The sequence below is a fragment of the Talpa occidentalis genome, unplaced genomic scaffold (genome assembly GCF_014898055.3).
Source record: "Talpa occidentalis isolate TD23 unplaced genomic scaffold, MPIMG_talOcc4v2.1 talOcc4.2, whole genome shotgun sequence".
NCBI lineage: Eukaryota > Metazoa > Chordata > Mammalia > Eulipotyphla > Talpidae > Talpa > Talpa occidentalis.
The window spans coordinates 46,773,630-46,845,718 of NW_023602073.1; the positions used below are offsets into that span (position 1 = coordinate 46,773,630).

At 43.9% G+C, this 72,089-nt stretch overlaps 2 pseudogenes; one reads left to right on the forward strand and one right to left on the reverse strand.

Annotated features, from left to right (window-relative positions):
- LOC119251329 (patr class I histocompatibility antigen, A-108 alpha chain-like) overlaps positions 1–17,819 on the reverse strand; it is a 113,656-nt pseudogene extending 95,837 nt beyond the window's left edge.
- A 14,110-nt stretch (positions 17,820–31,929) lies between these two features.
- LOC119251330 (class I histocompatibility antigen, Gogo-OKO alpha chain-like) lies at positions 31,930–55,884 on the forward strand (annotated as a pseudogene).
- Positions 55,885–72,089: the final 16,205 nt, after the last annotated feature.

Genomic DNA, 72,089 nt, shown 5'->3' on the forward strand with positions numbered 1-72,089 from the left:
AGAGCCCAGATAGAGTGAAGACTTTCTGGGGGCTGGGAGGCCTGCTAGCCTCCCAGCCCCCCAGCCAGCACCCCTGCCTGCCATATGCCTGGTGAACCCCAATAAAAGACTTGCAAAAAACCACTGAGGACTCATACTCCTCCTTTACCCAGTCTGCATGGGATCAGAAAACCTGCACTGTGTTCGTTCCTGACCCTTTACATTGGCGTAGTCGGCAGGATGATCCATGCAGACAGGTATTGGAGCCCTCTGAAGACCTGGAGGGACTAAGGAGTAACAGACTGTGTTTGTGACGATGCTGGAGGCGCCATGGCGGCACAGAAAATGGACACCGTCCTGGAGCTGTGGGACGAGACCTCAGCTGAAGGAGAAGATGCCCAAGAGGACCAGCCAATGACCCCTGAGGCAGCAAGAATCATCGGCAAAGAAAGGACCAAGATTTGGAGCTCACCAGTGCTGATTCAGGGAGAGGCCAAGAGACTTGGACTGATGGACTGACAACTGAACTTGGACTGACAATCCCACCAGAAGGCAGAGGACCTTGCAGGTTGATATGTTTTGGGACCCTGGGGGTGGAACAGTTTTGTTTGTAAACCCCAGGAGATGGGAATCTGGGGGTGGCCAGTGGGCCTTGGTGGCCAGGGGCAGCCTGTGCATGCCCAGCAGCCAGGTGGAGGGGAAAAGCCAACTGAGAAGGCAAAAGCTGGTACTGATGCTAAGTTGAGAAGCCCTGAGTGACTGTTAAGCAGCCTGAGTATGCTGAAGACCTGTGAGTCTCGTAAAATCACCTGTGGGTGATGCCCTGCTCATTCTTGAGTGAGGGTGAGGAGCTGAGGAACCCGTCCTTGGGGGACGGGTGGGGAACATGGCTTGGGGTGGAGCCCAAGCCGAATGTAGAGTTTGGATCCCCGACCCATGTGCTTGTGCAGTGGGTTGGCCTGAGTGCAGGGGTCTGCAAGTCGCATTGGTGGCTATGAAAGCCGAGTGTTGGAGCGACTGCAGACAGAAACCCTGAGGGTTGGTGATTACCCCCAACAGAATAGAATCACCAATTCCAGAGCTAGTGCATCCTGGGGGTGGATGCTGTGTATGGCTTATAGCCGAGACTACAGCCAGAGGCGGCCAGGAAGCCTGACAGCCCCCGGTGTGTTACAGTAGATGCCGTGAGTGGTTCCCCTCCCTCACATGAGCAGTGCCTTTGGCAGCAGATTTGGTGGCTCATTTGCTGGTACCAATAATCGTCTTTGGCACTAGGTTGGGGCCCTGCCTGGACTTATTTGTGTTCCATTGTATTTTGTTATATTGTGATGTATTTCATTTACTTTTGTGGGCCATGGCTGCAGTGTTCATATTGCCAAGAGATATGTGTTTATGATTTGTATATAGAGACTGATAAAGACTATATGGCAGAAAACCCTGACGGGGTGGACTGTAGGGTAAAGAAAATGTCAGGCTTTTCTGCCCTCCCGCCATCAGGATAGATGATGGATCCTTGAGGTCCTGAATGCATGCCTGATGGCGGGCACCTAGAATAGGGTGTGGGCATAGGTAGATGTGATTCACCTGGGCTAAGACTGGACTTTTAAGTGCGGCATCACGGGGACGCCAGGAGCAGCAGCAGAAGCCGAGAAGCAGCAGAACGAACGCCAGAGAGCCCAGATAGAGTGACGATTGCTGGGGGGCTGGGAGGCCTACTAGCCTACTAGTAGGCCTCCCAGCCCCCCAGCCAGCATCCCTGCCTGCCGTATGCCTGGTGAACCCCAATAAAAGACCTGCAAAAAAACACTGAGGACTCTGACTCCTCCTTTACCCAGTCTGCATGGGATCAGAAAACCTGCACTGTGTCCGTTCCTGACCCTTTACACCTGGCTAAGACACATCGTGGCTACTATCTCCAGTCAGAGGTACTCTGGGAAACTTAGGGTTGGCTTGCTGTAGGGTAAGGTAAAATACCAGGCTTTTCTGCCCTCCCGCCATTAGGATTGATGATGAATCCCTGTGGTCCTGAATGCATGCCTGATGGCGGGCACCTGGAGTAGGGTGTGGGCATAAGTAGATGGGATTCACCTGGGCTAAGAATGGGCTTACAAGGGCAGTGTCACAGGGACGCCAGCAGAACCATGAAAGCAGAGAGCAGCACCATGAGAGAAGCAGAGAGAATGCCAGAGAACCCGGAGAACCCAGAAAGAGTGAAAACTTGCTGGGGGCTGGGAGGCTTCCCAACCCCCCGCCACCCCTGCCTGCTGTGTACCTGGTAAATCCCAATAAAAGCCTGAAAAGCTACTGAGGATTCCAGGACTTCTCCTTTACACCGTCTGCTTGGGTCATAAAGACCCTGCATTGTGCCCTCCTGCCCCTTACACTTGCCTACATGAATGTGTGTGCGTGACTAATACAGAATTAAAATTCTCTTTGAGAGCCAACTTCAGACTGAAGCCAATTAATCACGCCTGCAACAAGTCCACAGTCGGAGGAGGCCAGGAAGCCTGACGGCTCCTGACGTGTGAGGGCAGATGCTGTGAGTGGAGAGTGGTTCCCCCTAGCTTAAGCAGTGCCTTCAGCAGCAGAATTGGTGGATCATCTACTGCGACAATAACCTTGTCTTTTAACCCCTACGTTGGTGCCCTCCTGGGCTTACTTGCATTCTGTTGTATTTTGGTGGATTGTTATATTCAGTTGTATTGTTTACTTTTGTGGGTCATGGCTTCAGGGTTCATATTCGCCAAGGGAAACCATTGTGTAGACTGTACGGCTAAAACCCTGAGGGGGTGGATTGTAGGGTGAATGGAAGTGATCAGGTTTTTTCTGCCCTCCTGCCATTAACATCCATGATCAACACTTGGAGGCTTACACGTGTGCCTGAGCCAAGACTGGGCATATAAGGGCGAAGTTACAGAGGACCATGCAGCAGAGACCAGCAGAGAGTCCACGAGAGCCCACCAGAGAGCCCAGAAAGAGTAAAAATTAACGAGAGTCTGGGTTAACCAGAGGCTGGGACGCCTGCCAGCCTCCTGACCCCCAGGATCCCTTGCATGCCCTGCACCTGGTCACCTCACTACAGATGGTGTAGAAAGATCAGTAAAAGCCTGAGAAAACCACCAAGGGCTTCAGACTCCTCTACCCGTCTGCTCTGATCATAGAGATATTGCTCAGTGCCTTCCTGGCGCTACAGTATTCATTAGGATCCTGACCCATGTGATTAGGCAGTCATATCTGAAAATGCCCTTACTTCTCAGAGGTGGAGGGATCCCTATTCAAGAAGCCCAGAACCCATGAGTAAGGGGGGTTCTCACTGTCAGAGCCCACAAGCATCTGTCAGATTGAGGAGACACCTTTGATTTCATGGCTTGGGGAGGATGAGACACATCTGTAACAGATGTGAGCTAACCACTTCCAGGGCTCCTTTCAAATTTGACTGTTTTTCTGGTGACTTAGACAATACAGGAGCATCCTCAATCTGTAGGTGCTGCCTCCAAACTACAGTGAGGCCAGGGGACCGTCCTCTGTTGTCATGCTGGCTGTGCATGGTCAGTGGTTCCTGAGGGGTTCTGTGCGTCCCAGTCCCCGGTCTAGTCTCATGTCAGTTTGAGAACCTGAGTATGGATCCTGGTGCCTGGATCCACATTAGTCTCACATAATCAAATAATGGGCTGTAACCTTCTCCCCCAAATCCTCTGTCAGGTGAGACTGCCGATGGCAGGGTGGAGAGGTTCAGCAAGTGGGGGAATGTAAACTGGTGTAACCACTAGGGAAAGCTGTGTGGAGTTTACTTCAAACACTAAAAATGGATCTACCATATGATCCAGCAATACCACTCTTAAGAATTTACCCTAATACCTAGGACACACTAATTTGAAAGGAAACCTGCACTTCTGTATTTATTTCATCACTAATTAAAATAACCAAGCTGTGGAAATAATTCAAATGCCCCAAGCAGACGAATGGATCAAAACGGTGTGGTATATATACACATGGAATACTACTCAGCCATCAAAAATGACAAACTCATGTATTTGAGGCAAAATGGATGACACTGGAAGGGATTATGCTAGGGAAAATAATGAAAAGGACAAAGATAAAAATACAGGATGGCTTCACTTATATGTGGCATGTAGAGAAACTGAATAAAACATTAAGAAAAAAGACAAAAGTTGCAAGCTGACTATAAATCAGAGTCATACAGCAGGGGAGGGGAGAGAGGGGGTTCAAAACAGGGGAAGGGAGAACACACATGACTATGGTGAGTGTTCCCAGGTGCTGTGGTTGTGGGAGAGCTATGGGGAATACACCTGAGGGGAGAAGCTGCACAAAAAATGAACAACAATCTATGAAAATAAATTTATATTTGTTTTAAAATATGCTTAACTATTTATTTACTTATTTTAAAGATTTATTTATTTATTTATACTGGGTACAGTCAGAAGCGTGGGAGGGTGAGAGAATTCACCAGAGCCAGAGTGGGGAGCAGAGCAGGCAGAAGGACCGAAGTACACTGCTGAGGGGAGCAGCGGGCGGCAGGAGAGGTCTGTGCGCCATGTGGGACCCCCCTCCGGTGGCCGGGGAGCAGCCGGGGATGGAACCGGAGCTGCAGAGGTTGCGGGCAGCTTCGCAACCCAGCGCTCAACCGCTGCGCCACCGGAGAGGCCCTATGAAAATAAATTTAAAAAATTGATATGTTAAAGCACAAAACAATAGTTTGAGCAAGTCTTTGGCAGAAGATAATTACTATTGAATAAAAATATAAAAATAAATAAAGTAACTAGAAAAATAAACCAAGGTAGCAGAAATATGGGAAGAAATTTCATCTTGAAGAGCTACTGAAATGAGTGGAAACTGCAATGTTCAGGCTTCTCACCTGAGGGTGCTCTCCTCCCCCGCAGACCCTGCAGCCCAGTGTCTCAGGGGCAGAGCAGAGCAGCCGGACATTCCAGGGGAAATATACACCTGAGAGAGCAGCAGGGTTGCAACCAAATCTGAATACAAACTGTGCCCAGGTGTGGGACACTCAAGAAAACTGCTAGAAAAGCCAAAAGGACCTAGAGGCACTTTTCCTTTGAAAGACACAGACTGATGCTGGTGAAATCAGTGAGTCTCCAATTTTCACTGAGGACTTGTCCATTCCACGCAAAGCTCAGGCTGTCCAACGCAAAAATCTTACTGGATTGAGATATTGAGGGTGGGACTTTGTGGCTAGACAGACATTTGGAAATTTGGGGTAAAAGCCAGGAGCAAGGCAACCACCGAGAGGGTGACAGACAAAATTGATAGAAACTGCCCAAACCTTCGTTGACCTTTCAATCTCAGGTTAAATCCTTCAAACCCAGGATAAAGGCGCAGCATGTGGATGCTGGAGGAGAGAGCACAGCAGCTGCGCACACTGCAGGCTTCCCTGGGGTCCAGGCAATGGTCTGTGGGGAGTGGGAGGGAGGGAAAGCTACCCCAGGAAAGTAACATAGCTTCTAGATGTGCTAAATCTTATATCTTTCATGTATTTGGAATTAAACCTGATTTCTCCGTGGGGCTCATTGGAGTCAAGTCGAGGCTTATCCTTAGAGACAGTACGTGGAGGAGCCTGGCTCACCTCTGGGCTCCTTTAGAGAAGGTCTTTTCTTCTTGCACTGGGGTCTTCAAAGCCAGATGCACTTATGGTCCGCTTGTCCTCCAATGGCCTGTAGTTTGGGCTGTTCCCACCCCCCTCCCCCAGAGAGTGGGACAGTCCCTCTTCAAACGCCCTGTGTGATGGCACAGAGGGCATGGCCCTGGGCGGTCTCTTTGGACACTTGTGGCTGAAATGTCCCTGTTGCTTCAGGCCCTTTAAGCGGGTGAGGTCCTGAAGCCCTGGGCACACCTGGGGTCTCGGGTATCTAAGGTTGGGGCACTGCCAATGGCTGCCGACATATATGCGTCTTTCTTCCTCTCTTCTTTTAGTCTGTCTGGTCTCTCTGTCACTGTTGACCTTGAAGGTCATACCCAAAAGTGTGAGAAAAGGGGTTTGAGTTTCTTAATCCAGGACAAAACTGGTTAATGAAGGGGCTGCTAGAATGGCTTCATTTTTCATAGTCCCTGGGTCCAGATTAGTATATTTTTTATGGCCCCAGCAAGTCTAGCCTGAAATAATGCAGGATTTTTATCGGGCGCCTGAGTGACCTTCCTCAATGTGTTCCAGTTGAAGGGCTTAACAGTTGTTTTTTGCGAGCCCTGAAGGAGGCAGGTGATCACATGGGCGCTGCTGTAAGGCCAGTTCCAGGGTCCACCTACCAGAATATATGACATTTTAAGAACCCACAAATTTGAGAACACTCCTATTAGTTTATTTTTACGCTGAAAAGGTGTAACCATTTTTTTAATGGCAAAAAATGTTTCTTGACTGGTTTTAATACACTCAAATTGACTCGATTTGTTTTTCACAAGAAAAACAACTTTATCAGATGTCTTAGGAGTCTTTTCAAGACTTTCAAAGCAAAATCTTTACTATTTTAGAATTTGATATCATGGAAGTTTGCATAAGATTAAGAAATGTATAGATTTTTATAAAATATTCATTACCTAGAGTGACAAAAGATTTTTCAGAGCAGATCAGTTTTTCTCACAAGGCTTAGCAATGCTGACAGGATCATTAAAAATTAGTAACGACAGTCCAAGAATACTTCAGTTCTTCTTGCAAATCAAAAATTTCAGTTAGGTATCATATAAGCACACTAGAAATATTGAAGTTTAGTTTAAATGTTATTATAGTGAGTTAGAAGCCTACATAAAATTTTTAAGATGCCTTTAACTTTAAATATTTTCTTTTGCTTTTCTGTTTTATAGTATTTTATTTCAAAGATAATCAGTTTGATTTGAGATTAAACCCTTTTAAAAACATACATTTTACTTTACCTCTCTTCAGATTTATAATACCCTATTTTTTTTTCTAGAATGTAAAATATTGAAGCAATTGCTGTACTATCATCTCTTTGGGCTGAATGTTACATTTAAACACATGTTTTAATTTTTTCCTTTCAGTTACATGACATCAAAATTTCAGCTTCCTTAAAATAAGGAGCAAAAAGTAAACCTGAAAGTTCAGTAATTTTGGATAAAATGATTTTATATATTTAACAAATTTTTATAATTAAACTCAATAAAACATTAAGTAATGATAAGTGGATTTGTCTTTTGGAATATCATGTCATTCAGAGAAGTTTTGGTATTAACACCAAGAAGCAAATTTGTCTTTGTTGAATAGAGCAGGTTAATTACTCTTTTTTTTTTAATAATCACATTTAAACACAGAAACAAATACTAATTCCTAACATCATAACTTTAAGGCAAATATGTTTTAAATTAACTACTAAATTTTGAATTGGTTTTTATTTGTGAAGACATGGAGAACTTTTATTAATTTAACTATAAGCAGTTTTTACTGACTTGAGGACTTTACTTAGGTCTAGGACTACAGGACGGCCTCCAAGATGATGAGTGAGGTCAGGAGTAGCAGAGCCTTGGGCCTGTGGTTAAGATGAACAGAGTGGAAATAGAAAGTGGTGCATGAGAGGACAACTTTTCCGCCTCAGAAGAGATCGGGGAGTATCTATACCACACAGCCTACCCTGAGACTTTTCTGCCTGCAGTCACCAAAGTGTTTTTTTTTTTTTTTTAATTTTTTTCATACATACAAGAACTGGGGTGTAGGCCAGAGGTGGGGCGGGAGGAGGTGAGAGGATTCACCCATGGTAGAGTAGGGAGCAGAACAGGTGGATCTACTGAAATGCACTGCTGATGGAAGCAGCAGGCAAGACAGGAGAGGTCTGCTGTGCCATGTGGGTCAGCACCCTGGCCGAGGATTGAACTCATGCTGCAGTGGCTGGTGATAGCTTGATAGTGCTGAGACTTTAACCCTTTGCTACCAGGGAGGCCCCCACCCTAGTGTTTATTATTATTATTATTATATATATATATATATTTTTTACATCGTTATTCATTTTTGTACAATGTTTGTTTTCTTTTCTCAGGTGTGGTTCCCATAGATCTCCCACCACCAATTCACCTGTGCACCATCACCATTGTCCCTCGTGCTCTTCCCGCCCTTGTTTTGAATCTTGCCCTCCCTCCCCTGCAGCATGTTTCTGATTTATAATTGCCTGTTTTTTGATTTGTTTTGTTTTTTATTGTTATTATTTTCCCCCTGATCCCTTATTGGGTTACCCTGTATTTTTCCTATAAGTAAAACCATGTGATATTTTTCTTTTTCCTTCTGACTTATTTCACTGAGCATAATCCCTTCTAGCTCTATCCATGTTGCTGCAAATGGCATACGTTTATCTTTTTTGATTGCTGAATAGTATTCCATTGTGTATATAAACCACATCTTCTTAATCCAGTCATCTATTTTTGGGCATTTGTGTTGTTTCCAAATCATACCTGTTATAAACAGTGCAGCAATAAACACAGGGGTGCAGGTACACTCACCAAATGAAGGAGCACCAGCATATATAAGACAATTACTATCAGCTCTGAAAAACAGATATTAGAGAAAATGCATATATAGTAGGAGACTTCAACACCCCACTCTCACCAATGGACAGATCAACAAGACAAAAAATGAGCAAGAACACTAGAGCCCTAAATAAAGACCTAGACCTCATGGGTTTAACAGACATTTACAGGACATTTTACCCAAAAACAAAATCCGAGTACACATTTTTCTCAAGTGCGCACAGATCATTCTCCAGAATCAATCACATATTGGACCACAAGACAAACATCAATAGATACATTAAGATCAAAATCAAGTTGGAACCCACAGGGGGATACAGCCACCGCTGGGGCACACAGTGGGCACAGGGAAGTGCCCTCCTGACTCGCCATTTTAGAATAGGGATCTTTGTGTCTGGAACCCACCAAGACTGTGTGGAATTGAGAGAGGGCTGTCCACACAGTCAGTGGTGAGCTGAAAGCCTGCACAAGTGAGGCTCCGAGACTAGCTGCAATTTGGAGCTCAGAGGGGGATCCAGCAATCTGGAGCCCAGAGGGCAATGCAGCCACCACCAGGGTAGTCTGTGGGACCTCAAGACCCACGTCTGGAATTAAACAAATACAGAGAGAGGGCATTTTCAGGGACAGCAATCATTAACATATCCACAGTACCATTGCCCTACTGGAATTCTGGCATAACATTATTGAACTCGATTGGGCCCCAGTTTCTGACATCCCAGAAAGATCACACCCAAAAGATGCCCGCAAGTACCAGCAAAACAGTGTAACAATGCACAGGACAAATTAGAAAACAAGCAGCAGGGAGAAGAAAAATTACAAGCAACCAAGCAAATCCCCTGGGTAAAGACACAACAGAAAAAGAAAATCAACCACCAGACTGCAACAACAGTGACCTAGAAGATCTTATGAGTCTTTCCAATAGAGAATTTTAAATTGCCATATTAAAAAACTAAAAGAAGTCGAAAATGATATGGGAAAAATAATCACGATCAGAGGAATGACATTGAGTCCCTCAAGAGGTAAAAGAAAGCATTTCAGGAGATCAAAGCATTAATGGAGGAGCTAAAGAACTCTGAGAAAAGCAATGAAAGCAGAAAAGATGAAATGGAAGAACGAATAAGCACTCTTGAAGACACAGAAATAAAAAGAACCAAAGCAGAAAAGAGAAGGATGAAGGAAAAAGAATGAAGAAAGGCTTCAGGAACTATCTGACTCCATGAGGAAAGGAAATATAAGAATTATAGGAATCCCAGATGGAGAGGAGAGAGGCATAGGATCAGAGAAAATATTCAAGGAGATAATTGGAGAGAACTTCCCAAATGTGAAGAAGGAGCTGAAAATAGACATACAAGAAGCAAGAAGAGCACCAAACTTCCATGATGAAAGGAAAAACACAGCAAGACACATAATAGTAAAGCACCCAAGAATCCAAGACAAGGAAAAAAATAGTGAAACTGACTAGAGGGAAGAAACAGATAAGATACAAAGGAAAACCAGTCAGGCTGACATAGGCTTCTCCAAAGAAACACTACGGGCAAGGAGAGAGTGGAAGGACATAGTCAAAAAAACTCCAAGACAACAAATACTTTATCCCTCAAATTTTTCCTGCATATATGAAGAAAGAATAAGGACTTTCCCAGACAAACAGAAACCCCGGAATTTCGTTATGACTAAAACCCCACTCCAAAAAATATTACAAGGAGTCCTAAAGCCAGAACAAACAGAGGGATGAATTGGAACAAAACAAGACAAAAAATAAAACCACAGAAAAGACAAACAAAATGGCAAATACAAATGCTAACATATCAATATTAACCCTAAATGTAAACTGAAAGGTTCGGCGCAGTAAAGAAAAGGAGAGCCAGGCTACATTTCTCAAAGGACGGGAAAGTTTATTGCGCCCCGGGCGGACCTCACACACCCAAGGTGGGGGTCAGTGGAGCCACGCAAGTTGTGAGGGGGAAGCAGGGTTTTATAGGGTGAGGAGAAGTCAGGTGGGTAGTTGGGCTCGTATGGCGGGAAAAGTTTGTAGGGCGCGAAAAGGTTGGTGGGGCAGGTAGAGGTTCTTTGTCTGAGAAGAGACTCATGGGGGGAGGGGGGAGGCTCACTGCCTGAATCCTCCAGGCAGGTCTCCTCATTCCTGCCCCCCAGGTGGGCTTCCGGGTAGGCTTTTGCATTCCGGCCTGCTGCATGGACCTTTCATAAACTGACTAAACTCTTCAATAAAAAGATGCAGAGTCGCAGGCTGGATTAAGAAACAAAACCCAGCCTTTGCTGTCTCCAGGAAAAGCATCTAACTACAAAAGATAAAAATAGACTCAAAGTAAAAGGATGGAAAACAATCCTACAAGCAAATGGACCAAAAAATAATGCAGGAACATCTTTACCTATATGAGATAAAACAGATTTCAAACTCAAAAGGGTAAAAAGAGACCCGGATGGTCACTACATTGTTGTGAGCCAGCTGCAGCAGTCTGGGTGTCAGGGGTTCCTGAAGGATGGGAAGGCGTTGGCGCAATTGTAGAGAAAATGGTAAGGGACGGGGAAGGGGAATGAGGAGACGCAGACACTTGATCAGGGTGCTGACATCATCCTGTTGAGGGTCTCAGCAGCCCTTTATTTATACATTTCAAGCAAACTGTGAGTGCATAAGCATATGCATTAAGGCAGGAAGATAACAATCATCACATCTTTCTCAAGAACAGTCAAGGGTCTATTTGCCCACCTGCAGAGATCATGACATTTATTATTTTTTGACTTAAAGAAGGCACAGTTGCTCAACAAAAGTGTTCTTAGAGTAGTCTTTTACCTTAAACAACCAAACAGTCATTTTATTACTAGCAAAAAGCTTACTCTACTACTGCAACTAACATTTCTATGTTTGCCATAGTGAAGAATTAACTAAGGGCTAGAGGAAACAAAGGGCAGGAAGTTACCTGGGGGAAGGGAGACAAAGGAAATTTTTCTAACTAACCTACAAAGTTTAGACTAACATATAGCCAAATGATTAAAGCAAAAACAGAAGGCTTTTATTTAGAATTATCATCTATATTGTTTTAGCTCGACCAGTCATAAAATTGCTATTGACTTATTCTTGAATGCATACTCTAACAGCTACCATACAAATTGTCACCTCCAGGGGAATCAACCCTAAACAAACAGGAAGAATTTAGCAGGAGTCAGCTATGGCGCCTCCTGGCTTATTAGGAATTTTCTTACACTTGGAGCATGGATCACGTCTGCCACCCAACTGCTATCTTTAAAGTAATAGAATTTCCTTCTCCAATTAGCCGTTGCCTCAAAAGACGACATCTCCATATTAAAGACTTGGCCAAGGGATGTTTATAGCCTTTTGTTCCCAGAAGTTTTTTTACTTGTTAATATAAGGCCAAATGTTGACTGCCTTTTGGCAGAGAAGGACTAATTTTATAAAAAATGTAATATTTGTATCATGCAGTGCCATTTGCCATCAAATTGGTTATTCAATAATTGATCAGTATTTGCAGTTTTACTTTTAAATGCGTATTTTTAGCAATGGTAGAAACTAGCCATAAACAAATGAGGAGAATCTTGGAGTCAGCTAACGAGATAGCTGATTTTTCAGAAATCTGCCCCATGCCCGGACTTTTGTCAGACAACATGAGTAGCATGGCTCCCCATACATTATGGTCAAGGGGACAATACTTCAAGAAGATATAACACTCTTTAATATCTACTCACCAAGTGAAGGAGCACCAAAATATATCAGACAACTATTATAATCTCTGAAAACAAACATCCGAGAAAACACATATGTAGTAGGACACTTCAACACACCACTGTCAACAATGGATAGATCAATGAGACCAAAAATAAGTAAGGACACTAAAGCTCTAAATAAGGATCTAGACCTTATGGGCTTAACAGACATCTATAGAACACTAAAGCCCCCTAAATCTGAGTACACATTTTTCTCAAGCGCACATGGATCATTCTCCAGGGTAGACCAATTTGGGGACACAAACAAACATCAACAGATAAACCAAGACAGAAATCATACCAACCATCTTCTCTGACCATGAAGGCACCAAACTAGTAATAAACCATGAAAAGAAGGCAAGGACCCCTCCTACTTCATGAAGATTGAAACCCACACTACTGGAAGACTACTGGACTAGCAAAGAGATCAAAGAAATTAAAAAATACTTTGAGTTGAACAACAAGGAGGACACCAATTTTCTAAATGTATGGGACACAACAATACAAGCTCACATCAAGAAACAAGAAAGCACTCAAAGAAACAATCTAATCTCACATCTCAAAGAACTAGAAAAAGAACAACAAAAAAATCCCTAAAAACAGTAGAAGAAAGGAAACAATAAAAATCAAAGTAGAAATAAATGAAATAGATACTAAAAATAAAAATCCAAAAGATTAATGAAACAAAAAGTTGGTTCTTCGAAAAAATAAATAAAATAGACAAACCCCTAACCAGCCTCACAAAGGAAAAAGAGGAGAAAGCACAAGTAAATAGGATCACAAATGAAAGAGGAGAAATCACAACAGACACAGCAGAAATCAAAAGAATAATAAGAAACTACTATGAACAGTTATGTGCAAACAAATTCAACAGTCTAGATGAGATTGACAAATTCCTACAACTTTACAATCACCCAAAGCTAGATAAAGCAGAAATAGAACACCTAAACAGACCAATTACAAGCAGTGAAATTGAAATGATAATCAAAACCCTTCACAAAAAAACAAAATCCCCATACCAGATGGATTTACAAATGAATTCTACCAAACATTCAGAAATGAACTAGTGCCTATCCGTCACAAACTCTTCCAAAAAATTGAGAAGGAAGGGGTAATATGAAACATTATCCCTTTTGAAGCCAACATTACACTAATACAAAAACCGAACAAGGACAATACAAAAAAAGAAAACTATAGGCCAATCTCTCTAATGAACACTGAAGCAAAAATCCTCAATAGAATTTTCCTAACAGAATCCAATAATGTATCCATAGGATAATCCACCATGAACAAGTAGGATTTATTCCAGGGACACAAGGATGGTTCAACATCCGAAAATCAATCAATATAACCCAACACATTAACAAAAAGAAATATAAAAACTATATGATAATATCAATAGATGCCGAGAAAGCTTTCAACAAAGTACAACACCCATTTATGATAAAGGCCCTTGAAATTCTCGGGATACAAAGAATATACCTCAATATCATAAAGGCCATATATATGAATTTATTACTTTTAATTTATTAATGTTTGTACAAAATCACTTCCTACTTTGTACCTAAACAAAGATCTGGCATCTGGCATCAGCCCGTGGGACGGGCTGAACTAGAACCAGGGAACCACAAATGTTCTGGCAGTTTCCCAGAGAAATCAGATGGCACTCGGAGAGGTGGAGAGAGAGATATTTAATTGTCACACAGGTGGGCTCAGTGGGATCGCTCCCCAAAGGGCTGAGCTCCCAGGAACAAGAATGGCAGGGTTTAATATAGTTTGTATGAGAAACTTGCTATCCCATCTATCATGGCATAAGCGTTCTTTATTGTTCGGGAAGGGGGTTCAAGGGTGTCATGGCTACCACCTCAGACAAGCAGCGCAGTACACCCAGCAACTTCTCCACTCCAGCAAGCAGCAGAACCAAAGCGGTAGACTCCCCCAAGCAGCAGATTTGGGAAGGCAACAGAAACTAAGCATCAGACTCCCCTGAGCAGCAGGCTTGGAAATGTCCTGCTTCAGGTTATCATTGTGTTTTAAATCAGGGGGTCATGAATGGATCATATATACAGTGGAATACAGTGAATGGATCATACATATAGTGGAATACTACTCAGTGATTAAAAACAGAAACTCAAGCCATTTGGGAAATATGGATGGGTAGGAAGGAAAAAATAAATATCAGATATCAGATGGTTTCCCTTATATGTGAGATATACATAAATCAAACAAAGAGTCAGACTAAAGACAAATCTTGCAGCCTGATCCTAGATCTCAGGCATACAGCAGGGGAAAGTGTGAGAGATGGTTCCAAACAGGGGAGGGAAGAGCACAAGGGACTGTAGTGATGGATCATGGGTGCTATGGTGGTCATAGAACTATAAGGACTACATCTGAGAAAAAAATCAAATATTATACAAAAATTAAAAATGATGTAAGAGAACAAATAAATAGATTTAATAAAAAGTTTTATATCACTCACTGACATCTAGAAAACAAAATTAAATAAAGCAGAGGATCCTGAAGTTACAAAATGGGAGGGGGGGAGAGAAATCCTATAATATAAGTCCCACAAAAGTCAGAGCTCTCATTCTATGATGGAAAATAATATTGAAGAAATTCAGGTGAGTTACATTAAATGATAACATTGTCAATAGTCCACTGCATCCTAAGACTGTCCCACTCACAGCTCCCCACAACCTGGCCCCATCCTCTGGGGTGTCCTAGAGGGTGAGAGACATCCCAGAGTCCTTGGGACTGTTGCTGCCTGAGGAAGCACAGAAGAGACCTGGTCAGAGCCCAGAGATGAGACCCTCAGAGGAGTTGATGAGGGTGACTCCCCCTAGAGTTCTCTCTACACTGGCCTCATGGGCTCAGGGATCCAACCCCTGATCCACACTTACCTGCAGCCTGACTGTACCTGACTGCATCTTCCCCTGTAGGAAGAAACCTCATGTGAGCAAGGGAGGAGTCAGCCCATGGAGCCCTAAAGGAATCCGAATTCTGGGTCACTGGAAAGTTTCCAGAACTGTGACTGAAGACCCAGGTCAGGACTGGGATATATGAAGAATGGATATGAAAGGGAATTGGAGTCTTTCCTCAGCAGGGTCCTTCCCTTATGACATTTCCTGGGAAACAGATGCCCATCACCACACTTAAAAGGTGAACAATTGGTGATTCAATTTCATAAGCGCTTTACAAAGTGTGTTAGCAATCAGCTCCAGACTGGGCAACACATGTGTATGGATCATACTCCCTACTAACCAGGCAGGGCAAGTTCTCCCTGGGACATGAAAGCCCCCAGTGGACAAGACCCCCCACTCCCTTCCCTACCTGAGCGCTTCTTCCTCCACCACACAGCTACAGCCACAGCAGCTCCAGTGAGCACAGATCCAAGGACAACCAGGCCAGTAATGATGCCCGCGGTGGGGATAGAGGACTGAGAAGGGGGCACTGGAAGGGAAGGGAAGGGGAGACCCTGAGCCGCAGGAACATCCTGACCCTCTGACAGTCTCCAGAAGGGCTCCTGATGCCCCTGAGAAGCCCTGTGCCCATGTTTCCTCCTCACCCAAGTCAGGACTGTAGGCTCCAACAGCCCCTCATGCTGCACATGGCATGTGTATCTCTGCTCCTCTCCGGAAGGCACCTTCACTGCGGCCCACTTCTGGAAGGTTCCATCCCCCCCAGGCCTGGTATCCACCAGCTCCGTGTCCTGGGCCAGGTTCTCCCCATCTCGCTGCCAGGTCAGAGTGATGTTCGCAGGGTAGAAGCCCAGGGCCCAGCACCTCAGGGTGACCTCATGCTCAGAGGTGGGGTGGTGGGTCATGTGTGTCTTTGGGGGATCTGAGGAGAAGGGACAAAAATTCACACTTTGGGTTTTTCCCTCCTGGACACTGAAGCAGCCTCCCTGACCATCCTCAGAATGGACATGACAATTGGTTTGGAGGGAGGAAGCACAAAGCCCAGAAACCAGCCTAGTCTGGGGAATCTGGGATAATCAGGTGAGAGCCCAGGGTAGGAGGATGCAGGTCTCTAAGGAGAACACAGACTTTTGCTCCTGACCTGGGTGGAGGGTGAATGACACAGAAAGGCAGGAGTCAGATCCAGAAATGTTCTCAGACCAAAAACAAGACCTTGAAAGAGAAACTCATGGTTTCCAGGATGGCTGCTGGGTCACAAGGATCCAGGGAGAGTTATTTCAGGATGGCCTCCCTCCCTCAGGAGAGACTGGATTCCTTAACTGTCCAGAAAAGGGGTGTCTTCTGGGCGAGTCTCTCTCTAGCACAGAACATGAAGCCCAGGGGACTCTCCCTCTCTGCCCAGAAAGCAGGTGCTGTTCTGCCCATTATTCCATTTTCCCTGTGGGGCGCCAGGAGAGGGGAGGTCCGAGGCCTTGTGGCCCCTCTTACCTGTGCGCTGCAGCACCTCCTTCCCCACCTCCAGGAGTCTGCGGAGCCACAGGAAGCACCTGCCCTGTATATTGTTCCTGACGCGCTTGGCCTCCCCTGCACCTCCCACTCGCGCTGGGTGATCTGAGCCCCTGAGTCCGCGGGGGTCCAGGAGCGCAGGTCCTTGCTCAGGGAGATGAAATCCGCGCCATCGTAGGCGACCTTTTCATACCCGCCGCGGAGACTCAGGTCTGGCCCCACTTCACAGCCACACATGCTCTGGAGGGTGTGAGACCCTGCGCCCCGCCCCCCGCCCGCAGCGGTCAGCCCGTAGGTCGCCTCCCAAGTCACCCCCAACCCTCACCCTGAATAAACCTAAACTGAAATGAAAGGGCCAGCAGGACAGTCCCTTCCCGGGGGAGGGTCCTGGCAGATCCACCAGCCTCGAGGGGTCAGTGGACCCTGAGACCCGGGACACCCCGGCCTTAGGGTGGGAATGGGGGTGACCTGACCCTGGCCCCGCTCCGCGAAGCTCACCGTCCTCGCTCTGGTTGTAGCGGCCGCGCAGGTCCCTCAGGAGCGCTTCGAACCACTGCGCGTTGTTCCTTTGGATCAGAGTCTCCTGGTCCAGGTCCTCCTGCCCCACCTGCCCCGCCCAGGGCGCCCGCGGCTCCACACTCCAATCTGAAGAGTCGCTGTTCAACCGCCCGAACTGCGTGTCGTCCACGTACCCCACGGCGATGAAGCGGGGCTCCCCGGGGCCGGGTCTGGACATCACGGTGTAGAAACACCTCAGGGAGTGGGAACCTGGGGGCGGGAGGGGAGACCCGGGCTGACCCTCCTCTCAGCGCGGGCCCAGGGCCCAGGGATATGGGCCTGGAGGGGAGAAAGGGGCGGGGCCGTGAGAGTGAAAAGGGGGGTGGGCCAAGAAGGGCCCAGACTCAGGGGACCAGAGCACTCAGGGGAGGCGGGAGGGACAGAAGGGGCCAGAACACAATGGAATGAAGGGAACAAGAGGTTGGGAGGAGATGAACAGTTCCTGGGCTCCTGCACCTTCAGGGGTGTCCTTGCTCCTCCCTCCTGGGGCAACAGTGTCCAGCTGGACACGCACTCACCCGCCTGGGTCTCCATCAGGGCCAGGGGCCCCCAGAGCAGCAGCAGGAGGGTGAGGGGCATCACACTCCCGTCCAGGGGCCTGGGGAGAAGGAGTCCAGGAGAGTCCTTGGAGACTTTGTAACTGGAGCAGGATGATGCTGATTGTCTTCCCTGGAAACCCCCAGGAAATGGGGAGAGAGAAGGGGGGTGAGTGTGGGGTCATCAAGGCTGCACCACCCCACAGAGCCTGTGAGAGGGAGACATGATGCTGTGACAGGGTGACATCCACAGAAAGGGGAGGCTCCAAATTCCCTTCCCGACCTTAGGGAGGAGTGGATTTGGGCTGGGAGAAGCAGCAGCCTGGAGGAATGAAGAAACTAGTAGTGTTTTCAGATAATTGTGAGTATTGATACTAAATTAAAACTGTACAGGTGGTAGTTTCTCAAAGGTTATTTGCTAAGTGAAACCTGAAATAATATCATGGAATATTTCCTATTCTGTTACATTTCTATAGGCCTCTCTTAGATATTGGTTGGAACTTGATCTAATGTATGATTTTTTTTTAGTTTTCCATTTATTTTTTAAAGTCTACATATTTTTATTTTTTAATTAATTTATTTATACAAGAACCAGTGTACAGGCCAGATGCGCTGGAAAGTGAGAGGATTCACCAGAGACAGAGCAGGGAACAGAACAGGCAGACTGGCGAAATACACTGCTGAGGGGAGCAGCTGGTGAGACAGGAGAGGTCTGCTCGCCATGTGGGACCCTCACAGGCTGGCTGGGAGGGGACCTAATCTGCAGAGGCTGCAGAGAGGTTCACAGCGCTGTGATCAACCCCCTGGGCCATCAGGGGAGACCCTAATGAATGATTTTTTTAAGGTGAAACATTGTTTCACTAAGTTACATAGATCTTTAGTGTTAATTACACTGAATCGAATGATCAAAAAAAAAGTTTTATTTTTTAATCCCAAATCCCAAAAGAAAAATTTGCACTGTAAGTTGTCAAGTAGTGATGCACTCAATTTTTCATAATTCTGGTTTTATCTGAGAGCTTATATTTTATGAGGCAAAATTACTGTCATTTGAAAATTGTTGATTTTATACAAGAAACAAACATTCAGCCTCCCTGGTGGCGCAGCAGATTGAGCACAGTGCTGTGAAGCTGTCCGCAGCCTCAGCAGTGCCAGTTCTACTCCTGGTGGGCCAGGGAGATTCCCACCGGCCTGACAGACCTCTCCTGTCATGCCTGCTGCTCCCGTCAGCAGTGCTTTCAGTCTGTCTCCCTGTTCTGTTCCCCACTCTGTCTCTGGTGACTCCTCTCACACTCCTGCATCTCTGGCCTGTACCCCAGCTATTGTATAAATTATTTAAAAAAAAATCTTAAAAAGAAAAGAAACAGACATTCATTTTGAGGAACGTGTCTGCTAATTAACCAAATTTAAATAACCTTAGTTTGTGTCATTCATCCTTTAAGGTAAGATTGGTGTTGCCCACAAATAAAAAGATTCTAATTCATCTCATACAAATATTTTCCTTGGGACTCAGTGCTTGGGGATGCCACAGAAGTGCTCTGCGTGTGCTTCCAGGTCAGCACACCAGATATTTTAAAATGTGGAGTTGAGGATGACGCAATAATGAAGATAACTTTTAATGCTTTTTTCAGGACATTTTCAAGCGAAACTGGTTTTAATGTTTGTTCATGCAGGTAAGTGCTGGTGAAGAATTACTGCTTCTGCAGTGGTGCTATAAGCTCCACTCTTACTGAATTTTACCAACAAATGCCAAAATAGTGAAAAGACAAATGGTGTCTAAGTGATGTTTTGAAAATAGTTTTACTTTAGGGATCCCATGAAAGGTTTTGGTGACTTCAAGAGCTCCACAGACCACACTTTGAGAAATGTTTTTCTCAGGAAACCAGGGAGCATCTCCCAAGTGTTCTCTGCCTTTGCCTCCTCCTCACTTCCCAGCATCCCTCTCCCTGGATGGCTCCTGCCTCCCCAAGCTGCCTCCCTTGCAGATATAATAGGGAGCAGAGAGAGGACCCTGGAGAGGTCGAGCTTGCACTATCATGAGAGGTGGATACTGAGTACTGAGTAAAGGTGACAAAGACGTGTAAATCTCACCTGAGTCCCGTGCTGGGAGGATGGAGAGTGTTTATTGTGAAAGCAACAAAGAAGGAGCTCTAACACTATTATCAATAGTATCAAGAGATGAAGAAAATATTAAAAACAAAAAAGCATAAGGAAAAGAGATTTTACTTCTTCCCACATCTGTCACTCCCACCCCTGACACAAGTGCTCTGGCCCCATAGACCAGTCTGTCCCCTCTTCCCTCAGTGCCCCCTCCACATCCTGCCCAGGACCCAACCACTTTGAGGAGGCCTGTAGCCTAATCTGCCTCCTGGTCCTGGCCCGATCCTCACCCTCATCTGCTCTTCCCCTCATTTATGATGCTCTGAAGGACAGGCCTCCCCAAGATGTTGAGTAATGTGTCCCCCATACAGGCTACTTTGCATGTGAATGATCTCCATCTGAGGTTCATCAAGGGTTCATCCTAAGAAATGTTTACCACTTCTATAACTACCTAGTATGAAAGTTGGTGGTCTTACCCAAAATTAGGGTTATTACCAGAAATGAACTTTGTATCTGAGAAACCTACCTATATGTTAGGGCAAACATTATTACAGAACATCTGGTCTTCATCATATGAGCCACACTTTCCTTGCCATGTGAACACCTCCTCTCTCCTGGAGGTCCCAGGCCCCATCTCATTCCTTAGCTCAGGAGACACACCCTCTTTTCACACAGGGATTTCAGGTACTTCTTGAGATGTAGATTCCCTATGCATATAGAGGGAATTTTGGTTATTTTCTAGTACTAGAAAAAAGAAAAAAAAAATTCATAAATTTCATGTGCTCAGAATAAGAGTTATTAAAAATTAGAGATATCATGGAAATGAATAAATCAGTAGATGGACTGGAATATGAATGTCTCAATTCCACTAAATAATGTGAATGGAAGAGACATGACAAGCAGAGAGAAGACCTACAAGAAACTGAGACAAAAGTGCCCTCCCAACTCCCCATCTTAGATCAGGGACCTTTGGCGTGTTGGCAACACACCTAGACTGCGTGGAGCTGGTAAAGGGCTGCGCCCACAGCCTAAGGTGAGCTGAAAAGCCCCCACAAGCCCAGCCCCATCTGGCCACCAGTCTGAGCCCAGCGGGGAATCCAGCGATTTGGAGGAGAGTCCCTGTGACAGGGACAACTAACATATTCGTAGTACTACTGGCCTATCAGAATTCAGACATAACAGTTTTTGACTTGATTGGACCACTAGTTTCCAACACCCCAGAAAGAGCACACCAAAAAGATGCCGGCCCATACCAGTGACACAGAGTCCCAATGCATAGCACAAATTAAAAAACAAGCAGCAGGGAGAAGAAAAACTACATGCAACCAAGCAAGTCCTCAGGAAAAAGACATACCACAAAAAGAAAACCACCCACCAGATTGCAACAACAGTGACTTGGAAGAACTTCTGAGCCTTCCAGAAAGAGAATTTAAAATTGCCATGATTAAAAAACTGACAGAAGTCATTGAGGAAAACAACAATCACAAGAATGAAATTGAGTCCCTAAAGAGGGAAGTGAAGGAAATGCAGGAGATCAAAGGATTAACGGAAGAGCTAAAGAACTCTGGGAAAAGCAGTTATAACAGAATAGATGAAATGGAAGAATGAATAATCACTCTCAAACACACAGAAATAAAAAGAACCAAAACAGAAAAGGAAGAGAAGTACAAATGAAAAAGACTGAAGAAAGACTTCGGGAACTATCTGACTCCATGAGGAAAGGAAATATATGAGTTTTAGGAATCCCAGAAGGAGAGGAGAGAGGCCTAGGAACAGAGAAAATATTCAAGGAAATAATTGAAGAGAACTTCCCAAATGTGAAGAAGGAGCTGAAAATAGAAATACAAGAATCAAGAAGAACACTAAACTTCCATGATGAAAGGAAAAAATACAGCAAGACACATAACAGTAAAGCTCCCAAGAATCCAAGACAAGGAAAAAATAATGAAGCTGACTAGAGGGAAGAAACAGATAACATACAAAGGGAAACCAATAAGGCTGACATCAGACTTCTCCAAAGAAACACTACAGGCAAGGAAAGAGTAGAGGGACATAGTCAACAGACTCCAAGACAACAAATGACAACCAAGAATACTCTATCCAGCAAAGTTTCCCTTCCTCTACGAAGAAAGAATAAGGACCTTCCCAGACAAACAAACTCTGGAATTTCATTACAACTAAACCCCCCACTGAACCCCCCCCAAAATACTACAAGGAGTCCTAAAGCCAGAACCAACAGAGGGATGAATAACAACGAAACAAGGCCAAAAAAGAAAGCAATTAAAAGAATAAATAAATAAAATCAGAGGAAAGACAAACAAAATGGCAAATACAAACGCTAACATATCAATATTAACTCTAAATGTAAATGAGCTAAACTCTTCAATAAAAAGACACAGAGTCACAGACTGGATTAAGAAACAAAACCCAACCTTTTGCTGTCTCCAGGAAACAGATTTAACTACAAAATATAAAAACAGACTCAAAGTTAAAGGATGGAAAACAATCCTACAATAAAAATTGACCAAAAAAAAAAAAAAAAACAAACAGGAACAGCTATACTTATATCAGATAAAACAGATTTCAAACTCCAAAAGGTAAAAAGAGACCCCAATGGTCACTACATTATGATAAAAGGGACAATGCTTCAAGAAGAAATAACACTCATTAACATAAACTCACCAAATGAAGGAGCACCAAAATATATCAGACAACTATTATCATCTCTGAAAACAGATATCAGAGAAAACACATATGCAGTAGAAGACTTCAACATACCACTATCAACAATGGATAGATCAACAACACAAAAATAAAGCTCTAAATAAGGATCTAGAGCTCATGGGTTTAACAGACATCTAAAGAACACTAACCCCAAAAAATCTCAGTACACATTTTTCTCAAGCTCACATGGATCATTCTCCAGGATTGATCACATACTGGGACACAAGACAAACAACAGATACACCAAGATTGAAATCATACCAACCATCTTCTCTGATCATGAAGGCATCAAACTAGAAATAAACCATAAAAAGAAAGCAAGGAACTCTCCAACTTCATGGAGATTGAAACCCACACTAATGAAGATACTGGACTAATGAGGAGATCAAAGAAGAAATTAAAAAATACTTTGAGTTGAATGACAAGGAGGACACCAATTTCCTAAATGTATGGGATGCAGCAAAAGCAGAAATAAGAGGAAAATACATGAAATAGAGGCTCACATCAAAAAACAAGAAAGAACTCAAAGAAACAACCTAATCCCAAAGGTCAAAGAACTAGAAAAAGAATAAAAAAACCCAAAAACAGTAGAAGAAAAGAAATAATAAAAATCAAAGCAGAAATAAATGAAATCAAAACTAAAAAAACAATCCAAAAGATCAATGAAACCAAAAGTTGGTTTTTCAAATAAATAAATAAAATAGATAAACCCCTAGCCAGACTCACAAAAGAAAAATGGGAGAAAGCACAAATAAATAGGATCACAAATGAAAGAGGAGAAATCACAACAGACACAGCAGAAATCAAAAGAATAATCAGAAACTACTATGAACAGTTATATGCAAACAAGTTCAACAATCTAGAAGAGATGGACAAATTCCTACAACTAGGCAATCACCCAGAGCTAGATAAAGAAGAAATAGAAAACCTAAACAGACCAATTATAAGCAGTGAAATTGAAATGGTAATCTAAACCCTTCCCAAAAACAAAAGCCCAGGACCTGATGGATTTACAAATGAATTCTACCAAACATTCAGAAACGAATTAGTGCCTATCCTTCATAAACACTTTCAAAAAATTGAGAAGGACAGGATAGTACCAAACACTTTCTATGAAGCCAACATTACACTAATACCAAAACCAAACAAGGACAACACACATATATACACAAAAAAATACAGACCAATCTCTCTAATGAACACTAATGGAAAAATCCTTAGTAGAATTTTACCTAACAGAATCCAACAATGTACCCATAAGATAATTCACCACGACCAAGTAGGATTTATTCCAGGGACACAAGGATGGTTCAACATCCAAAAATCTATCAATGTTATACAACATATCAACAAAAAGAAATATAAAAACCATATGATAATATCAATAGATGCCAAGAAAGCTTTTGACAAAGTACAGCACCCATTTATGATAAAGGCCCTTGAAATTCTCAGGATACAAGGGACATACCTGAACATCATAAAGACCATATAGGACAAGCCCATAGCCAGTATCATTCTCAATGGTGAAAAGCTGAAAGCATTCTCATTAAGATCTGGAACAAGACAAGGATGTCCACTCTCTCCACTGCTTTTCAATATAATACTGGAAGTCATAGCCAGAGCAATAAGACAAGAGAAAGACATACAAGGAATCCAAATAGGCAAGGAAGAAGTTACAATATCACTATACACAGATGATATGATAATATACATAGAGAACCCCCAAAACTCCACAGAAAAACTAATTAATCAATCAGTTTAGTAAAGTGGCAGAACACAAAATCAACACGCAAAAATCTGTAGCCTTCCTATATACAAACAATAAATCTGAAGAAGAAGAAATAAAAAAAAAACATCCCTTTTATTAATGAAACAAAAGAAAATCAAATTCTTGGGAATAAACCTAACAAAAGAGGTAGAGGACCTATACAAAGAAAACTATAAAACACTGTTAAAAGAAATAGAAGATGACACAAAGAAATGGAAAGACATCCCCTGCTCATGGATTGGAAGAATTAACATTATCAGCATGGCCATCCTACCAAAAGCAATGTACAGATTCAATGCTATTCCAATAAAAATTTCAATGACATTCTTCAAAGAAACAGAACAATTATTGATGAAATTCATATGGAATCACCAAAAACCCTGAATAGCCAAAGCTCTCCTGAACAAAAAAAGAAGAGAATGGAGGCAACACACTCCCAGACTTCAAACTGTACTACAAAGCCATAATCATCAACACTGCCTGGTATTGGAAAAAGCACAGACACACCAATGAATGGAACTGAATAGAAAATCCAGAAATAAACCCACAGATTTATGGTCAACTAATCTTTGACAAAGGAGCAACAAATATGCACTGGAGCAAAGAAAGTTTGTTCAATAAATGGTGCTGGGAAAACTGGGTCGCTACATGCAAAAGAATGAAGCTTGACTACTACCTCACACCATGCACAAAAACCAACTCAAAATGGATTAAATAACTAGACATAAGACCTGAAACCATAAAATATATAAAAGGAAATAAAGGCGAAACACTATATGACATGCACCTCAAAGACATCTTTACAGACACATTACCCAAAGTAGTGATAGTGAAGGCAAAGATAAACAGCTGGGATTACATCAAATTAAAGAGCTTCTGCACAGCAAAAGAGACAAAAACCAAAACAAAGAGAAACCCCACCGACTGGGAGAACATTTTTGCACACAACACTAATGATAAAGGACTGATCCCAAAAATCTGCAAAGAGCTGATGAGACTCAACAAAAACAGAGAAAATAATCCAGTCAAAAAATGGGCAGAAGAGCTAAAAAGAAACTTGACCAAAGAGAAAATGCAAATGGCCAACAGACATATGAAAAAATGTTCAACATCACTTATAATCAGGGAAATGCAAATCAAAATTACAATGAGATACCATCTTACACCAGTGAAAATGGTACATATTAAAATGTGACTGTACTGCTGGTGGGAGAGCAAACTGGTCTAATCACTATGGAAAGCTGTGTGGAGATTCCTCAACCTACTAAAGACAGAGCTTCTATATGATCCAGAAATTCCAAGCCTAGGTATTTACCCAAATGACACAGAAACAGTAATTCCAAAGGGCACGTGAACCCCTATGTTTATAGCAGCACTATTTACAATAGCTAAGCTATGGATACAACCCAAATGCCCAAAAATAGATGACTGGATCAAGAAGATGTGGTACATATACACAATGGAGTATTACTCAGCAATCAAAAAAGATAAACACAGGTAGTTGCAGCAACATGGATGGAGCTGGAAGGGCTCATGCTCTGCGAAATAAGCCAGAAAGAAAAAGAGAAATACCGGATGGTCTCACTCATAGCAGGAATCTAGAAAACCTAAATAACAGACTAGGAAAAAGACTTATTAATATAAAGTAAAAATCAAAATCAACAAACAACTATAAACCAGTGACACACTAAAGCTTGGGGGCGGCGGAGAGTAAGGATTAGGGTCAAAATAAGGGGGGTGCAACTGTATGGGCAATATAACCAAAATGAAAATGCATATATTGTGCAAAAATGAAATATGATGTAAGAATTATATAAAATAAAATATTTTTTTAAAAAAGAAAATGAGTCTATCGACCAGGAGATTCCAACTAGTTAATAATACAATGAAAGGACAGTGGAAATGATGAAGAAAAATCAAGAAAATCCCTGAGCACTCACAGATAAAATGTGCACGCTGAGTGTCCTACCCAGTTCCTCCTACAGAGGATGAGCAGCCCCACAACATGACCCACCGTCAGAATTAGAAAGAGGCTGGAGAAGGACAGACCTTGGGGCCCTCAAGAGACAACTCAGGCCTGGAAGCCAGAAGGTCCTGGAGCCAGGCCTGCCCAGTCCTCAGGGGAATCCAGCCCAGACCCCATATCAGGCCCAGGTGAGGGAGGTGCTGGAGGCACAGATATTCACTTCAGCTGTGTGTGTTCTCAGGGGTTCCGGTCCACGTCCCTCCTCTAGGTGGGCAAAGGACACTAGTGGGGAAAGGGAAGACAGAGATGATGGACACAGAGAACAGGACATGGGAAATCAACCAGAGGGGAGCGGGGACAGGAGAGAGGCCAAGGGTGAGGTGAGGGATCCGGGCCTTCAGCCCTGCCCAGGTGAGCAGGACTAGGCCCCAGAGGCAGGACTGAGTGAGACTGGGTGACAGGGGACTGCCCAGGATGAAGCGGGCAGAATAGCTGGGGTATGTGATATGTCCATGGAGATTCTGACCCTGGGAAGGGTTTGGGTGTGATTAAGATTAAGCAAAATATGAACTAAGCTAGTGAGGGAACAAGATAATTATAACTGCAGAGAAGAAAAGTATCCTGGTCTACTCACTGCTCAGTTGTGACTGGTTCTCACGATTCTGCTTTGTATCTCAGCAACCTGCCAGAGGGGCCTCAGGGGGAAAATGTCTGTGCTGTGGATCTGAGGGGCTACCTCCGAGGCCTCCTTGCACTCAGAGCCAGCTCTCAAGGCCTGGACAAGAGGCTTGGGATGTGTGGGCAGGGACTTCTCTAAGGTCCTGGCTGAAAGATTCCATATGAAGGAAAAAAGAGCAGGGCAATAGTCAGGGGCCCTAGAAAGGCTGCTGGGAGACAGTGACAAGCCTCCCTGGGGAGGAGGCTGCAGCTGCTCACCCAAGAGCTGAAGCACCAGGAAGAAGCAAGTCCCTAGGCCCTTCAGAACATGCCCCTGTGCTTGTGGTGCCCAAGCCCTCACAGGAGACAACTTTTCTGAAAGAACGCATGATTCTCGTCAAGGAGGACATTAAAAAATTCTAACAGGAAGCATCTCAATCGATGCAGGTGTCAATGGGGATGGACCAAGCCAAGTCCAAAGAGCAGCTGCTGCAGAACCTCCTAGAAGCAGATGCGTAAGCATGTTGGGAGCTGACACTGAGGAGACATAAAAAACTCCAGACAGAGCCATGATTTCTGCCAGGCTGACAAGCACATGAACAGCTTCATAGTGCTCATCCATCCTCCAGTCAATTCAGAAAAATGGGTGCAATTCAAAGCTTTGAAGGACAGGCTGGGGGCCTTGACCTGCCCCCAGAGTATGGCCCCATTCACCACTCAGTCTGTGGTATTTTATGAACATTTTCAAGCACACAGGAAAATTGAAATAATAGGGTAGAACACACTACCTAGATTCCAGCATTAGCATTTGCCACATTTGCTTTATCAATTATCTTTATCCATGGATCCGTCTCTAGTCATCCATCTTATTTTTCTGATGTATTTCAAAGTTAGTTGCAGATGTCAGAAACTTTTTTAATTTTTTTTTTAGATTTATTTTATTTATGCATACAAGAGCTGGGGTGCAGGCCAGAGGTGTGGGGGTGAGAGGATTTACCAGAGACACAGTGGGGAGCAGAGCAGGTAAATCTACACTGCTGAGGGGAGCAGTGGGCGAGACAGGCCAGATCTGCTGCATCATATATGGCTTAACTCCACAGCTGGGGTTCAAACTCTTGCTGCAGTGGTTGCCAATAGCGTCATAGTGCTGAGACTTAATCCCTTGTGTCACTAGGGAGGTCCCACATTTCAAATGTGTCTACATTTGAGCATTCCAATTAACTATTAGAGTTCTAATTGGGTAAAGAATTTTTTTTTTTTTGAGATAAAACTCTATCTGGAGAAATGCACAAATCTTAAGTATACTATTAGAGGAGTTTAGACCCTTGTCAAAAACATTATGACATTTTCTTCTCTTGGAAACAATGAACATTTAAATAATTTAATGATGCGTCACACTTAACAATATAATTTATCAGCCCTCCCTCCTTTTGGTAACTACCACAGTCCAATCTGAAGCCTCCCTGGCCCCTCCATTTTCAGCACGTTCCTGTGACCACACTCTCCTTGGAACAGAGCCCAGACCTGATTCATCTTTATAGTTATTTGTTTTATTACATTTACTCTGATAACTTTGAATTTTCAACCCATATTTTTGGGGGAGGTTATAGGTCCACTTAGAGTAAATGGTTTTCAGGCTTTGCTGCCCTCCCACCATTAGGATTGCCCTGCCTGATAGGGCACCTGCAGTTGTCACCTTGTTGCAAGCTGTCTTGTTTACTTCTGTAGGCCATGGGAGGAGTACTGAGATAGTCACCAGGGGATGCAGCCAGGAGAGAGAGGCAGGAGTGAGAAGGGGAGAAAGAAGTCAGAGAAGCCCTGAGTGAAGACTTGCCTGGGGCTTGGGGGCCTGCTGGCCTTCTGGCCCCTGAGCACCCCTGCCTGCCCTATACCTGGTTGCTGCACTACATGTAAAGCTCAGTAAAAGCCTGAGAAAGCCAGTGAGGCCTCCAGGACTCTCCTTTATCCAAGTCTGCTGGAATCATAGAAACCGGCTCTGTGCCCATCCTGCCCCTACAGTGCAAAACTCCAAAATATGTTATAGCCCCATGTAAATATGATGTCGATATATGTTATTCATCTTTGATCTTTCAACAAATAAGTTTTCTAATGCTCTCTTTTCCTTTCATCCACAAGACTATTAGTCAATCATAAGCAGCAGCTTAACTGTTTTCATACCTTCACAGCCATATATTACCATTTATATCTATGGTAAATATTTTAATTATCAGTTTTATTAGAAAAACTTGTATTTATAGGTCATAGACATTGTCTGAAGCATAATTTCACTAGAGCAATAGATGATCATTTCTTTTGGAAAAATAAATGTGTCGCACAACCAACCCATACCAGGGAGGTCCATTACTGGTTCTAGGAGCCCGGTTTGTGTCTTCATGCTCTCCACTTTTAGTCCTTGCCACAGTCCATCGCACTCTAAAATTCCACTCTTCCATGTTTGGCACCACCCCACAATGCACTGTGCTGCGACGCAATGCGCGCAAAGCCACGGACGTAATGCATGTAAAGCCACACATGCAACGCTGTTTGGCTGAGTGCGCATGCGCAGTGGGAGGGTGGAAAAGCCTGAAGTTTCCCCGCCCACCACCACTTACCCTACAGTCCAATCCTCAGGGTTTTTTGTCTGCCTTTGCTCCAACACTCGGCTTTCATAGCCACCAAAGTGACTCCCCTCAGCAGTGTATTTCAGTAGATCTGCCTGTTCTGCTTCCCCATTCTCTCTGGTGAATCTTTTCACTCCTCACACCTCTGGCCTACACCCCAGTCCTTGCATGCATAAATAAATAAAAACAAATCTTTTAAAAAAAGAGAAGAAAATAATGATTACACTTTATATTTAATCTGTATGCAGTCACCCAAATCACATCAATTCCTTCATGAGTACTACTTTAACATTATATAACAAGTTATTAACAGAAAACACACAAGCCAGAAACCTTATAGCCTTAAACTTCATCAACTTTTCTTAAATAGTTTAAGAAGACATAAAAATAAAAGTTATTTCCTATAACAGCATGCAAATTACATACCTTTGGAAAATAGTGGGACAGTCAAACTATTTCTTAGGTTTTAGCTGAAATGACCATCAAAAGTGTTCAGATTGCATCCAGCTTGTTTTTGGCAATTTGCATCCTTGCGCTTAAGCAGAGGACAATATTAAAATCCATAACTGATCCCCACTGACTGTGGTGTAAATGGGTGTCTGCGTCTTTGGGCCCCCCAAAAAAGAAAAACACCCCTTGACACTGAGTTGAGCCTGAGCAGACCTTTTCATGTTATTTCCTGTGTAGGTGGTTTTTATTTCCTCTAAAGCCTGTGTTAAGGCCTGTGGCTTGATCTTTCTGCAACGTCTAGAAAAACAAATGAGTTTACTTTGTCTCCAGGTTCTGTCTCTCAGGCTTGAGGAGATGCTCCCTGCTTTCTGGAACCTCCCCATCCAGGACCCCACAGCTCTTCATACTGGACAAGGTGGTCTCTGTCCACATCCCTGTCTCGTGGTCATGGCTTTGCATAAATAATCTGTGACTCTTAAATCTGTCCTAAGCCTGAGTTCCACCCACCTTTCCCCACACACCACTGGGGACATAACCCTGGAAACTCGCTGGTCCAAGATGGCCCCAGAGTCTGTCCTCACAGATTTTCTGTCCCCTGGACTGACCCCTGGATCCCCTCCTTGGTTTCCCTGCTCCTCCATTCAGTCACTCAGACATTTTCCTGGAAGCTGGGAAAGGCTCCTCCTCCATGTCCTGCTGTCTCCACCAGCCCCTGAGACCCACCCTCCAGGCAGGGTGCCCGAATGTGTGTTCAGACTCCTGGAAAGGGGTAGCAGCAGGACGAGTGACTGCTGGGCATGGATAAGGGTGACTAATCTCTTGTTCCACCTGGTGGGTGCAGGACACCTTCCCCCCACAATTCTGAGATCCAAAAGGGGTGCCTTTTGGCTGCAGGTTGGAGATGACAAAAAAGGGGGTGCTTTTCCTGTCATTCTCTTGCAGGTGAGTAATGAGCCCTCCACTGCCTGCTCATCCCTGGACTGTGTCCTCAGATCTCTTTCTGAAATACTGCCTAGCCAGCTCATAAACTAGAGAACAAAGAAATCCTGGCCAAAGTTGGGAAGTATAGATTTCAATTCTTATGCCACAACTGAGGCAGGAGGTAAAATGCTGGAGACTAAAGTGAGAGACTCAAAGCAGCTTATGGGGAAGCTGCCTTTGTCCTCAGTGAGACTAAATGAAAAACTGCTGCAGGAGGCCTTGATGCCCCAGCCAGATAAGACACTGGCAAGCAGCAAAGCTAAAGGGACTCACACCATGGGGCTGAAGATCTAATATTCCTTCCATTTTTGTTCTTGGTCATAAAGAGAGAAAAAAATTTCCCCAAAAAGTACATTAGGCTATAAATTATATGTATCAGCAGACTGCAAGCAATTGGCATGGAAAATTACCTGTTTAGAAATTAGTTACTACACAATTCGGCCCAATTAACAATGGGAGAAAATTTATTGTATATATCTGACAAGCAATCCAGCATAACAATTATAGTATATCCTTGTTTTGTTTTTTAGAAGTTTCCTTTTTATTTAGAAGTTTCTTAGGAAAGTTTTTAAATGAAGTTAACTGTGTTAAGAAGTTTGTAGGTAGAAAAAGTTCTGGTAGCTGAGCAGCAGCTAGTCTCCGGCTGAAGGTCATGTGAATAGAAGAGTCTTTTGATGCTGAGGCTTTAGCTGATAGGGATGCACTGGCGGCTATCCACTGTTTTAAATAATTGTCTAGCTGAAATAATAAGTTTTAGTGTTAGGTCTGGTTTTTTATCTATTAACCTTGAAGGCTACCATCTAGCTGGGACCCATAGGAGCCAGTAGTCCATGGAAATAAAATACACTAATTGTTTCTGTTTTACACATGATAATGTATTTTTTTCTGCTTACTAAAAATGAAAAAATAAAGACCTGCTGAGTCTCTCAGCAGAAGATACTAGCACCTCACCAAGTGTCAGTGTCTCCTCATTCTACCTCATCCCCTTCCCCTCAGTCCTTTCGTTTTCGCCGACGCCGTCTCATCCTTTCAGGAACCCCTGACACGACATTTTGCTGGATGCTGGTCCCTGGCAAGTGGCGCCCAAACAGGGACTTGAAAGGTAATCCTTCTTTCCTTTTCGGGGATGGCTAGGATCTGCTCCATAGGGTAGGGTGCATACCCGCCTGTAGAGAAAGCAGGTTGGAGGGGAGCAGTAAGTCAGAACCGTAATAAGGCAAGTGAGTGTCTTATTACGTGATAAGGCAAGTGAGTGTCTTATCATTGAAAAGCTATGGGCCATACTGAGTTTAAGGAAAGAGGACTCTTTATTGATATAAGTATACTTGTTAAGAGAGGCCTTAAGACCTCTCATGAGCAATTGACTAGTTTCCTAAATTTTGTTGAGATGTGTTGTCCTTGGTTTCCAAAAGATAGAAGAGAATTACGGCTGTCTGCATCCCTAAAGGACATCAAAGAGGACTCAGCTGACAGCCCTGTATTAACAAAACAGTTGCCTGAACAGATAGGTCATTTTTTGCCTGGCTGGAGGCAAAATGAAAGATGCAAAACAAAAGGTAAAAAAAAAAAAATAGCCTGCAGTATTAAAAAAAGTGATCAGGATTCTTGGAATAATAAAATTGTTTTTCAAAAGCCAAAAGTTAATTCTAGAGCCAATACTGACCTCTTTGCAGAGGCATCAGCTCCCAATTCTGAGACCATTCCAAAATCCAGCCCAAATTTCCAGCCCAGACTTGGCTAAAATTGTTAAGAAATAAAAATAAAAACTCAAAAACATATAAGAAATAATGTGTCATGATCTTAAATAAAAAAAAAAAAGCTTCAATCTTTTCCTGTTAATTATTTGGGGAGGAGGCTAGGTTCCCCCTGGTGGAGTTTTGCCATTTGTTTCTTTTGAAATAAATAAATAAATAAGACATTTCTAAATAATAGCATTCAAAGTTCATTCACAATTGGTAAAGTGATAAAAAATGGTTAAATATGACTATGTAAGATTATATGACTATAATATGACTAAAAGGTTTTTATTAAAATAGTATAAACCCACTGCAGTGGGCTGGTGGGGGCTGCCCTTGGCCTCAACAAGCAGCTGCCTGGACTTTTTCTCCAGTGTTGAGATCACTGGCAGGTCTCTACTGCCTTCCTGCTGTGGGGGACTGAACTTTTCTATTGTCCACCTTAAAAACTATTTTGGTTCATTCTACAAAAAAAGTTCCATTTCCCTGTGTTTCTCTGATTTTGAAGTCTAAATTGTCTTAGGCAAAAACTGTTGAGTTATTTTTGATTTGCTAACAAGCTATACAGAATACTTATTGGTTGAATAAAGCTTTTAAATTTACTTATTGGACCTATAAAAGGTTAAGTTTCTTGTTAAAACTAACTAAGCTGGTAAAATATAAAGTAATAATACAGACATTTTTGAGCTAAATTCTAAACCTCAGTATCTTCACACATATTGGTAAAATAACTATGTCTTAAATATATACACATGGCCAAAATTTTAAATGTATATCAAGAAATCTCTGTGTCTGTTTGTGTCTGTTTTTGTGTTTTTGTTTTGTTTTGTTTTGTTTTTTACCTCCAGAGGACTAATCATAAACGGCGCCTATATAAGTTCTCATAAAAACAAATTTTAAGATCATAATCCAAAATTTTTGATATACAAAAACTAGTTCAAGTTTTATAATATAATTCAAAGCATATATACATTAAAGTTATGTTAAATATTAATAATTTACTGTTTAAATGTATCATTAAAGTGTTTTTCTTTTCTTGACTAAAAAAAGTGTGTGTGTGTGTATATATATCTATATATACACTTACATATGTAAATTTTTTGTCATATTAACTTTACCAAGTAAAACTAAGCTATACTGTTTTTAAGTCAATTTTAAAAACTACAATGTTTAAAGTAGTATTTTGGGGTGGTGAACTAACAAAGCCCCTCCTTGTGTTCTGGATTACTTAAAAAAAAAAACACTGTCATAATTTGTTAAAAGTTTTAGTAATGTCTATAAAAAAAAACAATTAAAAAATTGTTAGACACCGGTGCTGATGTTACTTGTATAGCAGGACATAATTAGCCTAACACCTGGCCCACAAAAGCCACGCCCTCTACTTTGGTCGGACTGGGATCAGCACAAAATGTGGCAAAAAGTTCTCAAATTTTAAATTAAAATAATGGACAGGTGTCCGGAACTTCTCAACCTTATGTTATTCCTTCCCTTTCTATAACATTATGGAGAAAAACTGTGTTATCTCAAATAAAAACATTAATTTTCAGCCCTAATAATATAGTTACATCACAAATGTTGCAAATGGGCTTTCACCCTGACCAAGAATTAAAAAAAAAATCTTTATGGAAAAACAGTTCCAATTAAGCCAGTTCCCAAAAGCTCTAAGGCCGGTTTGGGGTACGGTCAAAATTTAACCTAGGGGCCATTGCTCGAGTTACAGCCAACCCAATCACCTAAAAAAATAATAAACCAGTGTGGGTTGAGCAGTGGCCTCTTACAAAAAAAAAATACAGGCTGTAACAAACCTAATACAAAATCAATTAATACAAATCAATTAATTTCAGGACCATAAAATACCCCAATTTTTATTGTTAAAAAAATCAAAAAAATAAAAACTGTTACAGGGTTTAAAAACAATAAATATTACTATACAAAATATGGAATGCTTGCAACCAGGTTTGCCATCACCTGTGGCCATCCCTAAAGATAAACATGTTATTGTTATTAATTTACAAAATCGCTTTTTTACCATCCCTTTACAGCCCCAAGACTACAAAAAATTTACATTTAGTGTCCCATCAGTAAATTTAAAAAAACTGTTTCAATAGTATAAATAAAAAGTTCTCCCTCAGGACATAAAAAACAGTCCGACTTAATGTCAAAAATTTGTAAATATGGTTTTGTCATCCTTTAGAAATAAGTACCCTTCCATTTACTGTATTCATTATATAAATAACATTTTAATAAGTAATGCTGAAGTGTACTTGTTAAATCAGGCCTTGGTCCGTCTAGTAGCTTTGCTGCAAAGTTATGGACTTGTGGTGGCACCAAAAAAAATTCAAACTTCTCCGCCAATTAATTATTTGGAAAAAATTGTTCGTTCTTTAACTGTGTCACCACAAAAACTACAGGTACAAACAGACTCTTTACAAACATTAAATAATTTTCAAAAACTACTTGAAGACATAAAATAAGTAAAAGCTCATCTGCAGCTAACCACTACTGATTTACGTCCACTGTTTAATGTGTTAAAAGGTAATTCTAATCCTAACTCCCCTAGGCAATTAACACCTGAGGCTACACTAGCCTTACAAAAGGTCAATAATGCACTGGACAATCAACAACTGTTGCAGCTAGATTATACTAAGCCTTGGGAGTTCATAATTTTGGCCACCCCACACACGCCAAGTGGCGTTTTGTGGCAAAAGGGGCCACTAAAATGGTTACATTTACCAGTTACAAAAAAAGGTTGTTTGTTCCTATGCTTCCCAAGTGGCTGTATTAATTGTTAAAAAAAGACATAGGAGCGTTGAGCTCTTTGGCCAAAAATTTCCTGTTCTTGTTTTACCTTACAAAAAAAAACAACTTAATAACTTGCTTAGTTTAAGTAATGACTGGCAAATAGCCCTGCAATCTTTTTCGGATGAAATAAAGTTTCATTTGCCTCCTGACCCTGTGCTTCATTTCTTTAAAAAACAGGCTCTTATATTTCCAACCATTGTTAGTGCTGTGCCTTTGCCAAAACCTGCTGCACTTGTGTTTACGGATGGCTCTTCCAATGGTAGAGCTGCTTTCGTTATCAATGACAAACCAAAGTCCATCCAGACAACTAAAACCTCAGCCCCCCAAAAACTAAATTATTTGCAGTTTTCACAGTATTTAAAATTTTGCAAAAATCAGCCATTTAACCTTTTTACTAATTCCCAATGTGTAACCAAATTATTTCATTGTAATACTGGAAGTCTTAGCCAGAGCAATGAGACAAGAGAAAGACATACAAGGAGTCCAAAAAGGGAAGGAAGAAGTTAAACTATCACTATTCACAGATGACATGCTAATATACATAGAGAACCCCAAAAACTCCACAGTAAAGCTAATCAAACTAATCAACCAGTTAAGTAGCAGGATACAAAATCAACACACAAAAATCCATGTTGCTGCAAATTGCATGTGTTTATCTTTTTTGAATGCTGAATAATATTCCATGGTGTATATGTACCACATCTTTTTGATCCAGTCATCTATTTTTGGGCATTTGGGCTGTTTCCAAAGCTTAGCTATTGTAAATAGTGCTGCTATAAACATAGGCGTGCAGGTGCTCTTTGGAATTGATGTTTCTGTGTCCTTTGGGTAAATACCTAGGAGTGGAATTGCTGGATCATATGGAAGCTCTATGTTTAGTAGGTCAAGAAATCTCCACACAGCTCTCCATAGTGGTTGTACCAGTTTGCACTCCCACCAACAGTGCAGGAGAGTTCCTTTTTTCTCCACAACCTCGCCAACATTTGTCGTTGCTAGATTTTTAGTAGGTGCCATTCTCACTGGTGTAAGATGGTATCTCATTGTAGTTTTGATTTGCATTTCCCTGATTACAAGTGATGTTGAACATTTTTTCATATGCCTGTTGGCAACTTGCCTTTCCTCTTCAGAGAAATTTCTTTGTAGCTCTTCTGCCCATTTTTTGACTGGATTATTTTCTTTGTTTTTGTTGAGTCTCATCAGCTCTTTGCAGATTTTTGGGATCAGTCCTTTATCATTAGTGTTGTGTGCAAAAATTTTCTCCCAGTCGGTGGGATTTCTCTTTGTTTTTGTTATTGTTTCTTTTGCTGTGCAGAATCTTTTTAATTTGATATAGTCCCTGCTGTTTATCTTTGCCTTCACTATCACTGCTTTGGGTGATGTGTCTGTAAAGATGTCTTTGATGTGCATATCATGTAGTGTTGCACCTATATTTCCTTCTATGTATTTTATGGTTTCAGGTCTTATGTCCAATTCTGTAATCCATTTTGAGCTAGTTTTTGTGCATGGCATTAGGTAGTAGTCAAGCTTCATTCTTTTGCATATAGCGACCCAGTTTTCCCAGCACCATTTATTGAACAAACTTTCTTTGCTCCAATGCATACATAGTTTTTGCTCCTTTGTCAAAGATTAGTTGACCATAAATCTGTGGGTTTATTTCTGCATTTTCTATTCGATTCCATTGGTCTGTGTGTCTGTTCTTGTTCCAATACCATGCAGTTTTGATGATTATGGCTTTGTAGTATAGTTGAGGTCTGGGAGTATGATGCCTCCATTCCCTTCTTTTTTTTCAGGCTATTCGGGGTTTTTGGTGATTCCACATGAATTTCATCAATAATTGTTCTATTTCTGTGAGGAATGCCATTGAAATTTTTATTGGAATAGCATTGAATCTGTAAATTGCTTTTGGTAAGATGGCCATTTTGATAATGTTAATTCTTCCAATCCATGAGCAAGGGATGTCTTTCCATTTCTTTGTGTCTTCTATTTCTTTTAACAGTGTTTTATAGTTTTCTTTGTATAGGTCCTTTACATCTTTTGTTAGGTTTATTCCCAAGTATTTGATTTTTTTTTGTTTCAATAATAAAAGGATTTTTTTTTTGTTTCTTCTTCTTCAGATTTATCGTTTGTGTATAGAAAAGCTACTGATTTTTGTGTGTTGATTTTTTATCCTGCCACTTCACTAAACCGTTGATTAGTTGAATTAGTTTTTCTGTGGAATTTTTGGGGTTCTCTATGTATGTTATCATATCATCTGCAAATAGTGATAGTTTGACTTCTTCCTTCCCTATTTGGATTTCTTGTAGGTCTTTTTCTTGTCTTATTGCTGTGGCTAGGACTTCCAATATTATATTGAAAAGCAGTGGTGAGAGTGGATATCCTTGTCTTGTTCCAGATCTTAATGGAAATGATTTCAGCTTTTCACCATTGAGAATGATATTGGCAGTGGTTTTGTCATATATGGCCTTTATGATGTTGAGGTATGTTCCTTGTATCCCAAGAATTTCAAGGGCCTTTATCATAAATGGTTATTGCACTTTGTTGAAAGCTTTCTCAGTATCTATTGATATTATCATTTGGTTTTTATATTTCTTTTTGTTGATGTGTTGGATAACATTGATTGATTTTCAGATGTTGAACCATCCTTGTGTCCCTGGAATAAATCCTACTTGGTCGTGGTGAATTATCTTATGGATACATTGTTGAATTCTGATAGCTAAAATTTTATTGAGGATTTTTACATCAGTGTTCATTAGAGAGATTGACCTGTAGTTTTCTTTTTTGTGTGTTGTATTAGTTTTGGTATTAGTGTAATGTTGGCTTCATAGAACATATTTGGTATTATCCCTTCCTTCTCAATTTTTTGAAAGAGTTTGTGAAGTATAGGCACTAATTTATTTCTGAATGTTTGGTAGAATTCATTTGTAAATCCATCTGGTCCTGGGCTTTTTTATTTGGGGAAGTTTTTGATTACCATTTCAATTTTGCTGCTTGTAATTGTTCTGTTTAGGTGTTCTATTTCTTCTTTATTTAGCTTGGATGATAGTGGAGTTGTAGGAATTTGTCCATTTCTTCTAGATTGTTGAGTTTGTTTGTATATAACTGTACATAGTAGTTTCTGATTATCCTTTTGATTTCTGCTGTGCTGTTGTGTTTTCTCCTCTTTCATTTGTGATCCTATTTATTTGTGCTTTCTCCCATTTTTCCTTTGTGAGCCTGGCTAGGGGTTTGTCTATTTTATTTATTTTTTCAAGGAACCAACTTTTGGTTTCATTGGTCTTTTGGATTGTTTTTTTAATTTCCATTTCATTCTTGTTCTTTTTCTAGTTCTTTGAGTTTTGAGATTAGGTTGTTTCTTTGAGCGCTTCTTTCTTTCTTTTTTTTTTTTTAAAGATTTATTTATTTATTTATACAAGCACTGGGTACATTCAGAAGCGCAGGAGGGTGAGATAATTCACCAGAGCCAGAGTGGGGAGCAGAGCAGGCAGAAGGACTGATGTACACTGCTGAGGGGAGCAGCGGGCGGCAGGAGAGGCCTGCACACCTTGGGGACCCTCCTCTGGTGGCCGGGGAGCAGCCGGTGATGGAACCAGCACTGCAGAGGTTGCAGGCAGCTTCGCAACCCAGCGCTCAACCACTGCACCACTGGGGAGGCCCTGAGTTCTTGTTTCTTGATGTGAGCCTCTATTGCTATATATTTTCCTCTTATTACTGCTTTTGCTGCATCCCATACGTTTAGGGAACTGGTGTCCTCCCTGTCATTCAACTCAAAGTATTTTTTAAGTTCTTCTTTGAGCTCCTCATTAGTCTAGTGGTCTTCCAGTAGTGTGGGTTTCAATCTCCATGAGGTAGGAGAGTTCCTTGCCTTCTTTTTATGGTTTATTTCTTGTTTGATGCCTTCGTGGTCAGAGAAGATGGTTGGTGTGATTTCAATCTTTGTGTATCTGTTGATGTGTGTCTTGTGTCCCAGTATGTGATTGATCCTAGAGAATGATCTGTGTGAGCTTGAGAAAAATGTGCACTCAGATTTTTCTGGGATTAGTATTCTATAGATGTCTGTTAAGCCCACGAGCTCTGGATCTTTATTTAGAGCTCTAATGTCCTTACTTATTTTTTGTCTCGTTGATCTATCCATTGTTGATAGAGGTGTGTTGAAGTCTTTTACTACTTATGTGTTTTCTCTGATGTCTGTTTTCAGATGGTAAGAGTTGTCTGATATATTTTGGTGCTTCATTCAGTGAGTATATGTTACGGAGTGTTATTTCTTCTTCAAGTATTGTCCCCTTGATCATAATGTAGTGACCATTGGGGTCTCCTTTTTACATTTTTTAGTATGAAATCTGTTTCATCTGATATAAGTATAGCTGTCCCTGCCTTCTTTTTTGGTATTTGCTTTTAGGATTGTTTTCCATTCTTTAACTTTCATTCTATTTTTATCTTTTGAGGTTAAATGTGCTTCCTGGATACAGCAGAAGGTGGGTTTTATTTCTTAATCCAGGCTGAGGCTCTGTGTCTTTTTATTGAAGAGTTTAGTCTGTTTACATTTAGAGTTAATATTGATATGTTAGAGTCTGTATTTGCCATTTTGTTTGTCTTTTCTCTGATTTTATTTATTAATAACTTTTTTTTCTTTTGGTCTTGTTTCATTGTTATTCATCCCTCTGTTGGTTCTGGCATTAGGACTCCTTGTAGTACTTTTGGAGTGGGGGTTTAGTCGTAATGAAATTCCGGAGTTTCTGTTTGTCTGAGAAAGTCCTTATTCTTTCTTCATAGAGGAAGGAGAGCTTTGCAGGATAGAATATTCTTGGTTGGCATTTGTTGTCTTGGAGTCTGTTGACTATGTCCCTCCACTCTCTCCTTGCCTATAGTGTTTCTTCAGAGAAGTACATATTCATTCTTCCATTTCATCTATTCTGCTTTCACTGCTTTTCCTGGAGTTCTTTAGTGCCTCCATTAATCCTTTGATCTCCTGCATTTCATTCTTCTGATTGTTGATTATCTTTCCCATATTATTTTCTACTTCTTTCAGTTTTTTTATAAATAAATAAATCTTTTATTTATTTATTTATTTATTTATTTTTAAGATTTATTTATTTATTTATGCAAGCACTGGGTACAGTCAGAAGCACAGGAGGGTGAGAGAATTCACCAAAGCCAGAGCAGAGAGCAGAATAGGCAGACTGATGAAGTACACTGCTGAGGGGAGAAGAGGGCGGCAGGAGAGGTCTGTGCACCATGTGGGACCCTCGCCTGGTGGTCGGGGATTAAACCGGTGCTGCAGAGGCTATGGACAGCTTCACAACCCAGCGCTCAACTGCTGAGCCACTGGGGAGACCCAAATCTTTCAGTTTTTTAATCAAGGCAATTTTAAATTCTCTTTCTGGAAGGCTCAGAAGTTCTTCCAAGTCACTGTTGTTTCATTCTGGTGGGTGATTTTCTTTTTGTGGTGTGTCTTTTCCCTGAGGACTTGCTTGGTTGCTTGGAGTTTTTCTTCTCCCTGCTGCTTGTTTTCTAATTTGTCCTATGTGTTGGAACACTGTGTCGCTCGTACTGGCCGGAACATTTTTAGTGTGCTCCTTCTGGGAAGTTGGAAACTAGAGGTCCAATCGAGTTAAAAACTGTTATGTCTGAATTCTGGTAGGACGGTGGTACTATGAATATGTTAGTGGTCGCTGTCACAGAGAATCTCCTCCTTCTATATTTGTTTAATTCCAAGGAGGGTTTTATGGTCCCATGGCCTACCCTGAGGTGGGAGGATCACCTGCTGGGCTTCAAATTGCTGGAACCCCCTCTGGGCTCTGACTGGTGGCCAGATGAGGCCAGGCTTGCGGGGGCTTTTCAGCTCACCTCTGGCTGTGGGGTCAGTCCTTACCCAACTCCACACAGTCTAGGTGTGTTGTGTACACACCAAAGGTCCCTGATCTAAAATGGTGAGTCCAGCAATTTTTACCTTAAACAGTCAGATTTTAAGATTAGGAAAAACAGGAAAGTAGAATTTTGTACCCATAGAACAGACCAGAACAGTATCTTTTGTAACATCATGACCTCTTGAGAACCAGTCACAGCTGAGTAGTGAGTATACCAGGATACTTTTCCTTCTTGGATTGATTTTTATTGGCCCTGGATTATAATTATCCTGTTCCCTCACTAGCTCAGTTCCTGATGTGCTCATTCCTAATCACCCCCAAGACAACCCCTGGGTCAGAATCTGTATGGACATATCACACATACCAGCTATTCTGCCCACTTGATCCTGGGCAGACCCCTGTCCCTTCACTGATGCCAACATTGGACTAATATGATAGGACCCCTCACTCCCAAATCTGAGCAAGTTCTAATGAGTGACAGTGGGAAAGTGTTATCTCTGGTTGGAGACAAGGTCAGTTGTGTCCGTGTCCTCAGAAACCAATGATTGGGGCTCTTTTTAATTTCTTAAAAGAAAAAATATAATGGCCTGTTTTTCTGCGCTAGTGATGGTCACCTGTCCGTTTTGAAATCCAAGCTCACTTCTAAATTTGGGATTTTTCTGCAAGGTCATTTTGGTTTCTGGAGTGTGAGAGCCCAAAAATGGCTCACAGGAAGGTGACCCGCAGGGCCCAGATGCCCTCCTCCTGCAGAGAGAGAGTCTTCCCTTTCACTCAAGGAATCTTCAGTCACCCCTGGGTGCATAACACAGTGTCACCATTAGTGGTGTTTCTGAGGAGCAGCCTCACCCCCAGCACAGGGCCTGCTGTCCAGGCTCTCAGGCACAGTACATGATGCAGTAGAGAGACTCCCATAGTTCTCATCTGTGGGGACCCAGAGCTTTGAGTGAGGTGTGTCCCTGCCAGGGCCTCTCCCCCTGCTAGAGACAGGACTGAGGTCAGAGAGTCACTGATGGAAACAGGAACCCAGGCCCTGGCCCTAGGTAGACTCAGAGCAGATCATGTCAGCGATCTGTGCCTCAGTTTCTCCTCTGGCACCTGGGATATGCCATTATTATTAGAATTTTTATTTTTAAAGATTTATTTTTATTTATTTATGCATACAAGAACTGGGGTACAGGCCAGAGGTGTGGGGGGGTGAGAGGATTCACCGGAGACAGAGTGGGGAACAGAACAGGTAGACTGACTGAAGTACACTGCTGAGGGGAGCAGTGGGCGAGGCAGGAAAGGTCTGCTGTGCCATGTGGGTAGCTCCCTGGCTGGGGATTGAACTGGTGCTGCAGTGACTGTGGTTAGCCTCATAGTGCTGTGTCTTAACCCCTTGCACCACCAGGGAGGGCCCTCACTACTACTTTTTAAAGTAAACTGAGGAACTGCAGTTTTGAAATGTTTCAAAGTTATAAACCTGTAACTGTCTGTGAAGGGAGACGGCCAAGTGTTTCCCCTGTCACTGAAGATTAGCTTTGACATTGTCATCTTCCCCTCACTTGTTCCCACCTCCTCTGCAAAAAATTTAACAAATACATTCTTATGTTTTAACAAATATGTATTGGAAAACATGGTTTGCAAAGGCAACCTATTAGCTATTCATGTGAAACCAATAAAAGTTGATTATGACTATTACCAGCACATGCTCAACACACACTGACCCTTGGAGTCTGCATGCAGGCCTGGGGCTGGCAGAGAGGCAGGGGAAGGGTGGCCCCAGAGTGGGGTGCGGGGGGTCACAGTGGTCTTGCTGGAGGCCCGTGGGCTCAGGGGTGGGTGTGCTGCAGTGACCACACCTGGGACCTGCCCTTCTACAGTGTAAGCAGTGGTGTGACCAGCGCCCCCTCAGTAAGACCCTCTGGTTCCTCTGGCTGCAAAGCATGTCCTCAGGTGTCTGGGGTCACATTAGCATAACATGAGGAGGTGGGGAGACTGGCCCAGCCCTGCCCACCAGGCCCCTCCCCAAACTGACCTACAGGAGCAGGGAAACCAAGAAAGGGATCCAGGAGCCAGTCCAGGGGGGACAGAAAATCTGTGAGGACAGACTCTGAGGTGGACTGGTACAACGCAGCAGTTTCAACTGTTACCTTCTCAGTTTGAATGGGGAAATGTGACCACAGACCAACATTTTGTGCAATGCTGTGGTAACAGTAACAAAGCACCTGTGAAATTTTCTGCCAAATTCATTTGCTTAGTGTTTAGGGGCAGATAATCACCGCCCCCCGCCCCCCCAACCGTCCCACCATGGGGAAATTCTTCTCTATTCGATTCACAAAGAACTACACACCCCCTTACACCACAGTGTCAGTGGGGATCATTCATGTATTTTAATACTGTCCTCTGCTTAGGCTCAGGGAGGCAAATTGCCCAAAAACAAGCTGGATACAATCTGAGCACTTTTGATGGTCATTTCCGCTAAAACCTGGGAACTAATTTGACTGTCCCACCACTTTACAATGGTATGGAATTTTCATGCTGTTATATGAAATGATTTTTATTTTTATGTCTTCAAAAATTAAGAAAAGTTGATGGCTGATTTGATGTTTAAGGCTATAAGTTTCTGGCTTGTGTATTTTCTGTTAATAACTGGTTATAATGTTAAGTTAGTACTCATGTAAAGGAATTGATGTGATTTGGGTGACTGCATACAGGATAATTATAAAGTGAAATCATTATTTCCTTGTCTTTTTTATTAAAGATTTATTTTTATTTATTTATGCATACAAGAATGGGGAATAGACCAGAAGTGTGGGGGTGACAAGAGTCACTGGATACAGAGTGGGGAGCAGAACAGGCAGATCTACTGAAATGTACTGCTGAGGGGAGCAGCAGGCAAGACAGGAGAGGTCTGCTGTGCGTGCTTTGTGGGTCAACTCCCTGGCCAGGGATCAAATTCATGCCATTGTAGATGGTGATAGATTGATAGTGCTGCAACTTAACCCCTGTGCTACCAGGTGTGCCCTATTTCTTTGTCTTTCATCTAACTTCAGACATTTGTTTTTTCCCCTAGAAGAAATGATCATCTATTACTCTAATGAAATTACGCTTCAGACATTGCCTGTAAATACAAGTTTGTCTAATAAAACTGATAATTAAAATATTCACCATAGATATAAATGGTAATATATGGCTGTGAAGTTATGAAAACAGCTAAGCTGCTACTTATGATTGACTAATAGTCTTGTGGATGAAAGGAAAAGGGAGAGTTAGATAAACTTATTTGTTGAAAGGTCAAAGATGAATAACCTATTATATATTGATATATCACATTTACATGGGACACTAACATATGTTTTGGAGTTTTGCACCTATAACCCCCCCAGTATGGTTGGAAAATCAAAGATATCAGAATAAATATAATAAAATAAATAACTATGAAGATGGATCAGGCCTGGGCTCTGTCCCAAGGAGAGTGTGGTCACAGGAATGCGCTGAGGGAGGCTTCAGATTGGACTGTGGTAGTTACTCAATAGGAGAGAGGGTGGATAAATTGTATTGTTAAGTGAGACACATCATTATATTATTTAAATGTTCACTGTTTCCAAGAGAAGAAAAGAACAATATACATAATGTTCTTGACAAGGGTCACAGCTCCTCCAGTAGTGTACTGAAGATTTGTGCATTTCTCCAGATACAGTTTTATCTCAAAAAAAATTCTTAACCCAAGTGTTGAGAAATGAAATGTGGGGACTCCCTAGTGACACAAGTGACTTCGCAGTCTCAGCACTGCGAAGCTATTGGCAGCCATTACAGTAAGAGTTCTAACCCCAGCCAGGGAGCTGACCCACATGGCACAGCAGACTTCTCCTGTTCCGTCTGCTGCTCCCCTCAGCAGTGTTTTTTGGTAGATCCACTTGCTCTGCTCCCTACTCTCTCTCTGGTGAATCCTGTCACCCACATACCTCTGGCCTGCACCCCAGCTCTGCATGCATAAATAAATAAATCTTTAAAAAAAAAAAAGATGGATCCTGACACCTGCAACTAACTTTGAAATGCATCAGAAAAATAAGCTGGATGAATAGAGAGACGGATCCGTGGATAAAGATGAGTGATAAAGCAAATATGGCAAATGCTAATGCTGGCATCTGTGTGCTTGAAAATGTTCATAAAATACCACAGACTGAGTGGTGAATGTGGCCACACTGTGGGGGCAGGTCAAGGCCTCCAGCCTGTCCTTCAAAGCCTTTGAGTGCACCCATTTTTCTCAGTTGCCTGGAGGATGGAGGCCACCACAAAGCTGTTCCATGAGGCTGTCAACCTGGCAGAAATCATGGCTCTGAGTTTTCAATGTCTCCTCAGTGTGAGCTCCCTACATGCTCACGTGTCTGCTTCTAGGAGGTTCTGTAGCAGCTGCTCTCTGGATTTGACCTAATTCCTGTCTACCGATACCTGCAGGGATTGAGTTGTGTCTTGTTAGAATTTTTTAATGTGCTCCTTGACCAGAATCATGTATTCTTTCAGAAAAGTTGTCTCCTGTGTCAGGGTGGGGCACCACAGAGCATGAGGGGCATGTTCTAAAGGGCCTGGTAACTTGTTTCCTCCTTCGTGCTTTAGCCCTTGGGTGAACAGCTGTAGCCTCCTCTCCAGGGAGGCTTGTCACTGTCTTCCCTGCAACCTTTCTAGGGCCCCTGATGTTGCCCTGCTCTCTGCTCCTTCACATGGGATCTTTCAGCCAGAACTTTGAAGAAGTCCCTGCCCACACCGCCCAGGCCTCTTGACCAGGCATTGAGAGCTGGCTCTGAGTGGCAAGGAGGCCTGGAAGTTGGCCCCTTTGGAATCCACAGCACAGGCATTTGCTCCCTGAGGACCCTCTGGCAGATTGTTGAGATACACAGGGATCCAGGGTTTGCATTATTATGACCTCCTGAGAGCCAGTCACAGCTTAGCAGTCAGTAGACTAGGATGCTTTTCCTCCTTGGATTGATTTTTTTATTGCCCCTGGAGTTTTAATTATCCTGTTCCCTCACTAGCTTATTTCCTGTTGTGCTCATTCCTAACCACCCCAAAAACCACCCCCGGGGGTCAGAATCTCCATAGATATGTCACACACACCAGCTTTTCTGCCCGCTTCATCCTGGGAAGACCCCTTTTCCACAGACTCAGTCCTGCCTCCTGTGGTCCTGCTCCCCTGGGCAGGGCTGAAGACCAGGAACCCTTGCTTCACCCTTGGCCTCTCTCCTGTCCCCGCTCCCTGTAGCTGATTTTCCTGTGTCCTGTTCTCTGTGTCCATCATCTTTGTCTCCCCTTTGCCCACTAGTGTCCTTTGCCCACTAGAGGAGGGGACGTGGAAAGTCACCCCTGAGACCACACACAGCTGAAGTGAATGTCTGTGCCCCCAGCGCCTCCCTCACCTGGGCCTGACATGGAGTCTGGGCTGGATTCCCCTGAATCCAGGAGCTGGCTCCAGGGGCTTCTGGCCTCCAGGCCTGAGTTGTCTCTTGAGGCCCCAAGGTCTGTCCTTCTTCAGCCTCTTCCTGAAATCCCTGGGGCGGGTCATGGTGTGGGGCTGCTCATCCTCTGTAGGAGGAACCGGGGAGGAACACAGGGTGCACATTTTATCTGTGAGTGCTCAGGGATTTTCTTGATTTTTTTCATCATTTCTACTCTCCAGTCTTTTCGACAGTTGTATTATTAACTAGTAGGAATCTCCTGGTCGATAGACTCAGTTTCTTGAATGTCTTCTCTCTGCTTGTCATTTCTTTTCCATTTACATAATTTATTGGGAGCAAGACTTTTATATTCCAGTTCATGTACTAATTTATTCATTTCTATGATTAAATCTCTAATTTTCAAGAACTCTTATTCTGAGCAACTGAAATTTTATAATATCTTTTTTCTTTTTTCTTTTTTTTTTTTTTGAATATTAGAAAGTAAGCAAATTTCCCTATGTATGCATAGGGAATCTATATCTAAATAAGTGTCTGAAATCCGTGCAGGTAAAGAGGGTGTGTCTCCTGAGCTAAGAGTGAGATAGGGCCTGGGACCTCCAGAGAGAGGAGGGGTCACATGGCAAGGAAAGGGTGGCTCATATGACGGATGTGCTATGATTCTGTTTGCCCTGACATATAGGTAGTTTTCTTGGATACAAAGCTCGTTTCTGGTAATAACCCTAATTTTGGGTTAGCCCACCAATGTTCATACCAGGTAGTTATAGAAATGGTAAACATTTCTTAAGATGAACCCCTGATGAACGTCAAATGGAAATAATTCAGATGCCAAGGTGGCCTGTCTTGGGGACACCTTTCTGAACATCTTGGGGAGGCCTGTCCTTCAGCGCATAATAAATGAGGGGAAGAGCAGATGAGGGTGAGGATGGGGCCGGGACCAGGAGGTAGATTAGGCTATAGGCCTCCTCAGTATGGTTAGGTGCTGGGGCAGGACGTGGAGGGGGGCTGAGGAAGAGGGAACAGGCTGGTCTGTGGGGCCAGAGCATATGTGTCAAGGGCAGAAATGATAAGTATAAGTTATGGGAAGAGAGAAAATCTTTTCCTTATGCTTAATTTGTTTTTAATGAGTTTCTTTTTTTTTTTTAAAGATAGATTTATTTATTTATTTGTTTGTTTGTTTGTTTGTTTGTTTATTTATTTATACAAGAACTGGGGTATGGGCCTACCCAGTGGCACAGCGGTTGAGCGCTGGGTTGAGAAGCTGCTCACAGCCTCTGCAGCGCTGGTTCCATCCCCGGCCACTGGGCGAGGGTCCCACATGGCACGCAGACCTCTCCTGCCGCCCGCTGCTCCCCTCAGCAGTGTACTTCGTCAGTCTGCCCGTTCTGCTCCCCGCTCTGGCTCTGGTGAATTCTCTCACCCTCCCGCGCTTCTGACTATACCCAGTGCTTGTATAAATAAATAAATAAATCTTTAAAAAAAAAAAGAACGGGGTACAGGCCAGAGGCGCGGGAGGGTGAGAGGATTCACCAAAGGGACAGAGCAGGGATCAGGACAGACAGACTGACGAAATACACTGCTGAGGGGAGCAGCAGGCAATACAGGAGAGGTCTGCCGTGTCATGCGGAACCTTACCAGCCGGTCGGGATCAAACTGGTGCTGCAGAGGCTGCGGACAGCTTCACAGCACAGTGTTCAACCACCTGCGCCACCAGTAGAGGCCCTTTAATACATATATATATACACACACATATATTTCACATCATTTAATACTATTGATAGTAGTGGTCGGGTCCTGTTATTGCTCTTGCTTCTCTGTTTTCACAATCAACACGCTCATTCCTCCCAGCACTGGACTCAGGTCGGGTTTACGTGAGTCTTTGTCACCTTTACTCCGTGTCCATCTCTCCTGACAGTGCAAGCTCCACGTCTCCAGGGGCCTTTCTCTGCTCCCCATTGTATCTGCAGGGGAGGCAGCTTGGGGAGGCAGGAGCCAGCCAGGGAGAGGGATGCTGGGAAGTGAAGGGGAGGCAAAGGCAGAGAACACTTGGGAGATGCTCCCTGGTTTCCTGAGAAAAGCATTTCTCAAAGTGTGGTCTGTGGAGCCTTTGAAGTCACCCAGAACCCTTCATGGGATCCATGAGGTAAAACTATTTTCAAAACATCACTTAGGGGCCACCCATGGTGGTGCAGGCGGTTGAGCTCAGTGCTGTGAAGCTGTCCACAGCCTATGTAGTGCCGGTTCAATCCTGGCCAGCCGGCAAGGGTCCCAGTAATGTGGCAGACCTCTGCCGGGGACCAGCCTCTGCAAAATGTCGTGTCAGGGGATCCTGAAAGGATGAGACGGCCTCAGCAACACGTTAGGGGCTAAAGGGAAGGGGATTAAGGAGACATTGATACTGGATGAGGTGCAAATCTCTTCTGCCAAGAAACTCAGCACATCTTTATTTATTCATTTTTAGTAAGCAGAAAAATTACATCATCATGTATAATACAGAGACAATCAGAGTATTATATTCCCATGGACTACTGGCTCCTACGGGTCTCAGCTAGACGGTAGCCTTCAAGGTTAATAGATAAAAAACCAAACCTAACACTAAAACTTATTATTTCAGCTAGACAATTACCTAAGACAGTGGATAGCCGCCAGTGCATCCCTATCAGCTAAAGCCTAAGCATCAAAAGACTATTCTATTCATATGGCCTTCAGCCAGAGACCAGCTGCTGCTCAGCTATCAGAACTTTTTCTACCTAGAAACTTCTTTTTTATTTAAAGATTTATTTATTCATTTATTTATTCATTCATTCATTTATTTATTTATGCAAGCACTGGGTACAGTCAGAAGCGCGGGAGGGTGAGAGAATTCACCAGAGCCAGAGCGGGGAGCAGAGCAGGCAGAAGGACCGAAGTACACTGCTGAGGGGAGCAGAGGGCGGCAGGAGAGGTCTGCGCACCATGTGGGACCCTCCTCCGGTGGCCGGGGAGCAGCCAGGGATCGAAACGGCACTGCAGAGGCTGCGGGCAGCTTCGCAGCCCAGCGCTCAAATGCTGAACCACCGGGGAGGCCCTATCTAGAAACTTCTTAACACAGTTAACTTCATTTAAAAACTTTCCCAAGAAACTTCTAAAAAAAAAAAGGAAACTTCTTAAAAAGCAAAAGAAGGACTTACTATAATAGTTGTGCTGGATTGCTTGTCAGATATGTACAATAAATTGTCTCCCATTGTCAAGTGGGCCAAATTTTTTAATAACTAATTTTCTAAACAGATAATTTTCCGTGCTGCTTATTTGCAATATGCTGATGCATATAATTTATTGCCTAATGTACTTTCTGATAAATTTTTCTTTTTATGATCAAGAACAAAAAATAAAGAGATGTTAGATCTTCAGCCCCACGGTGTGAGGCACAAGGAATCTTCAGCCCCACGGTGTGAGGCTCTTTAGCTTCGTCCCCACAGTGAGAGGCCCTTTAACTTAGCTGCTTGCCAGTGTCTTATCTGGCTGGGGCAACAAGGCCCCCTGCAGCAGACCTCTCCTGTCATACCCGCTGCTCCCCTCAGCAGTGTATTTCGTCAGTCTGCCTGTTCTGTTCCCCGCTCTGTCTCTGGTGAATCCTCTCACCCTCCCACACATCAGGCCTGTACCCCGGTTCTTGTATAAATAAATAAATAAATCTTTAAAAAAAAATCACTTAGGCACTATTGTCTTTTCACTATTTGGCATTTGTTGAGGTAAAAATTAATAACAGTGGAGTTTATAGTACCACTGCAGAACCGGTAATTCTTCACCAGCACTTAAATGCAAGAACAAAAGTCATTATCAGTTTCACTTGAAAATGACCTGAAAAAAAACATTACAAGTTACCTTCATTATTTTGTCATCCTCAACTCCACATTTTAAACTATCTGGTGTGCTGACCTGGAAGGACACACAGAGAACTTCTGTGACATCCCCAAGCCCTGTGTTCTGAGGAAAATATTTGTATGAGATGAATTAGACTTTTTATTTGTGGACAACACCAATCTTACCTTAGGGATGAATGACAAAAACTAAGGTCATTTAAATTTGGTTAATTAGCAGACACTTTCCTCAAAATGAATGTCTGTTTCTTGAAGAAAATCAACAATTGACAAATGACAGTAATTGTGCCTGATAAAATATAAGCTTTCGGATAAAACCAGAATTACAAAAATTGAGTGGATAACTACTTGTCAATTTACAGTACAAATTCTTCTTTTGGGATTTGTGCTTAAAAAATAAAACTTTTTTTTGATCATTTGATTCCAGTGTTATTAACACTAAAAATCTGTTACTTAGTAAAATAATGTCTCACCTTAAAAAATCATACATTACCACAAGTTCCAACCAATATGCAGGCAAGGCCTATGAAAATGTAACAGAATAGGAAATGTTCAATGATATTATTTCGGTTTTCACATAGCAAATAACTTTCCAGAAACTACCACCTATACAGTTTTAATTTAGTATCAATATTCACAATTATCTGAAAATACTACTACTCTCTTCATTCCTCCAGGCTGCTGCTTCTCCCAGCCCAAATCCACTCCTCCCTAAGGTGGGGAAGGGAATTTGGAGCCTCCCCTTTCTGTGGATGTCACCCTGTTAGAGCATCATGTCTCCCTCTCACAGGCTCTGTGGGGTGGTGCAGCCTTGATGACCCCACACTCACCCCCATTCTCTCTCCCCATTTCCTGGGGGTGTCCAGGGAAGACAATCAGCATCATCCTGCTCCAGCTACAAAGTCTCCAAGGACCCTCCTGGACTCCTTCTCCCCAGGCCCCTGGATGGGGTGTGATGCCCCTCACCCTCCTGCTGCTGCTCTGGGGGCCCCTGGCCCTGATGGAGACCCGGGCGGGTGAGTGCGTGTCCAGCTGGACACTGTTGCTCCAGGAGGGAGGAGCAAGGAGCCCCCTGCGGGTGCAGGACCCCAGGAAAGACTCATCTCCCCCCAACCTCTTGTTCCCCTTCAGGCCCGTTGTGTTCTGGCCCCTTCTGTCCCTCCCGCCTCCCCTGAGTGCTCTGGGCCCCTGAGTCTGGGCCCTTCTTGGCCACCGCCCCTTTTCACTCTCACGGCCCCGCCCCTTTCTCCCCTCCAGGCCCATATCCCTGGGCCCTGGGCCCGCACTGAGAGGAGGGTCAGCCCGGGTCTCCCCTCCGCCCCCAGGCTCTCACTCCCTGAGATTTTCCTCCACCGTGATGTCCAGGCCCGGCCTCGGGGAGCCCCGCTACATCGCCGTGGGCTCCGTGGACGACACGCAGTTCAGGCGGTTCGACAGCGACTCTCCGGGCCAGAGTGCGGAGCTGCGGGCGCCCTGGGCGGAGCAGGTGGGGCAGCAGGACCTGGACCAGGAGACTCTGATCCAAAGGAACAACGCACAGTGGTTCAAAGCGCTCCTGAGGGACCTTCGCGGCCGCTACAACCAGAGCGAGGACGGTGAGCTTCGCGGAGCGGGGCCAGGGTCAGGTCACCCCCATTCCCACCCTAAGGCCGGGGTGTCCCGAGTCTCAGGGTCCACTGACCCCTCGAGGCTGGTGGATCTGCCAGGCCCCTCCCCTGGGGAGGGACTTTTCTGCCGGCCCTTTCATTTCAGTTTAGGTTTATTCAGGGTATGGGGGGGTGTGAATGAGGGGTGACCTCTGGACTGACTGCTGGCCAGGGCGCAGGATCTCACACTCTATAGAAAATGTGTGGCTGTGAAGCGTGGCCAGACCTGAGTCTTCTCGGCGGGTATGAAAAGTTCGCCTACGATGGCGCGGATTTCATCTCCCTGAGCGAGGACCTGCGCTCCTGGACCCCTGCGGACTCGGGGGCTCAGATCACCCAGCGCGAGTCCGAGGCATTGGCGAGGGCCGAGCGCGTCAGGAACAGTCTGCAGAGCAGGTGCTTCTCGTGGGTCCTCAGATTTTTGCTATTGGGGAAGGAGGTGCTGCAGCGCACAGGTGAGAGGGGCCACACAGCCTCGGACCTCCCCTCTCCTAGCACCCCAGGGGGAAAATGGAATAATGGGCAGAACAGCACCTGCTTTCTGGGCAGAGAGGGAGAGTCCCCCTGGGTTTCATGTTCTGTGCTAGAGAGAGACTCGCCCAGAAGACACCACTTTTCTGGAGGGTTAAGGAATCCTTTCTCTCCTGAGGGAGGGGGGCCATCCTGAAATAACTCTCCCTGGATCCTAGTGACCCGGCAGCCATCCTGGGAACCATGAGTTTCTCTTTCAAGGTCTTGTTTTTGGTCTGAGAACATTTCTGGATCTGACTCCTGCCTTTCTGTGTCATTCACCCTCCACCCAGGTCAGGAGCAAAAGTCTGTGTTCTCCTTAGAGACCTGCATCCTCCTACCCTGGGGTCTCACCTGATTATCCCAGATTCTCCAGACCAGGCTGGCTTCTGGGCTTTGTGCTTCCTCCCTCCAAACCAATTGTCATGTCCATTCTGGGGCTGGTCAGTGAGGCTGCTTCAGTGTCCAGGAAGGAAAAACCCAAAGTGTGAATTTTTTTGTGCCTTCTCCTCAGATCCCCCAAAGACACACATGACCCACCACCCCACCTCTGAGCATGAGGTCACCCTGAGGTGCTGGGCCCTGGGCTTCTACCCTGCGGACATCACCCTGACCTGGCAGCGAGATGGGGAGGACCTGACCCAGGAGATGGAGCTGGTGGAGACCAGGCCTGGGGGCAATGGAACCTTCCAGAAGTGGGCGGCTGTGGTGGTGCCTTCTGGAGAGGAGCAGGGATACATGTGCCATGTGCAGCATGAGGGACTGCCGGATCCCCGAGTCCTTAGATGTTGTAAGGAGGGCACGTGGGCTCAGAGCTTCTCAGGGGCATCAGGAGCCCTTCTGGAGAGCTTCAGAGCATCAGATGGTGGCCTGGGGCTCAGGGTCTTCCCTTTACATCTCTTCCAGTGCCCACTCCTCAGCCCACCATCCCTATGGACTCCACTGACTCCACCGGGGGCCTAATTGCTGGCCTGGTTCTCCTTGGAGCTGTGCTCAGTGGAGCTGCGGTGGCTGCAGCAGCTTTGATGTGGAGGAAGAAGCACTCAGGTAGGGAAGGAATGGTGGGGAGGGGGTCTTGTGTACTGAGGGCTTTCATGTCCCAGGGATACACACATGTGTTGCCTAGTCTGGAGCTGATTGCTAACCCTCACCCTTTTGTAAAGCACATATGAAAATGAATCACCAATTATTCACCTTATAACTGTGGTGATGGGGATCTGTTTCCAGTAAATGTCAAATGGGAAGGCCCCTGCTGAGGAAAAACTCCAATTCTCTTTCATATCCATTCTTCATATAGCCCAGTCCTGACCTGGGTCTTCAGTCACAGTTCTAGAAACTTCCCTGTGACCCAGACTTGGGGATTCCTTTAGGACTTGTTACCTGACTCCTCCCTTGTCTCACATGATGTTTCTTCCCATAGGGGGACACGCAATCAGCTACACTCAGGCTGCAGGTAAGTGTGGATCAGGGGTTGGGTCCTGAACCCCTGAGGACAGTGTAGAGGGAACTCTAGGGAGAGTCACCCTCATCAGTTCCTCTGAGGGTCTCATCTCTGGGCTCTGACCAGGTCTCTTCTGTCCCTCCGCAGGCAGCAATAGCACCCAGGACTCTGGGATATCTCTCACCCCTTGGGACTCCCCAGAGGATGGGGCCTGGTTGTGGGGAGCTGTGAGTGGGACTGTCTAGGATGCAGTGAACTATTGAGAATGTTATCACTTAATGTAACTCACCGAATTTCTTCAATATTATTTTCCATCATAGAATGAGTGCTCTGCCTTGTGTGGGACTGAATGTTACAGGATTTCTCTCACCCCTATTTTGTAACTTCAGGATCCTCTGCTTTATTTAATTTTCATTGTTTTCTAGCTGTCAGTGATTGATATAAAATTTTTTATTAATTCTACTTGTTCTCTTATATCATTGTTAATTTTTGTATAATATTTGATTTCTCTCTCAGGTGTAGTCCTTATAGTTCTCTCACCACCATAGCACCCATGATCCATCACTACAGTCCCTTGTGCTCTTCCCTCCCCTGTTTGGAACCATCTTTCTCCCTTTCCCCTGCTGTAGGCCTCAGACCTATGATCGGATTGCAAGTTTTATCTTTATTCTGACCCTCTGTTTGATTTCTGTATATCTCACATTTAAGGGAAACCATCTGATATTTATTTTTTCCTCCTGACTTATCAAGCTTATTATTCCTTCCTACCCCATCCATATTTCCCAAATGGCATGAGTTTCTTTTTTTGATCACTGAGTAGTATTCCACTGTATATATGGACCATACCTTCTTGATCCATTGACAATCCCCTGATTTAAAATACAATGATAACCTGAAGCAGGACATTTCCCAAGCCTGCTGCTTGGAGGAGTTTGATGCTTAGTTTCTGCTGCTTTCCCAAATCTGCTGCTTGGGGGAGTCTACCACTGTGGTTCTGCTGCTTGCTGGAGCAGAGAAGTTGCTGGGTGTAAGGCACTGCTTGTCTGCGGTGGTAGCCATGACACCGTTGAACCCTCTTCCCAAACAATACAGAATGTTTATGCTAAGATAAATGACATAGCAAGTTTCTCATACAAACTGTATAAAACCTTGCCATTCTTGTTCTGGGTGCTCAGCCCTTTGGGGAGCGATCCCACTGAGCCCACTGGTGTGACAATGAAATCTCTCTCTCTCCACCTCTCTGAGTGCCATATGATTTCTCTGGGAAACTGCCAGAACATTTTTGGTTCCCTGGTTCTAGTTCAGCCTGTCCCAAAAGGCTGAAGGAGAGCCTGGTCACCTCTCACGCCCCCTGGCGGGGCCAGGCAGAGTTGTCTGGTGGTGGAATGCATAGCCAGATGCCAGATCTTTGTTTTACGTACAAAGTAGGAAGTGATTTTGTACAAACCATTAATAAATTAAGGCGATAAATTGATCAGTGACTATTTTCTCACAATGAACAGGTGCGCCAGAGTAACTCCATCACAGTCAAGGTCATGATAACAGTGAGCTGTCAGACAAGGATACCATGTCCCTAGAAGTGTCTTTCAAAATAAACATGATTAAAAAAAAATATTTCTACCTTTTTTAGATTCCATTTAATTTTGCTGTTCATTTCTTTTTCTTCACGCTATCCTAGAGCAGTGTCTGCAGGGTCATGGCACAGAGGGGCTGTCAGTGGCCTGGAGCTGTGAGGGGGGCTGACTCTGACCTGCCTACAAGGAGCGGGGCCCTGGATCCTCAGAATTAGCCCCCAGGGCTGGTCCTCCATGGTGGCTCAGGCTTGCTCTGCCCTCCTCTTGGTCCCCTGAATCTCCCTGACACCCCAGCATTCGGGAACTGAGGGGGATGGTCAGGGTAAGGAGGGGTTAAGGACTCTGCTTATCCATCTATCTCCCCCATACTCTGCCATCTGCTGCATCAAGACAAAACATGTAAGACCTTTAAAGAAACGGAACTTTAATACAATTCATGTTCAACAAAGAAAAAGGAAAGAATAAAGTTTCCATATCAAACATTCAAAGTCACCCATCCCCTTGTGGGTAAATGTTCAATCAAACAGGGTTGGCCCAAGCAGGGCCTGAAAGCCTACCATCTAAAGCACCTGCTGGCGGGGACCCATAGAAAAGGGGTGAACGGGGCTGACAAGTCTGAAAGGAAAACAGCAAAATCAAGATAGAAGCTGCCATTGTAACCTCCCCACGGGTCTCTTACCCACATCTGTGCCACCCAGTCCAAGGCCAAGAAGTAAGTGCAAGTTCTTCACGTGTCTCTCTGTTCCAGGTGTCTCCCCCAGGTTTCCTGCTGGCTCCACCCTGCTTCCTTCCTTCTCCAGTCTCCTCTCCAGCTGCTGCTTCTCCCTGCTCAGCTCCACCCTCCCTTGGTTGGGTCAGGGAACTTGGATCTTCCCCTGGGGAACCCTCTTTCCCCCCTTCCCCCTTTCCCCCTTCCCCCGCTTACAGCCCTCTCTATCACCAGCATGTGCGTGTGTGTGGGTGACACCAGCCCTGCAGAGACGGGCAAGGCCCCGGATGTGCGCAGTTCCCTGGGCAGTCACAGGCCAGCACTGCTGCATCCCCCCAGGTGAGACGGATGCTCCAGCCCCCCAGTGAGAGCCCGTGTCACCCACACAGACCTTCCCCCCACAGTGTCCCCTATGCTGCCCCTTCCCTGCCCTGTCCTCTCTGGCTCCCCACTGCACCCCTTTACAACTCTGTCCCCTAAAGTCCCCATTTCCATCCTCTGCTCTCTTTTCCAGGAGTCTCCCCATCTTCCTAGCCAGTGCCCTGGGGCTCTCCTACGCCCCACCCCTCCTCCAAAGGATGGAGAATGTGAGGTGATTCCCAGGAGGAGGGGCTTTCGTCCTTGGAAGCAGAAGCAGAAACAAATTACAGGGACCCTGGAATCTAAGTTTCCATCCCAATAGACTGAAGCACCCTTTGTATTTGGGGATTTTCCCAGAACCTAGAAACCAGTTGTTATGCCCCGGAGACCACTGAAAACTAAAAATATGGATAAACTGACACATACTTGGGCGCCCCCTTGTGTGCAGGTCCCTGTCCTGCCGCTGGGAGCCCAGGGAGCCTGGGGAGGGCCTGGCTGAGCAGGAGAAAGGGCAGCTCTGGTCGCCTGTGCTCAGCCCTGTGGCCACACGGGGGCGCTGCTGAGCTGTTCTGAAGTCTGGGAAAGACCTAAAGCACACAAAGAATTCTAAAGAATTCTCAGAGTTGGGGGTCCTGGAGGTCCTTGTGCTGGGGGCTGAGATACTCTGTGTGAAGCAAGAAAACCAAGGCTCAGAGGAGAGGAGACTCCATAGCCCTGCCCTATGTGCGAGGTTTCCATCTTTTGTCCTCAGAACACCTAGGAAAACTGGAAATTACACATATATTTCTTCTACAACCTATAAAATTTGGAGGGCATTATAAAAAATAACATTTAGGGCCTCCCTGGTGGTACAAGGGGTTAAGATGCCACCTATGAACCTATGCAGCCACTGCAGCACAAGTTCAATCCCCAGCCAGGGAGATACCAACATGGCGCAGCAGTACTCTCCTGTCTCGCCCGCAGCTGCCCTCAGCAGTGTGTTTCAGTCAGTCTGCCCGTTCTGCTCCCCACTCTCTCTGGTGAATCCTCTCACCCCCCCCACACCTCTGGTCTGTACCCCAGCTCTTGTATGCATAAATAAATAAATCTTTAAAAAAATAACATTTAAAGAATACTGTGAGACTTACAGAAAAGTTGCAAAAGTAGCACAGTTCTTGTTCATCCCACAGCATTTTTATTTTGTTAACAACCTACATGAGTAAAGTTTTTTTTTTACAACTAATGAATCAACATTGACATAATTTCTAAACGCCATACTTTCATTAGTTTTTGCTAATGTCCATTTTATGCTCCATAATCCCATCCATTTTGCCTGGATGGCAGTTTCTCAGACTTTCGTCATTTTTGAAACCTTGACATTGGTGAGGAGTGATGTTTTGGGGAGGTCATGGGAATTCGTGGGTCACCTCTTAGAAGCGAAGTTTCACCAAAGTCCTCCTTTCAGTGGTGTGTGTGTCCCCACCCTACACTCTGCCCCCAACCCCTACACTCACAAAAGGAAAGAAGGAGATGCTTGTGCAGACCCCAGCAGGCAGGAAGAGCTGCCACTGGAGAGGGCAGGTGTGTTAGAAGCCTGCAGGCCCCAGGTGGCAGCCTTGGGAGCAGAGCTGTGTCTTCCCAGGACAGAAAGGACACTGAGGTGGTGTTCTAGTTGGGAGGGCTCATTCCTTTGTGCAATTGTTATCTGTCTTTAAATGAATGACTTCTATGGTGTGACTAGGCTGATTTGTCAGGACCAGCAATTCTCTGCAGTGACTCCATCTGCATATCCCAGCTTTCTCTGTATACATCCTGTAGCATCTGATACTTGCTATAGCAGTTGGCCCGAAGCATTTTTCATTTCTATAATTGGTTTAATAACTATGTTAATCACTTCTACCCCCAACTCCAGTTTCTGGTCATGTGACCCCTTCACCCTAATGTTTCTACTTTTTTTTAAAGATTTATTTATTTATGCATATAAGAACTGGGGCACAGGCTAGAGGTGTGTGGGGAAGAGATGATTCACCAGAGACAGAGTGGGGTGCAGAACATGCAGATTGACTGAAATACATTGCTGAGGGGAGCCGCGGGGATTTAGACAATGTCTGCTGCGCCATGTGGGTAGCTCCCTGGCCAGGGATCGAACTTGTGCTGCAGAGGCTGAGTATAACATCATAGGTGGCGTCTTAACCCCAGGAGCCACTAGGGAACCTAAGTTTTTATTCTTAGCCTCCATCAAGGAGCACTGCTCAGGAACATAGTACCTCAATTTAGGTTTTCTTTGTTTTTGTTTTTGTTTTTTTGAGTGGGACTGTGGGTTTGGGGAAGCAGACCACAGGGGTGAAGGGCCATTGTCCATTCAACATGTCAGTGCTCATCATGTCCACCTGGCTGATCACTGATGGTGTTAACCTTCAACACCAGGCTAAGGCAGTGTTTCCCAGATTTCTTCCTGCCAAACTTCTTTTTGTTCCATTTATTTAAATGCTGTTGTCTTTAGAAGGAAGCACTATGTGCCGCTCACACTTATGGGTGTTCTCATATAAACATTTGCATGCATGCAGGGTTGGTAACTAGCTGGGGCAGTGATCACTGGGCTGTATAGTCAGGTTTTCTGGTTTTCAAAGAAACTGTCAAAGATCTTCCACAGTGACCAGCCATTTCGCACTCTTGCTGGCAGAAATGAGGCTCCTGTGTCCACATCCTGGGCAGCACCTGTGTAGGGTTTGCATTTTTCAGCCTCTCCTAGGTGTGATGTCACTGTTGTTCTTTTTGTCTTTCCCGAGTGCCCTGTGATGCTGAGCATCTGTTCATATTATTCTTTGACATCTGTGTCTCTTCTTGGTGATGTGTCTGTTAAAGTCTTTTGTACATTTTTCAAATGAGGTACCATTCATTTACAACACTGTTTTGTCCTTTTTAAAACTGTGTTGATTCTTTTTGCTCATTGAGTTTTAAGTGTTATTTTGTAAATTCTAGATACAGTCCTTTATCAGATTCATGATACGCAAATGTTTCCCCCACTCTGTGTCCTGTACTGACAGGAAAACAAAGACTAGTGTCCATACAGAAGCATAGATATACATTTTTTAAGATTTATTTATTCATTTATACTGGGGTGCAGTCCAGATTCGTGGGAGGGTGAGAGGATTCACCAGAGACGGAGTGGGAAACAGAAAAGGGAGACTGATGAAATGCACTGCTGAGGGGAGCAGCAGGCGCGAAAGGAGAGGTCTGCCACACTATGTGGGACCCTCGCCGGCCAGCCGGGATAGAACTGGCACTGCAGAGGCTGCAGACAACTCAACCGCCTGCGCCACCAGAGGAGGCCCAGCATATATATACATTTTTTTTGGAAAAGAGAAATGATAAATCACTAACTGGTTTTGAGCAGATACTGGCTGTCTGGGGTGTTGGGGGATGGAGGGGAAAGACTGACTTAACTTATGTGTATGAGTGTGATGTAAATGTCCTGCTATGTGCATAAAATATGCTTTCAAAACTCAGTTACCCTACACTGCTCAACTTATAAAACTCTTCATACGTCATGTCCAAATCACGTGTTAAGACCAGACTGGCACGTGTGTTACTGGTGATGGACCCACACGTCATAGGTGTTGGACAAATGTATATTGACATGTGTACATCATCATAAAATCATGCAGAGTATTTTCACTGCCCACAATGTTTTCTGTGCTCCAAGAAAAACAAAAAGAAACCAATGGAATTGCATCAAACTAAAAAGCTTCTACATAGTGAAGGAAAATATCATTAAAATGAAAAGACAAAATCGAGTTGGAGAAAATATTTGCACATCATATATCCAACAAGGAGTTAATATTTAAAGAACTACAAAACAAGGAAACAACCAAATCAAAACAGGGGCAGAGTCGCTAAATAGGCACTTTTCTAAATACATACATGTGGCCAAAATGTACATGGATAAAAGTTTATCATCATGTGCTGTCAGGAAAATGCCAATTAAAACCACAATAAGTTACCACCTTACACCTGCGACAATGACCCCGTTGAAAGGTATGAAGGAAAAGGAACTCTGGTACATGGTGGGTGGGAATGGAGACTGGTCCTGTTAGTGGGCAGAAGAAGAGGTTCCCTGGACCCCCAAACCTGCACACTCTACATGGGATCTGTCATCAGCTCAATAAAGACACAACGTACTCTAATGTGTAAGACCTTCAATAGAAAAGAACTTTAATACAATTTGTGTGCAATAGAGAATGAGTGTGCAATAGCGAAAGAGAAGAGAAAGAATATAATTAAAATAGCTCCCACATCAATCAATTAAAGTTGCCATCCCCTTATGGGTAAATTCCCGGCCAAACAGGGTTGGCCCAAAGCAGGCCCACTGAGGCCAGAAAGCCTGCCACAAGGCAAAGGTACCTCCTGATAGAGACCCATGGGGAAGGGACAGGAGGGGCCAGGCAAGTCTGGAAGGACAAGAGCAAAATCAAAATCCACATCATGATAACAGCTGCCATTGTCAACCTCCCCATGGGTCCCTCACCCACGTCTTTGTCTCTTTCAAGTGTCTCTTTCCATGTCCCCAACTCCCTGGCACAAGTCCAAGCCTGAGGAGCAAGCCTGGCTTCTTCTTCACATGTCTCTCTGCTCCATGCGCCTCCTCCAGTCTTCTCTCCCCATCTTGCTCCACATCTTCCTCCTCTTCCTTTGCTTCTCATCCCTGCTCAACCCCACCTTTCCTTGGGCGGGGCAGAACAACTGGAACCTCCCGTTTTTATGGATATCACATGGGTACAGTCCTGCCCCTGTGGAGAACAAATGAAGATTCCTCAAAATATTCAAAATAGACTGCCCCATGGTCAAGCATTCCATTCCTTGGTATTTATCCAAAGAAGGTAAAACACTAATTCTGAGGAATATGTGCCTGGTCACTGCAGCACTGTCTACAATAACCAAGTGATGAAGACAACCTAAGTGCCCAATGGCAGATGAGGGGATAAAGAACACAAGCTATGTACACAGTGGAATACTACTGAGCTGTGAAAAAGATGAAATATTGAATTTGCAACAACATGGATAAATATGGACGGGATGATGCTAAGTGAAATAAGTTCAAAGGAGAATGTTAAGTACTGGATGATTTCATTCATATGTGGAATATAGGGAAACACAGCAGGCAGGGACAGATGAAACTAAACCAGAACAATCTAGAAATATGGCTGAAGAATTGAAGCTATGGGATAGGGGTGAGAGCAGGAAACAAGGTAGGAAAAGGGCCCAGTGGGCAATGGTGGAGGACTATGGGTGCCCTTAAGTGGGTGGGAAGTGATAATGAACATCTGAAGAGGTGTGACCCTGTGCCTCTAACACGGTGTTGCCTCTGTTGCCTAAACTGAATAATACAATGAGGGGAAAAAGAAAAGTTCTTAAATAAAAGGGAAAAAAAAGTAAATTGTCTCCTCCTTCCATCACTGACCTCAGGACTTTGCCTTCGCCTCCTCACTGTCATGCAGGGTGAGGGGTTGGTTTCCCTCAAGGGCAGAGGCGGGAGGTGCAGGGACTCCTGGGGCTGCTCAGACACTGCTGAGTAGAGACGCTGCAGAGAGGGCGGCTCTGAGGTGACCAGAGACAGAGGGTCAGAGTAACCCCAGTGCTGAGTGAGGATCTGGTTCCCAAGGATAGGGGAGTGTGTGTGTGTGTGTGTGTGTGTGTGTGAGAGAGAGAGAGAGAGAGAGAGAGAGAGAGAGAGAGAGAGAGAGAGAGAGAGAGGAGAAGGGACACACAACATAAGAAAATGGGGGAGAATTATATATCAACCCCAGCATAAATAAATTCAAATCTCACAGAGTGGGAGAATGTCAGTACAGCACCTCAATAACTACAGTTCCATGAAGAAGCTGTCTTTGAGCAGGACGTGAGGAAGCACTGGGTCTCAAGAATAGAGGAAGTTTAGAAATATGTCATGGTTGGACTGAGCTGAAGGAGCTGGGTAGGACTCCCTCAAGGTCCCCTGCTAGGATGTGGTTGCACCTGACAGCCCCTCCCCAGTTCCTAATGTTCACTTCAAGCTCTTCTCCTTTGGGGTCACTGTAGAAAACACACAGGCCTCAGAGTCAGGGATCTCCAGCCTGGAAGCCCCTCTGTTTCATTTCCTCTGTGGGCTGCAGCTACTTTCTCTCTAGAACGGAGCCAGCGGAACTAACACAGGGGCAGGGAGGAGTGTGTGTCCTGCTGGCCTGGCCCAGGGGCAGGATTAGCCCAGGTCACCCCAGTTACTGAGCTGAGCCTTTGTCTACAGTCCAGGGAGGGAGAGATGGAGCAGGGTCTACCTCAGCTCCTGGAGGAAAGTGTAACTTTTGAGGGGGTGAATTGGTGTTTCTTTCTCATTCTGGGGCTCCCCCATCTCCCCATGGTAACCCTCCATGTTCAGCAGGGAGAGGATCTCAGGTCAAACACAGGTTGGTTCCCCCAAGTCTCTCCCCAATATAGAGTTTAGAGTTTAGGATGACTCTCCTTGTTATTCATGGCCACACTGAGGAGAGCACAGAAAGGTCAGTATCATTACGGAATTTGCTATTGGGATTGGAGGTAAGATTTTTACTATAAAAGTTCTTTTATTTTTGCTGTTGCTGTAACAATGCTGTGCAATCACACACACATACAAAAAAAAAAAAAAGGAGAAAAAGCCAACAATGAAAATAAGACAAACATTTGCATGGATTTTTCAGTTTAATCCACGACACCCTATGAGTTGTCAGATCCCATGATCCCAGCGTAACTAATGACTGTGGGAGTGAGACTCAGAAGCACAGCCCAGGTCACACTTGGGGGACCCAAGGCTCTGACCCATCCAGGGCCCCCCTGCTGTGGCAGCTGCAGCGATGAAGGGTCTCTGAGCTGAGGAGGCTGAGACCTCAATGTGGTCAAATCCACTGGAAACATCCAGAATGGGTCCTCTTAGTGACGGGCGCCTCACTATCTGCCCGGGCCGTCTTACTATTGATAAGTCGAATTTTAAGAATTCCTCCTGATGTTGCTCTGGTGATGGAGGCAGGTGATGTGGGAGAGAAAGTGGAGGTGATGACAGGTCCTGTGAGCCCTCCCTGCCTGGTGTGGGGAGCAGAGAAGATGGGTGAGGGTCCATGTTGGGAAAGGGCTCGGGCTCCGTGGGAGCAGAGACTGGAGAGGGGGAGATTGTGCGGGGCAGGGAGGAGGCTCCTGCGGTCTGACCAGGGCAGGTGTGGTCACCTCCTCCCTGACCGCCTCCTCTGCCCTCAGTTTGTTCCCCTTCCTCACCCACCTTGCAGGACAGTCATGACCTCAGGGCCACGACTGGACCCTCCTGGCAGAGGGGACCTGCAGCATCTGCCTGGAGACAGGGGCCCGGGGAGCATCTCCTGTGGCCACAGCTTCTGCCAGGCCTGTCACAGCCGAGTCACTCTCAGACCCATCAAGGGTCCACCTGCTGTCTACACTGCCAGGAGCCACCCAAGAGGGAACAGCAGCCCCAGTGGGTTTGTCCTTTGGTGACAGATTGTCCTCTGAGGGTAGAATTGGCCAGTGGTCATTTTCCAACAGCTACATTAAATGAGGATCTCTGCAACCTGGTGCAATCAGTGGGGTGTGACCAGCTTTGCTGAGACCCGCTTGGCAGCAAGATTTGACACAAGCCACGGGGAGAGAGGCCCATGGTGTGCCAGGCCCCAAGCTCAGCATGCGGCCTATGGGCATCCCTGAGCTCTGGCAGCGTTGACCTAAGCTGTGCTGTGGCAGGTGGGAGACCGGCCTGATGAGCTGTGATAGAGGGGTGCCTGGGTGCTCAGGTGAATATCTGGCCCTGCTGAAGCCCACTCCCACTGTGATCCCTGATGCCATGGGGAGAGGGGACCTTACTATGTGCAGCCCTTACTATGGGCTCTGAGTGACAGCGGCCTGCACTCCAGGGTGAGACTATCTGACCTCAGGCATCTAGACACACTGGCAGGTGTTTCATTTATGAATACAGTGCCAGAATTGTAAATGCACCAGTCAGATTCGAACTTTCACAGGTACCATTGAAGGTTTATGAGATCATTCAGAACTCTAAATGGACCCATCTAATTGGCGCTCAACTGGCACCAACCAAACAGCTGGAATTATAAAGGGACCGATCAAGCTTGAAGAGTTTATAAGCCAGAGCAGCAGCCAGCTTGAGCCACGTGACAGACGGCTGCAGGTCAGATTTGTAAGTGCTCCTAGAAAGATCTTTGTAAAGACCTCTGCAGACTTTGATACCTCAATATACCTTTGAGACCTTTCCAGAGATGTGATCACTACAACTCCCTCTGGCCCTGCCTCTAGCCTCACCTGCAGAGAGCACCGTCAGTCTGTCCCTGTGTTTCTAAAGGAGCTGTTTGCAGGTGGCTTATGCCCAGCCTCTCTAAGGCTGTTTGTTGTTGGTACAAATGGCATCTCTACGAGCTGTGACACTGGCATCTCTGGCACCCATGCTTGCTGACCATCACTGCTCACCTGTATGCGGCCGCCTCTGAGAGCTGTGCACCACGTCTGATCCTCCGGCACCATCTCCTGGCGCTGTGGCATCTGGCACAAGCTTTGTTGAAGCAGAGAGCTCTCCCTTCAGCTCCGGTGCTAGAACCAAAGCCCCGTCTGCACCTGCATGTGTGAGCCTTGTGCACAGGGCAGGCTTCTGCAGTGTGTCCTGCAGGGGCTGGAGCGCACAGTCACACTGCTGCGGGCAGGGGTGGTGCAGAGGGGGTGGAGGGCTCAGCTTTGATCGTCAGGGAAAAGGGAGTCATCAGAAAATAGTGTCTCAGAAGGCGGGATTGCTGGGCGGGGCAGCTGCTAACCAGCTCACTGCCCAGGACATGTGCTATAGAATGGGAAGATGGCTCCTGCCATGGGGGGGGGGTGTGGGGAGGGGGAGCCAGGAACTCAGAGGGTGACCCTCCTGGAAGTCAGTCAGTGCTTCTGTACCTGGGGGATGGAGGGTGGTTTGAAGCTTGTTTAGGTGAGGCCACTACCTGTTCCTACTTGTAGAGAAAAAAGAAGACCCTGTAACATTTTTTAAATTTTATTTATTTTGTAGAAGAATAAATATATGCCAGATGGGGTGTAGGCCAGGGGTGCCGGGCTGGGTGGGTGAGAGGACCCAGCACAGACAGAGTAGGGAGCAGACAGGCAGATTCACAGCTGAGGGGAGCAGCAGGTGAGATGGGAGAGGTCTGCTGCGCCATGTGGGGCAGCTCCCTGGCTGGGGAGAGAGGCCCATGGTGTGCCAGGCCCCAAGCTCAGCATGCGGCCTGTGGGCCTTCCTGAGCTCTGGCAGCATTGACCTGGGCTGTGGATCAAATTCCTGCTGTAGCGGCGGCCCACAGCTTCCCAGTGCTGAGACTTAAGCCCTTGCGCCAACAAGGAGGCCCTCATTTCACTTTTTAACGTTATTTTTTGTATCACATAAGATGTACAGAAATGCTGTGAAGCTAGCACAGAGGTCACTTACACCTTTCACCAGTTTCCCATTTTTTTTTTTTAAGATTTACTTTATTTGTACATTCAAGCACTGGGTACAGTCAGAAGCGTGGGAGGGTGAGAGAATTCACCAGAGCCAGAGCAGTGAGCAGAACAGGCAGACTGACGAAGTACACTGCTGAGGGGAGCAGTGGGCGCGACAGGAGAGGTCTGCGCGCCATGTGGGACCCTCGCCCGGCAACCGGGGATCGAACCAGCACTGCAGAGGCTGCAGGCAGCTTTGCAACCCAGCACTCAACAGCTGCACCACCCGGGAGGCTCACCTCTGATGTCTCTTGGGCCAGGGAGTGTGTTCATCCAGTTGGGGTCATGGAAACTGTCGCCCAGACGGCAGCTGAAGGGACATTGCAGCACATTGGGATCTGGGGAACAATCTCCTGGCTTTTGAACACCTTGTCCATTTGGGCTACGGTAACAGAATATCATAAACTGACATATGCACAACAAAAATATATTTCTTGCAGTCCTTGAATCTGAGAAGTCCAAGATCAAGGTGCCAGCAAATTCCAGCACTCCCTTCCCTATTCACAGCTGCTGCCCACCCACTGTGCCCTCACATAGTGGACATGGTGAGGAGCTCTCTGGAGTGTCTCACAGGGACATAATCCCATTCATGAGCCCTCATCACCTAATCATCCCCCAAGGTCCCAAATACCATCACATTGGGGATTTGTATTCAACATATGGATTTGGATGGAACACACTTATTCTCTAGTACTCCCAAGCCCCAGGTGAGGCTGCAGAGCTCCTAAACTCAGGGGTTGGGGGTGGCAGTGGGGCCTGAGTGCAGGGCTCTAGAGAGCAGAGGGAAACCCTTGAACCACAGCTGCGGAGGGTGTTGGAACTGCTGCTGGGAAGCAGCTGTGGGGCGCCTGCCAGTGTCTGTCACAGACAAAGGAGTCTGAATTGCCACCTAGTAAATCAGAATAATTGGTAAATACACGGGGCGAGGGAAATTCCCAAGGAGTGGGGTGGAGAAAAGGGGTATCCAGGATGTAAGCCCAATAGGAAAAAGAAGGTATGAGAGAAGCAGGAGATGCAGGTGATACTCAGCAAGATAAGATTGCTAGCATGGCAAGGAACATAGTCTCCAGGGTGATGCGTGCATTTTGCTGTACAAGTAGCTGTCGAGCATTGGAGGCCAGGTTTTTGAACAGATTTTAATTGTCATGATGAGACGTCTCACGAACCCGAAGATGGTACAGGGAAGATGATGATCTTCCAGCAGGGGATCTGGAGCAATGGCATCTTGGAGGAGGTGGATAGGGTCCCAGAGGGCTGCACCTACGCATCTTGGGGCGATGTGTCGGTGAAGGCTTTTGAAACATGGTGTCGGATCAGTCTGTCAGGAATCCAAATTGGGCCATCTGAATTTTGTGGAAAGATACAAGCATAGCCTTTTTCATTTGTTAATAACACATTAGGGCCTTTTTATGTTCCGGAAAGGAGATTTTTTTACATAACTTGAGGTTTAGGGTCAGGGTCCTAATGTTTATTAATTGGTGACATTTTTTGAGAATTACAATTTAAATAATTGATGACAAACATGGTATGAGTTAAAATATGATGAGCCGAACTATGTTTAAAATTAAATTGTTGTAGTTTATTTATTTGAGACTTTAAAGTCTGGTGGGCTCTTTTAACAATAGCTTGTCCTTGTGGATTATAAGGAATTTTTGTAGAATGAGCAATTTGAAACAAGGCACAATTTTTTTTAAAGGCAGAGGATGTATATGCAGGAGCATTGTCAGTTTTAATAGCACGAGGTTTGCCAGCGTAGGCAAAACAAAACATGAAGTGTTGAGAGACATCTTTAAAAGCTTTTTAGTTCGGGTAGTAGCCATAATAACATGAGAAAATGTGTCTGTGGAAACATGGACAAAACTGAGTCTCCCAAAACTAGTAACATGAGTGACATTTATTTGCCAGAGATTATTTGGTCTGAGGCCTCGTGGGTTTACCCCCATCGGAAGTGAAGGGTGTGCGGTGGGGCAAACTGAGCATTTGCAAACAATTTCTCGGGCTGTTTTTTGAGTCAGATGGAATTGTTTTCACAGTGAAGCGGCATTTCGGTGATGAAGGGCATGATTATTAATTGCCTTCTGTACTGTGAATGCCGCTGCTCGAGTCAACAAATCAGCCAGTTTATTTTCACAAGCTAGAGGACCTGGTAATTTAGAATGTCCACGAATATGGTCAACATACACCCCATATGTCCTAGATTTTATTAAAGTCTGTAGCTCCAATAGCTGTGGAGCAATGGTAGTTTTAGCATCAACAATTACAGCAGTCTCAATATTAGGAAATAATTTGGTTACATATTGGGAATTAGTAAAAAGGTTAAATGGCTGATTTTTGCAAAATTTTAAATACTGTGAAAACTGCAAATAATTTAGTTTTTGGGGGGCTGAGGTTTTAGTTGTCTGGATGGACTTTGGTTTGTCATTGATAACGAAAGCAGCTCTACCATTGGAAGAGCCATCCGTAAACACAAGTGCAGCAGGTTTTGGCAAAGGCACAGCACTAACAATGGTTGGAAATATAAGAGCCTGTTTTTTAAAGAAATGAAGCACAGGGTCAGGAGGCAAATGAAACTTTATTTCATCCAAAAAAGATTGCAGGGCTATTTGCCAGTCATTACTTAAACTAAGCAAGTTATTAAGTTGTTTTTTTTTGTAAGGTAAAACAAGAACAGGAAATTTTTGGCCAAAGAGCTCGACGCTCCTATGTCTTTTTTTAACAATTAATACAGCCACTTGGGAAGCATAGGAACAAACAACCTTTTTTTGTAACTGGTAAATGTAACCATTTTAGTGGCCCCTTTTGCCACAAAACGCCACTTGGCGTGTGTGGGGTGGCCAAAATTATGAACTCCCAAGGCTTAGTATAATCTAGCTGCAACAGTTGTTGATTGTCCAGTGCATTATTGACCTTTTGTAAGGCTAGTGTAGCCTCAGGTGTTAATTGCCTAGGGGAGTTAGGATTAGAATTACCTTTTAACACATTAAACAGTGGACGTAAATCAGTAGTGGTTAGCTGCAGATGAGCTTTTACTTATTTTATGTCTTCAAGTAGTTTTTGAAAATTATTTAATGTTTGTAAAGAGTCTGTTTGTACCTGTAGTTTTTGTGGTGACACAGTTAAAGAACGAACAATTTTTTCCAAATAATTAATTGGCGGAGAAGTTTGAATTTTTTTTGGTGCCACCACAAGTCCATAACTTTGCAGCAAAGCTACTAGACGGACCAAGGCCTGATTTAACAAGTACACTTCAGCATTACTTATTAAAATGTTATTTATATAATGAATACAGTAAATGGAAGGGTACTTATTTCTAAAGGATGACAAAACCATATTTACAAATTTTTGACATTAAGTCGGACTGTTTTTTATGTCCTGAGGGAGAACTTTTTATTTATACTATTGAAACAGTTTTTTTAAATTTACTGATGGGACACTAAATGTAAATTTTTTGTAGTCTTGGGGCTGTAAAGGGATGGTAAAAAAGCGATTTTGTAAATTAATAACAATAACATGTTTATCTTTAGGGATGGCCACAGGTGATGGCAAACCTGGTTGCAAGCATTCCATATTTTGTATAGTAATATTTATTGTTTTTAAACCCTGTAACAGTTTTTATTTTTTTGATTTTTTTAACAATAAAAATTGGGGTATTTTATGGTCCTGAAATTAATTGATTTGTATTAATTGATTTTGTATTAGGTTTGTTACAGCCTGTATTTTTTTTTTGTAAGAGGCCACTGCTCAACCCACACTGGTTTATTATTTTTTTAGGTGATTGGGTTGGCTGTAACTCGAGCAATGGCCCCTAGGTTAAATTTTGACCGTACCCCAAACCGGCCTTAGAGCTTTTGGGAACTGGCTTAATTGGAACTGTTTTTCCATAAAGATTTTTTTTTTAATTCTTGGTCAGGGTGAAAGCCCATTTGCAACATTTGTGATGTAACTATATTATTAGGGCTGAAAATTAATGTTTTTATTTGAGATAACACAGTTTTTCTCCATAATGTTATAGAAAGGGAAGGAATAACATAAGGTTGAGAAGTTCCGGACACCTGTCCATTATTTTAATTTAAAATTTGAGAACTTTTTGCCACATTTTGTGCTGATCCCAGTCCGACCAAAGTAGAGGGCGTGGCTTTTGTGGGCCAGGTGTTAGGCTAATTATGTCCTGCTATACAAGTAACATCAGCACCGGTGTCTAACAATTTTTTAATTGTTTTTTTTTATAGACATTACTAAAACTTTTAACAAATTATGACAGTGTTTTTTTTTTTAAGTAATCCAGAACACAAGGAGGGGCTTTGTTAGTTCACCACCCCAAAATACTACTTTAAACATTGTAGTTTTTAAAATTGACTTAAAAACAGTATAGCTTAGTTTTACTTGGTAAAGTTAATATGACAAAAAATTTACATATGTAAGTGTATATATAGATATATATACACACACACACACTTTTTTTAGTCAAGAAAAGAAAAACACTTTAATGATACATTTAAACAGTAAATTATTAATATTTAACATAACTTTAATGTATATATGCTTTGAATTATATTATAAAACTTGAACTAGTTTTTGTATATCAAAAATTTTGGATTATGATCTTAAAATTTGTTTTTATGAGAACTTATATAGGCGCCGTTTATGATTAGTCCTCTGGAGGTAAAAAACAAAACAAAACAAAACAAAAACACAAAAACAGACACAAACAGACACAGAGATTTCTTGATATACATTTAAAATTTTGGCCATGTGTATATATTTAAGACATAGTTATTTTACCAATATGTGTGAAGATACTGAGGTTTAGAATTTAGCTCAAAAATGTCTGTATTATTACTTTATATTTTACCAGCTTAGTTAGTTTTAACAAGAAACTTAACCTTTTATAGGTCCAATAAGTAAATTTAAAAGCTTTATTCAACCAATAAGTATTCTGTATAGCTTGTTAGCAAATCAAAAATAACTCAACAGTTTTTGCCTAAGACAATTTAGACTTCAAAATCAGAGAAACACAGGGAAATGGAACTTTTTTTGTAGAATGAACCAAAATAGTTTTTAAGGTGGACAATAGAAAAGTTCAGTCCCCCACAGCAGGAAGGCAGTAGAGACCTGCCAGTGATCTCAACACTGGAGAAAAAGTCCAGGCAGCTGCTTGTTGAGGCCAAGGGCAGCCCCCACCAGCCCACTGCAGTGGGTTTATACTATTTTAATAAAAACCTTTTAGTCATATTATAGTCATATAATCTTACATAGTCATATTTAACCATTTTTTATCACTTTACCAATTGTGAATGAACTTTGAATGCTATTATTTAGAAATGTCTTATTTGTTTATTTATTTCAAAAGAAACAAATGGCAAAACTCCACCAGGGGGAACCTAGCCTCCTCCCCAAATAATTAACAGGAAAAGATTGAAGCTTTTTTTTTTATTTATTTAAGATCATGACATATTATTTCTTATTTGTTTTTGAGTTTTTATTTTTATTTCTTAACAATTTTAGCCAAGTCTGGGCTGGAAATTTGGGCTGGATTTTGGAATGGTCTCAGAATTGGGAGCTGATGCCTCTGCAAAGAGGTCAGTATTGGCTCTAGAATTAACTTTTGGCTTTTGAAAAACAATTTTATTATTCCAAG